Genomic DNA, 72,089 nt, shown 5'->3' on the forward strand with positions numbered 1-72,089 from the left:
TGTCCCTTACTCGGTACATGCTACACAGTGTCCCTTACTTGATACATGCTACATAGTGTCCCTTACACGATACACGATGGCTCGATTTGATTTTCCACCTTCATGATTTATCCTACTCAAATCCTACACTCTAGACGGTCCGAAATACCCAAAAATATGAAAACCGAAATGAAAAAAATCTGAGCTCCAGCCAAACATGCAAGCTATAAAACTGAAATGAAAACCGTTTTGGTTGAGTATCGAGGAACATGCAAGTACATGTCAGGAACATGATGCCAAAATATAACAAAAAAAGAGATGAATGATGCCAAAATATAAACAAAGAGAAAAATGTTACCTAGAGAGAATCGAGAGAGTTTTGAGTATAGAGGTGCAGTCGTCGGGAGATATAAAATTGGAAGACGAGAGAGAATAGTCTAAGAAATGAGTTGAAGTGGTGAAATAATGGACTTTAAGTGGGTTAAGAAGTCAAAAAGTTCAAAAGGATTGAGCATACATTAATCGAGTATCGAGTATACACGTGTCGATTGCACTCATATCGAGTGACCATGCATTTAGGTATCGAATGACCATGCATCGAGGATCGTGTGATGAGCCAACAAAGATTGTGTGATGAGTAATCAAGGATCAAGTTTCTTGGTAGGCTCAGGCACACGAGGTGCATCTCAAGGGCGAAGCGGTAAAATCACACGTGGATGACATCAGCAGAAGACCACTTTCCATTACCTTTTCTACAGGTGGCCATTTTTTCATTTGGGTCCCAAAATGAGGCATCCGTACAAAAAAAAAAAAAAAAAAAAAAAAAAAAACTGTGGTTTGAGGTGCATCATTTGCCATTTTACCTATTTAAATCCATCAAAGTTGCGGTGCATCATTTGCAACTTGAACTCCCAATTCTGAGTTGCTTTAAGGATTGAAGAGTCGTCGAGAATAATACATTGAGAAAAAAAGAAAAGATTGAAGTTTTTTTTTTTAAGTGTTGTGGTGAGAACTATGAAGCACAGACACAGATAACGGCTACTAACGATACGGATACTGCGATTCGTCAATTTCTAAAAAATTAAGAATACAAATAGTCTAAGGTTGTTCATTTTTTATATATTTTTTATATATATATATAATATAGGATATAGATATTTAGCATATAAGTTAATAACAATAGCACAAAGAATACAAACATGAAATCAATACAAAAAAAGCAACATCCAAGATGTTGAAGTACAATAGTTAATAAAATTACGAAAAGTGACTTATATTGCAAAGAAAAGAAGAGATTAAGGGGAAAGTATGAAGATAAACGAAGAACTTATTGTTGAAAATATCAAATATTTATATTTTGGTGGACTTCGTGGGGACTCAAATGTGAAGATGAAGATTGGATGATTCTAGTCTAGGTTTGGTCCGTTATTTTTTTTTTTTTTTTTTTAAAGTTTTGGACTCGAGTAGCGAGCTTTTCAAATAGGTTGCCTAATTTTAGATTGGGAAAGATTAGATGAGTTACTTATCTTTTTTTCTTTAAAAAAAAAAGTATGCATAGAAATGTATACATCAAATCGCGTGTCCGATATGTATCTGAGAAGTATTTGGAAGTATCGGTATCTAATACGTGTATTTGCCTCACATGAAGTATCTATGTTTCATAGGTAGAGAATAATGATTAAGAAAAAAAAAACCCTTTTTATTGTAATAGAAGTTATGAGTTACAAAACTTTTTTAATTCTAAAATTATTAAATTTTCATTTTTGAATTAAATTAAAGAAAAAAATCACGTAGGAGAAACTTTTTACATCCTAACCTTTGAGTTTTTATTGAACTTATTATTGATAATTAATAAGAATCAATTGTGTACTTTATTGATAACTAATAGTTGATTGTTTATACACTATTTATAATTAATCTTTAATGACATATTCTGTAAATAAGTAAATTAAAGAAGGGACAAAAGTGCCCAAAAATGTTTTTTTCAAGATCTCACGTTTTACTAGTCGGAACTATGTGTGATGCACTTGTTATCGTAACATTGAAAATGAAATTTACATGTATAAATTGAAAAGATTACTCAATCTAAATCTCAATCTCACACAAATTTTAAGAAAAAACACTCAATTTACTTTAAATAATAAGAAAAAAAATAAATAAGATAACATTACCTTAGGCAAAAAAAATCATTTATTTAACGTGAAGTAGATATTAGTTAGATATAAAATATGATTTTTAAAAAAAAATAAAATCATTTATTTAACGTAAAGTAGATATTAGTTACAAATAAATTATAATTTTTTGAAATAATATTTTTAAAAAAAATAGATATTAGTTAAAGATAAAATATGATTTTATTATTTAAAAAAAATTCTCTTTAGTTAAGGTGAAGTAGATATTAAATAGACATAAAATGTGATTTTTAAAAAATATATTTTTTCTTTATTTAAAATATTAATTATAGATAAAATATGATTTTTTTTATAGAAAAATGGTTATTTATTTAACATGAAATAGATATTAGTTAGAGATCAAATGTGATTTTTTTTTCTATTTCATTTTGATTATTTGGTTATCTTGTTAATTTCAATCTTTGATTTAAACAAAGATTTTTCTTTTTTGAAATTTTGTGATAATCCTTTTTTATTTTTTTAACTTTTTTTTGTTGGATGATTTGATTACCTTCCTACTTTTAAACTTTAAATTAAACCAAAATAATTATTTTTATTTTTTAAATTTAGTGATAATAATCTCCAAGTTAGTCTATTTTTTTTAAATATTGTGATCATTTATTTATTTAATAAAAAAAAACTATTGGATAATTTGATAAGCCTCCTAATTCTAAATTTTAAATTAAACCGAAATATTTTTATTTTTTTATTTATTTTGGATGGGATGATTTGATTATTTTCTTAATTTCAAACTTTAATTTAAAACCAAGTATTATTATTTTTCATTATAATCTTGTCTATATTGATTTTTTTCAATTGATTTAGATGGTATGATTATCATGTTAATTTTAAACTTTACTTAAAATAAAATATTATTGTTTTCTTTTTCCTATAGAATTTCATGATGGTTTTTTCTCAATTGAAAAAAGATATTTGATTATCCTCTTAAATTCAATTTTTTTCAATTTTTAATTTCAACAAAAATCTAATATTTTTCTATGCAAACATAAACCTTAAAAACTTAATCTCTTTTAATTTGCAATGTTCTTCTTAATCTTAAATTTTATTTCAAATTTTTATGAATTGGTATGTAGTTACAATAAATTTGGGAAGAGAAAAAAAATAACAAAAGCATGTAAAAAATAATAAAAATTATTATAAACTCCTATACTTAATAATAAGCATTTACAAAAATAAAAATTTGAAAAGAAAATACAAAAGCATTAAAAATAATCATCATCTTCTTTGTCACTTTGTCAGTGTTGAACTTGGAGAAATTGAGAAATGTGATGTACATTAATCAAAAGAGAGAGGTAATATCTTAATAGATAAATTAAAGTTCTTTAAGAAAAAAGAAAAAGAAAAGAAAAAGGAAATCCTGTGAAAGATGCTGTTCTTGACGAAATTTTTTAGAAATACCTGCAACAAAATTTCTAAAAAAAAAGAAGGTTAAATTAAAATTAAAAAAAAAAAAAAAAAAAAAAAAAAAAACTCTAAATTTTATATTTTGAGTAAAAAAAATACCTCTAAAGTTTCAAAAGTTTCAAAAATACCTTAAACTTTCAAAAAGAGTTCAAAAAATACCCTTGCCCTTAGTTTTGGGTGGAAACCGTTAAAATTTTATTCCAAAAATATCCCTAGACTTTCAAAACGTTTCAAAGATACCCTTAACTTAATAAAAGTTCAAAAATACCTTCATCGTTACTATTTGAACAAAAACCGTTAATTCCTTAGGACAAAAATGACTTTAAATTTTTTTTAAAAATGCTCCTACTGATCAATTTTTTTGAAGTTTTCCTAATTCAAAAAGAACTAATTTTAAAATAAATTATATAGATATCCTCATTTTTTTCATATAGATATCCTCATATTTATCTTAATTTTCTAATTCTTAACTTACACATTTTCTCAACAACCAAAATCAAAATCAAAATTTATGTTAAAAGTATAAAATACCACAAAATTTCCAAAATTTCCAAAATCAAAATCTCCTCTTGAAATGTACCAAAACGATAAATAGTCAAATAAAAAAAGTATTAGGTTAAATCATATTGGTTCATAGGAGTTTAATATCTATTTTAGTTCTTAGATAAGTTGTCGAGCAAAAGAAGTCGTCGGGACGTTCAGAATGCAATTCAGGTTTAAATGGAGCAATTTGCAATAGGACTGTGTCATTCATAGAGACAGTCTGCTACCTTACAGCGCCACTACACTCTCCATTTGATACGCGCATATGAAGAGGCACTCCTTCCAATTTTCTCTCCAAGGCATTTCGTGAGAGGGCTGTAGCATGGCAACATTTTGATATGTTTTGATTGTTGAGAAAATTGGTGTAAGCTCAGAAGTGGAAAATTAAGATAAATATGAAAGTACCTATATGTATGATAAATCGTTTTGGTATGTTTGAGGAGGAGATTTTAATTTTGAAATTTTGTGATATTTTATGTTTTAACTTAAGTTTTTGTTTTTATTTTCGTTGTTGAGAAAAATGATGTAAGCTAAGAATTGAAGAATTAAAAGCATATCTATATATGAGAGTATCTATATGAAAAAAAATTAGGATATCTATATAACTTACTTTAAAATTGGTTATTTTCGAACTTAAGAAAACTTAAAACAATTTGATAAGTAGAAGCATTTTTTTTATTTTTTTATTTTTAAAGTCATTTTTATCATGAAGAATTAACGGTTTTTATTCAAATACTAACGGTAGAGGTATTTTTTAACTTTTATTAGTTAAGGGTATTTTTTAAATGTTTTGAAAGTATAGAGGTATTTTTTAAGCAAGCAAAACTTTAACAGTTTCCCTAAAAAACTAACACAAGGGTTTATCTTTAACTATTTTTTAAAATTTTAAAAAAAGTTTAAAAATATTTTTTAAACTTATAAAACATTAGGGGCATTTTTTATACAAATTATAAAGTTCAGAGATATTTTTTATAATTTAACCTTATATATGATAGATTTGCGTCGAAAAATGGGAATATACTTAAAAAATTAAATAAGATTATATATTAAAGTGAATATATTTGTATTTTTTTATATTTTTTATCCTCAACCTAGATTGACCAATGAATTTTTATTTTTTCACCAAATATTTAAATAAAAGTACTTTGAATATAAAGGACCCAAATAAAAAGACAGTAAAAAAAAACTTTATATATAAAATTGTTTCTGGTTAACTATAGGAAGACACACGCTATTTTTATTTAAATCCACCAAAATTGGGGTGCATCATTTGCAACTTGAATCTACCAACATCTTGAGATGCTGTGAAGAATGAAGAGACTTCGACAATAATATATAGAGAACAAAATGAAAGATGTTTTAGGTGTTGGTGGAGAATGATGATTAGGGGGAAAAAACTCAATTTTATAGTAATAGAAATTCTGAGTTAAAAACTTTTTGAATTCTAAAATTATTAAAATTTCATTTTTTTAATTAAATTAAAGAGAAAAAAGTCAGGTAGGAAAAACTTTTTACATTTTTTATTACACTTATTATTGATATAATTAATAATTAATCAATTGATGTAGTAACTAATAATCAATTGTTTATATACTATTTATAATTAATCTTTAATGACATATTATGTAAATAAGTAAATTAAGGAATAAAAGTGTCCAAAAATATTTTTTCTAAGATCTCCCTTTGTAATATATTATAGATTATAGATCGACGATGAAAATGGGAATATACTTTAAAAAATTATATATTAGAGTGAAAAAAAAAAAAAAAAAGAGAGAATAATAGCCCTTGGGCCCACATTGGCCCACATAATGTGGGCCATTTTCTATATGGGCCTCAAGGTTGTGTTTATCCATTTTGAGTCACCGTACGTATCATTGGAAAGCCATTCATTGGAACCCACTTGGCCTCTCTCTCTATCTTCAATTCAAAAAGTGTTGGTGAAAATTTCATATGCACCACAAATTGATATTATCCTTTTTCATTTCCACAGGACTTTTTTTTTTTTTTTTTTGGTTATTCACGAACCAAATCATTAAAATAATGAATAATATCTTCCTCCTTTTATTAAAAAAATGTCTAATTTTATAATATTATCTAAATATGATCCGGTTGTTCTCCGACTAAAAACTAAATTGAATTCTAATATATAAAGAACTAGAGTCTCACCAATGTAAACATAACTCAACTGTTAAGATATTGAATAATCTTTTTATAAATTAAAAAAAGGTCTGAAATTTCATTTCTAAATTTATTTAGTGTTATTCGAAGAAAATAGAAAATGTTTTGGGGGGAATCATTCCATTCCATGCAAAAAGCAAGTTGATGGTGATCAATAGCCTTTTAGAAAGATCTCCATATTTGCCTTCCTTTTTATTGCACAAGTGGGAGGGTGGGGAGACAAAAGCCTATTTTAGGGACATTAAAAGATTCTTTGTTTTTATATATAAATATATATATATATAAAGTTGAATATATGTATTATTTAGTCTTTAAAACTTATATTAATTCACCATTTACTTTCAAGATATTAAAATTTTTCCATTTGTTTAATCGCGTTGTTTAAATTGAATAAAAACCAGCATTATGCGACATTTTAAATATATATATATATATATTTTATTTAAATTTAAGATCAAATATCTATCTTATCAAATTCAATAAAAAAACAAACTTATTCAATTGAGCAATCCAACCTGAAAAATAACATTTATAGTATTTTAACAAAAAATTATCACATGATCACTTATTTATGTATTTGTTTATTTATAGATATGGAATTGATTTTTGAGTGAAAAATAAAATAAATAATATTTATTAGAAATTTTTTTTAAAAAGGGGGGCTAATGGGCCCTCCATATGTGGGCCATGGTTATACATGGGCCTCAAAGTTGTGGTTATCCATTTGGAGCCGCCGTACCGTATCATTGGAAAGCCAACCATTGGAACCCACTTGCCCTTTTCTATCTCTCTTCATTTCAAAAAGTGTTTGAAAATTTTCATATGCACCACAAAATGATATTATCCTTTGTCTTTTTGGGTATGGCTTTTTCGTCATTTCACTTCATTTTTCCTAAAAAATAGGTTGAAAATCTAGTTTTATTATGTCCACCTTGTATTTACATTATCCAAAATGTTTTTTAAAAATTAAAAAAAAAAAAAAGAAGATCAAGGGGGTTTAAGTTTTTTCCTTCTATTTTGTTTATGAAGTTTGTTTCTTTTAGTATAAATGAGTTCAATCGACTTTAAGTAGTATTAGATACGATCATTATAAAATGTCGTTATTTAATTCTATAGAGGTTTAGTTGAGGATGGTATGTCAATCAAGGAATATGTAAGATTGAGGGCTAGGTGTCGTGTTGTTTTTTTTATGTAGTCTTGTCTATTGGAGATAAAAATGACTTCTTGATTTTTGTCCCCACCTCATTTGATTTCCCATTCTCACGAGGAACTTGTAAGGATTGAATTCTCCACCCCTTCTGTGCCCACTTTTTTTTTAAAAAAAAAAAAAAAAATCTTAATTCAATGATTTTTATAAGAAATTTTCAATTAAAGGATTAATTTTTCAAGAAGAAATTTAAATTCAATGGTTAAATGTCTGTGAAAATTTCTATTTAAAGGTGGTTAGATTAGTTTTCTAAAAAATATATGTTTGTCTCCGTTGGATAATGGAGAATTTGATTCTCATTTCCTATTTGATTAGAAAATTCTTTTTCTTGGTTGAGAAGAGATGATTTTCTTCATTTTCTTTAGAAAAATCGAAAAAAAAAAGGAAAAAATTCTCTGTAAATTAAATGAGGACGGAAAATACTATTTAATTTTTTAAAAAGAAAGCAGTGGTTTTAGTAAATTTTTTGGTTAAATAGAGATAAAGGGAAATTGTATGCAAAACATATTAATCCTTGACAATCACACTGAACTTCTAATGTGCAAACAAAATATTAACCCAATAAAAGAGTTCTCTTAAAACACTCATCACTAAAGAGACCTTATGCCATGAACCAAGATTCTTTCTTTCATGTTTATCTTCATTATATCTTTTGTCTTCAACAAGTGTTTTATAGAATTTGTTGCAATAATAAGAAGTTAATACCCTTTATATGAAAATCTCAATAGTTTCAATTTAATCTCTTATGTTTGAACAATTTTCAAGAATTCGTTGGGTTGGTGAATATTAAAATTAATTGAAAATCATAAATTTTTATAGCATACTACTTATAGGGCGTAAATAAAATTACAATATAAATGTCATCTCCTAAGAATGGAACAATTTATCTGAGAAGTTAAAAATTTTGATTTTTCTTATTTCTTTGATGTCCTGATTTCTCTTTTAAATGTATGTTATCTTACTGGTATTGTGTCATGTAAGCTTATCATTAGTCTATATTAACATCCACCTATGAAAGTGCTATCATTGAAAAATATTAAAATGTATAAGTTAACTTTCAAACACAATATAAAATTACAAATTTAGACTTTCAATTTTTAGTTTTGAGTATAATCATATTGAATAGGTCAATAATCTATTAGACACAAAATTTGAAGTTTCATATATTTATTAGACGCAAGATTAAAAGTTCGTGAACTTACTAGTCGGTTTTTAAACTTCAAAACCTATAAAACAAAAATCTAAATTTCAATGACTAAACTTGTAATTTAATCTTGAAATAATGGTAATAAAGTAAAAAAAAAAAAAAAATTGCAAATAAAAGATATATTCTAGGTTAAATTACAAATCTAGTTTTTGAACTTTAAAGTTTGTGTTTTATTTGTCTTATGAAGTTTAAAAAAGGTCTAACATGTTTATGAACTTTCACTATTGTGTTTAATAGATTCCTAAACTTCTAAAATCCTATAATAGGTCTCTCGAGTCACAATTTTTAATTTTATGTCTAACAGGTTCTTGAAAAATTGTACAAATCACCCATGAACCATGTGATTTATTATAATTACACCCCTAAATTTTTAATTTGATCATTCACTCTCTAAACAATGTGGTTTACTACAATTACACTTCTAAACTTTTAATTCGATCATCTATCCCTATGTAGTTTGTTAATTGTCGCAATCAACCCCTATGTTAGTGTTGATATCGATATATTTATAAAATTAAATTTCATCAAATATTACCTCAAAAAAAGAAAAAATGCTAACACACACATATATAACACTCACGAACCAAAGTGAATATAAATTTTTAACATACTACAAGGAATTGATTGAAACAAATAAAAGAGTTTAGAGATATAATTGCAATAAATTCGTATATGTTTTAAAAATGGTTCGTGATTTATGAGATATATAATTGAATTTTATGTTTAATAGTGTAATTTGCACACGTGGAACTTATTATATATGACGAAAATAACCCTGCATCGGAGCTAAAATGTTCTTTAAGCATCAGATTTGCAAAGGAGTCGACAAGACAAAGAAAGACAATTGGAGAGAGAGAGAAAATGGATAGGGTGTTTTCAGTGGGTGAAATTTCTGACCAGTACTGGTCGTCGGAGCTCGCCGCCGCTCCTCCGCCGTCACGGCCGTCGCGACCGGCTGATGAAGGCTCCAAAATGAACCGTAGCGCATCGGAGTGGGCCTTCCAGCGCTTCCTTCAAGAAGCCTCTGAAACTTCCCCTCATTCCTCTGCTGCTGACCATGGGGAAGGGGAAGTCATCGAGATCAAGGACTCTGCCTATAATCAATCACACAAACTTAATGCTAATCAAGATGGTGTTAGTAATTGTAATAGCAGCAGCATTTCTTCCAATGCTGTGCCGCCGAATATTCCGATCGATTCTGAGGAATATCAGGCCTTCCTTAAGAGCAAGCTTCATTTGGCTTGTGCTGCTGTCGCCATGAAGAGGGTAAACTTTCCCCTCTCTTTTCTTTTTTGCCTTCTTATTGATGGGGATTGTTGATTTCTTTTCCGTGTTTTGTTGATGAGGGAATTTTCAGAGAGTGGACTATATATTGGAAATCTGAACAATGATTTTTGACATTTTGGAAGTGTGTTTGGTTGTTTTATCCGTTCATTTATGTACTGATTCACTAGGGGGCTGGTTGGTCGAAGCTCAACTTCTTTAATTTTTTCTATTTCCCTTTCTCATTCGGTTTTATTCACATTTTTAGTTTTTCTGGAAGATGGGAGTTAGCTCTAACGTGATGGATTGCTGGGTTAAGATTAGGAGTTGGGGGGTTTTCGTTAATTATCTTCTGGGGTGTTGTAGCGATAATTAGTATGATCAAGCGTTTTCTTATATTTCTTATGTGAATTTCAACTTCTTCATATATTAAAACGAGATATTATTTTGATTAATGCTTGTGGCTATGTTATCCCCTTCCCTCAGAACCAATCTTCATTTGAAAAGTTGCTTCGATTGGAACTGATTCATTTTGATTATTATTATTATTATTTTAATTGTTGAGATTCGAATTGTCTCTGCTGCCTCTGGTCAGATAGGAAAGAAACCTGTAGCTAGTGACTAGAATAATTGCTTGTCTGCAGAGTTTTTAGGAAAAAGAAAAAGCATATTCTGAAAGTTATCAAGTTTAGCTGTCCATGAATTTGTCGTTGATAATTTATTGAAGCTGGAAAGTCTACTGTTCATCAGTGTGAAGAGATTTCCTAGAAGGTAGAGAGGGTTTAGCAATTTTAGAAGCTCCAGACTCTAGGGTACCAGTATGAAAGGCTTTTCTTTGAAGTAAATTTTCAGATGAATTACAGACAATAGCTCTTACTCGCCTTCTTTGCTTTTGGTGAGGGAAAGGCCAACACAATTCCAAAATCAATTTATTGACAATTGACTCAAAAGCGTTACGACCTTACTTGAACATGATCTGTTCTATAGGTTGTACAAATGTGTCTTTGAGTTCTAAGGAGAGTTAAAAATGTTGTGTCTCATGCTTTTTGGTGCCATTCATGATATCTAAAATTTCATCCCATAGTAGTTTTAACATGGAGTTTACAACTTTACTGCACTTGACTCAGCGATAGAGGTTGTATGACAAGTTGAAAACAATATGAAGGGGAGTGCAGCTGCTGTGATCTTTACAGGTTTGGAAAACTAGAAAGGAAATATTTTTTTTAATTGATGTTAGGGGAGATAAGGAAGAGTTTTGAGATATTTGATAACCACTGATATTTATTTTAATTATTTATGTGTCTTGACTAATTCAAATGAAAAACTGCAAAATTTTACAAGGGCCCTTATAGGATGTTTAATATTTTTTTGGTAGCTGCTACCATAGATTGTATTGTATCTACGATCTTCATGACTTCAAAATCTCCAAGTTACTAACTTACTACTTAGGGCCACTAGAGGCATATGATTTATTAGCTGAATGCTTTCTTTGGACGCACAATTCCAATGTTTTCTCAAACTACTTCATTTTAATGTCCTCTTGTATTCTTCTAGCCTGACTCCTAGTCATTGTTGATGCTAACTTTATACCTTTTTCTAAGAGATGAAACAAGCTTCATTAGAAGATGGTGATAGCTAAAACAAAACAACCTTAAATGACAAAGGGGCAAGACAATCCTTTTAATAGTTTTATTCAATTGTTTCTTCCATCACCAAAGGAAAAAAAAAAAAAAAATGAAGAAGAAAAACAAGTATTATTAGCCATTGGACAGTTGAAAAGTAGCCTGTCTGAAGAAGTAATATCAACTGCTGGAAATTAAAAAGATGATCTTTTCCTTCTACTTATATATTCTGCCTTGTGTACGTGATCTACAATCGTCAAATCCTAGCTAGATCTAGGATGAAGTAAAAGCCTTACTTTCATATTAATTGATCTGGAGAGTACCCCAGGCCTCAAGGTTGGTGACATGTTTTCCTATAAGCAGGGATCCTTTAGAATGACTCCAGCTTCGTCCACCTCAGCTGACTGTGGATCACAAGCATCTAATACGTTGGGAATTCAAGTTCCTAAAGGTTAGGATTACAGCATGTATATTTTTTATTTGTCAAAGATAATATGGGATGTAATTAGATTTTTTGCCTTTCTTTATGTAGTTTATATGTATTGTGACTATCTTCTTTCTCTCTCATCATGCGGATGATTAAATAAACGAACTGCTGAATTCAAGATTTTAATTTTTATGTGTATCCTTCTCGTCCATAGCTTCTAATATAGGAGCTGGGAATAATTCATTAAGGTCACCAGATAAGGATATAAATGGAGCTGCTGGAGTCACTTCCTCATCCATTGTGCCAAAAATATCTGAGGTTCGAGCTCGGCAAGCTACTAGTGGATCATCAAGAGATCTGTCGGATGATGAGGAGATTGAGGGGGAAACCGAAATAAATGAAAGTAAGGACCCTGCCGATGTAAAACGTGTAAGGAGGTAAGGTTATGTAACTATCTGCTAAGTACTAATTTAGGGATTGCATTGGAGCTTTTGAGCCTGTCCTCACTTTTCGTGTTTATTGACAATATTTATGGCGGAGTTAGCTTTGCATAACAACTAACCAGTGTTATTGCGAATGCATTGTGTGAATTCTGGTGGTACAAATAAATTTTAAATCATATCTGATTGGGCTTTCTATGTCATATTTCTTCTGCTGTCCAAGATAATATGTTCTTTTGGATTTGAGAATTTCTCATTCAGCAGAAGCTGTTCTGGCTTTTGTGTAAAATTATCCATTATTATAAGTCATTTCTACACATGTTATGGAACTTCATAGGGGTGATCTCTGCAATGAAGTGGTTGTTTTAGTTGCATGGTAGATCATAGTGCAAATTAGTCATGGAGTTCTCGTTCCTACTTTATCTTAATAACGCGACAAATTTTTTATTTCTTATCAAACATTTCATTGTTCTCTGCATTGTTTTCAGAATGCTTTCAAATAGAGAATCAGCTCGACGATCAAGGAGAAGAAAGCAAGCACATTTAACTGAACTTGAGACACAGGTGTTTATTAGCTCATGTTGACATTGTCCAATGCCTTCATACCTCTTTTATAATCTCCTGAACTGATACACTGATTCATTTTCTTTTCATGAACCAAGGTTGCCCAATTGAGAGTTGAAAATTCTACCTTGTTGAAGCGCCTTGCCGATCTAAGCCAAAAGTACAATGAAGCCAATGTTGATAACCGAGTTCTAAAAGCTAATGTCGAGACATTAAGAGCAAAGGTACACAACAATCCTTTGGTTCTCAGTTTTCCTAACGTGTCAGAAATTTTCTTGCTCACGAGCTTTGTTAATAGATGCAATATACTTTTCCTCTCATTCCGGAAAAGAAAAGTGCTTGAAACGTAAAGTTACCACTAGTTCAAAGATGTAATCTTGGTCGAGCACACAATGCAACTAATATTATTTCCATCTTGGCAGGTAAAGATGGCTGAAGAGACCGTCAAGCGAGTTACTGGTAATCCAATGTTCCATGCCATGTCAGAGATCTCCTCCATTGGCATCTCTTCATTCGATGGTAGCCCATCTGATGCATCAACAGACCCTGCTGTTCCTTTGCAAGATGATCCATGTCGTCATCTATATCAATCAACATCTAGTAACCCCGCAGGCCCCCACGACATAGTAGTCAACAACGGAATGGCTAACATTTCACAGGTAGGCAATGGGCAGCAGAATTCTCCATCTCAGGTACCGTCAGCCATATCGGGGAACAAGACCGGAAGATCAGAGTCTCTGCAAAGAGTGGCTAGCTTGGAGCATTTGCAAAAGCGGATTTGTGGAGTCAAAGCAAATGCAGAGCAGTAGTAGATACACATCAGGCAAGAATTAGAGGTGGCCCTTGTAATTATGAATGATTTATTTTTGTCCTCATGAGCTGAAAATGAGCTTTAGTTGTGGAGATTGATTCAAAAAAATGCTTTACTCATATGCTAACACAACATTGAGATTGATCATTTGTCATTGATCATTGGATCATTGATGCTGTTAATTTTGTGGCCTCCTCCCATTTATTATGTAATAATTCTGAATGAAACAGGGTAATTATCATTCAATGATGCACTCTTTGTATATTTTTGAAATGCTTCTTTTGTTAAAATTGGTTCAAAGCTCCATTTTTTCCCCTTAAACGTGATTTCATTTTGCTGGTTGGCGTACGGTTTTTTCTTTTTTGCTTTTGTTTTCAATCAACACAAATGTTCACTCTCCCTCTTTCTTTAAACATTCTTTATAAGTTTTTATTATTTTTTCTTTAGCCGTCTCATTTTCATCAATATATTTTTAGATTTTCTTTTTATTATTTTAATTTATCATATTTAAAGAAAAATCATTTTTAACTTGACGACGACCATAGATAACATAAGAAATTCAACTTTGCCTACTATCAATTTGGAAGGTGATAGTCATTTGGATGATAATATAGAGCATATTATTATTAGTACTCAATTTGATGAAGTTGAAGATCAAAATATGGAGTTTACTATTGATTTTCAATCTGACATTGTTGAGCCAATAATTGGGATACAATTTAGTTCATTGTGTCAATCGTAAAGGAGGAATTGATTTTAACGAAAGGAACCGATATCACATAAAGAGAAACTAATGGAGACATTTTAAAAGTAGATTTTTGTTGCTCAAAACAAGCGTTTCGTCAAGTAGGCAAGTGAAAAAAAGTGTTTCGTGAAAAGAAAGTTTTTCATACACTCAACGAATTAGATATATCTTTAAGTATAAAGAATATTTTGTTGAATGTTACATAAGTTTATATGTAATTTTAAATATTTATTTATAATTTAGTTGTATTTTTTGTTACATTATATTGTTATTTTGAATCTTCAAATTTTAATTGATTATTTATACAAGTCTTTAATTTAGGGTACGTATATTCAAACCTCTAATTTTTATAGTATGAATTGGCTATTTGACGTTAGAATTTAAATCAATGTTGCTAATCGTAGCATTTGACAATCATACTGAAAAATATATAATCATGTGTGCCTCTTAATTGGATAAACAATTGAAAAAAGAATCAGGAAGAGAATAATTTAATTTCATAAAAAATGGATGATTTGGAGATATTCAAGCAAGTTTAATTTTTTTTTCTTAAAATATGATAAATTAAAATAATAAAAATAAAATTTAAAAGTATATTGATGAAAAATGAATGAAAATGAGACGGTAAAAAAAAAAAAAAAAGTCAATAAAGGCTGATAAAAATCTATCAGTGTCAATTAGTGATAGAAATTGATAAAAGTCTATCTTTAATATTATGTGATAGATGCTGATAGAAGTCTATTAGTATCTATTAGTGATTTTTTTTTTATTTCTGAAACTTTTTGTAATAAAAATAAAATTTAAAAGTATATTGATGAAAAATTAATGAATATGAGACGGTAAAGGAAAAAAAATGAAAGGTTAAAAGAGAGAGTGAAAAGTTATATAGGGTAAAAAAAAATCACGCTTAAGCAAGAAAAAAATAGAGTAATCGACGTGGCACAATAAGACTATGCCACATGGAGGGTCTGCAGCTGCAGGTAAGTTAGTTTTTCTCTAAAATTATAGAAGCTTAATATTTGAAATTTTAAAACAAATAATTTTATTCGTTGAAATTTGAAAAATAATTTTGAATTATTTCTAAGTTACTTTGATGGTTAGTTAAGTAATGATGAGATGATTTAGTTCTGACAAACTTTGTTGATTTGACAAAATTAATTAATTTAATAATAGAAAACATATTTTGTTGGTCCATAAAATTTGGTTTAAGTTCATTTGGTCGCTTCATCTTCATATGAATAATTTTATCTTTAAACTTGTTTTTGGTAGCACTTTCTATCCCTCCATTAGGTTTTTTTTTGTTAATTCTTAATTGAAAATTGACGTGACACCTATTTTTTATTTAAGAAATTTTTTTCGTAATTTTTGTTGTTCTCCCTCCCTCCCTCTTATGGTTGCCACGTCACCATCCACGGACACCGTGTCACTTTTTTTTTCTTTTTTTTCTTTTTTTCTTTCGTCTCCTTCTTTCCTCTTCTTTTCTTTTCCTCCTCTTTCTAGCAAACAAAAATCAACAAATAACAATCAATGTTTGTGGTGGAGTCCACACATGTTGGATGATCACTATTTTCAAGCCAAATCTATATTACTCGTTGTCTGTATGCATATGTAGTAAGTTCGCAACAGAATTACAATTATCATTAATATGATTAGTGTACTATTTTTATTGATTGATGTTAAAAATTTATTGATGATAAATCTATCTTATATGATTCATTTTAAATGAAAAGAAATATATGTATATTACAAACATGAAACTATAAAGCCGAAGACTATCAAATAGTATTATTTATACTTTTCATTAGTGAATTTTGACATCCATCACCATTGAAAAATATACTTTTTAGAAAGGGACTGAGTTTTTAAGAATGTGTGTTTGGTCTCTAATGCTTCAAATTAGTTATTTTAGTCCGTGAGTTCCAAAGAATAGATTTAAAATGTCCTTAATTAATAAATCTATTAAATTTAAATATAAAATTAATTAAAGATATGATGTGGAGAATATATTTTTTCATATCTTCCACTTCTCTCCTCTTGTCCTCTCTTCTTCATCCACATGTCTCCTGCTTTGTGATTATATGTTTTTATTTATTTTGATTCCGTTTGCATTAAGGTTGGCTCTGTGATTTGTTTTCACATATTGTTTGGGTTTGTATTGTTCATGAATCTTTCATTCATTTTCTTGTGGGGAGGAGAGGACAAGAGGGAAAGAAGAGAGAAGTGAAAATTATTTAAAGAAAAAAAAAATTTCAGTTCATCTCAATACATCATATTTTTAATTAATTTTATATTTAAATTTAATACATTTATCCGTTGAGGAAATTTCTAAACTTATTTTGAAAATTTATGAATTAATATGGTTAATTTAAAACCTTAAAAATCAAACGTATCTATCCTTGAAAACTCGTACCAAAACTATATTTTTCCCTTTTAAAAATATTATACAAATCTTTATATTTACTTCTTCCCTCCAAAATTCTGTTCTATCCTTAAAGTAACCATTGAACATGCTGTGGAACAAAAATGTCCTGATTTGTGAAATATACCCTTCCAATGGAGTTCAAATCAAGAACCAGGATACATAAAAGGATCTGCCTTGGGAATTCACCCCTTAAACCCTAATGCATAGAACAGAAATTCTACAACAAGATTTGAAATCGCTGGCGTTGATCTACCGTTTCAATCTCTAATGATTTATAGAAATAATTTAAGTTTCCTTTTGAATTTTTACTTATGTATCGCTTTGGGCGAGGCATTCGCCTTCTTAGTTCAGCTTCAACAGGTAAAAGGATCAACTGGGATCCAACTGTGGACCTTAAACTCAATCACCCATCTCTTATTTTGCTTGAAAAATGCAATTCAAGAACCCAATTCAAACAGATTTTAGGACATATGATGAGAAACAATTTGGTGGGTCAAACATTTCCCATGAGTAGGCTTCTCTTTTTCTCTGCTGTTTCACATCCTGAGAATCTGGAATTGGCTATTCTGTTGTTTAATCACTTTACTCCTTATCCAAATCTTTATATATTCAACACAATGATCTTAGGGTTTTCTTTTTCAACTGAGAAGGCCTTTACCATTTATAGTTCTATGCTCCAAAATGGCACTTACCCAGATAGGCAAACATTTCTTTACCTTCTTCAGACTACAAAATTTGTTGCTGAAGTGAAACAGATTCATTGTCATGCATTGGTTGTTGGTTTTCTGTCAAAGGAAGAATACTTGCAAAACTCACTAGTCAAGAGGTATATAGACAATGGATGTTTTGGTTCTGCTCGCCAATTGTTTGACGAAATGTCGGGTCGGGATATTGTCTCTTACAATATCATGATTGTTGGATTAGCTAAGATGGGAGACATTTTGGGAGTTTTGGAATTATTCCATGATTTGGGGTCTCATGATCTTGAGCCTGATGATATCACCATGTTAGGCCTTCTCTTGTTATGTGGGCAGTTGGGTGAGGCAAAGTTGGGAAAATCTGTTCATGCACAGATTGAGAAGTCCAATGGTTCTTCAAATTTGATACTATATAATGCCCTTTTGGACATGTATGTGAAGTGCAATGAAATTAAGCTTGCTCGAAAAGTCTTCGACAGGCCAATGGAGAAGGACACCGTTTCCTGGAATACGATAATTGCAGGATATGCCAAGATAGGTGAATTGGAACTTGCTTGTGAGGTTTTTAATCAGATTCCTACAAAAGATATTGTCTCCTGGAACTCTTTAATTTCTGGTTATGCAGAGAACGGTGCTTATGTGATGGTCAAAAGCTTATTTACTCGTATGTTTGCAGAGAATGTTAAACCCGACATGGTCACTATGGTTATCTTGATCTCTGCAGTAGCAGAAATGGGAGCTTTAGATCAGGGGAGATGGATCCATGGATTAGCAGTGAAAATGCAGACAAAAATAGATGCATTTTCGGGTTCGGCATTAATTGACATGTACTGCAAGTGTGGAAGCATCGAAAGAGCTTTTGTTGTTTTCAATCAAATTTCTGAAAAAGATGTCACAACATGGACAACAATGATCACTGGATTTGCCTTTCATGGATATGGAAAGAAAAGTTTGGAACTATTCTCCAATATGCAGACCGAAACAAAGCCTAATGATGTGACTTTTGTTTCAGTTCTCGCAGCGTGTAGCCACAGTGGATTAGTTGATGAAGGGCTCAAAATATTTAGCAGCATGAGGAAAAGATACAGTATTGAACCAGGAGTCGAACATTATGGATGTTTGGTTGATCTGTTGTGTCGGTCGGGGAGGTTGTTGGATGCCATTGATGTGATAGAAAAGATGCCTATGGAACCCAGTCAGTCTATTTGGGGTGCAGTATTGAGTGCATGTAGGATGCACAGGAATATGGAACTAGCAGAGAGAGCTTTAATGGAGCTGCTCAAGTTAGAGCCTGAAGAAGAGAGCGGATATGTTTTGTTATCTAACGTGTATGCGACGTGTGGGAGGTGGGGCTATTCGGACAGCATTAGAGAACTGATGAACAGCAGGGGAGTGAAAAAGATTGCAGGCTGTAGTAGTGTGGTGGTGGATGGTATGGTCCATGATTTTACAGCTGCAAATAAACAGCATCGAAGATGGATGGACATTTGCTCTATGTTAAGCTTTCTAACAAGTGAAATGAGGTTGGAAGCTAATGTTCCATCACAAGCAAACTTGGCTACAAGTTGAAATAACGTCAAAAGGTTTCGAGAGCTCAGTTTGAATATCGGTCTTAGCTTGAATTCATTCTTTGGGTCAGTGAAGGAAGTAGGTATGGTTACTATAAGAACTATGGCTCTTTACTATTTACAATACCTCAATACCCTTTTTTGCCATCCTTTTCCATAAACAACCAACCTCCTCTAACTCAATTTTTAAAAGAAATTTCATGGTTAGTATACTACTGCGCTCCAAAGCCTTACTTTTTATAGAGTTGTTTGCAGCTCGTGTCATGTCACTTAGATTTGAACTTTCTCGTGACTCGCACTTTCACCATAGAAAGATCGTGTTGCTAGGCAATCTTTTATGGTTATTCTACAAAAGAGGGTTACTAAGGATGATGATAGTTGCAAGAAATGGGGATAGCCTTCTCAATCTTTATAGTTTCAAGCATAAAATGTGTCTTTTTAGCCATATTAGTGAAAGAGACATAGTTTGATGTGTGCTTGGACGAAGTATGGATCAAACTTTGTGTTCAATTTAAAATTACAATACTAATGTAAATTCTTACCTTTTGGAATACAGGTTGATTTAAATTAAGATATCAATGTGAATGCTTCCTTTGAATCAGATATGACCTTGGAGATTTGTTTGTGAAAGCAGAGAATTACATAAGCTTGCTTTAAGAAATGTGTGCAAAGATTTATGAAGAGGTACTCTAAAAGTAACAAAAATTTGTTTTTACTCTAATGCCAACATGTAGCTATCAACTATCATTTTAATTGTTATAAAGCACTTCATTCAGTATATAGCCAAACATCACATCCCATATACAAATAAAGTCCATGGTAATATGTCATTCCCTACAACTGCCATTTGAAAGACAAAATAAAAGAAAGAATTGTTAAAGGAATAGAGGAAGTAATGGGATCTTGCACAACTTTGATATTAGATTAAAAAATTGAGTACTTTCTATAACATGGATGAACCTATCTTCTAAGGTTGGACTGAAACCGCTGAGGCAAAGTGGCTATGGAGGTGTACAAGTGTAACAGAATAAATTTACAAAGTAGTTGCCTGATTAGTGTGATATTTACAAAATCAGAGCCAAAAAAATGATTTCCCAATGTTACAATAGGCTGAGATTAAAGCATATTATAAACCCTAATATCATGACTATTATCTGGATCCAATTCAAACTTGCAGCACCTATCAATCTGAAATTCTAAATCAGCTAATTAGACCAAAACTTGCCCCAGATATGTTGCCAGAACTCCAGTGAAGTCTAATGTTACAAGACCCTCCAACTTTTATCCCACAATTTAATCATCAAACCTGCCATAAACTTCTTTTCTCCGTCCTTGCACGATTCTCCAATTGAAGATATCAGGACTCATAAATGGAGAAGGCACAGGCAATGTGCAAAATTGTGCGTACCAATTCATCGATATTGAACAAAGTTACAAATGAGAGCCGTGTACAATCCTCATCACGACGTTGAACCGGTAATTGCAGTTATTTCACTGCCCTCTCTCAATCCTTGAAGGCACATATGTAATGTCCTCTGGACACTATCTGCTACAATTCTCAACCTTCCTTGGCTAACATCTCCGGTTGAACTTCCACTCACCTCAACAGTTCGAGCCACCCTCTGTTTACATTTTTCCCAGTCATCAATGCGTAACCAGCATGCTCGGCCCCCATGGCTTCCTTCCATACCAAGAAAAGAGACAACAGGGCTTTCACCAAAGGAATATCTCAACTTAACTGAGACACAATAGGGCAACCAGGCAGCGCCACCTGCTGCATTCATGTGAGGTATATGAGCAGGATCGAGTACAACTGTCAGGGCGAAATCAACAGAGTTGTGTTGCCTATCATAATGGATATTGCTTTTGGATGTGGATCTTTCAGAGTTTTCATCTATACTCAACCCAGAATGATTCTCAAGACACAATTCAATGCGGGGTTTTTGGGCCGGAGCAATATCTCCACCCTGAGCCTGAGCCACTCCCTTTTTCCATGCTATCAATTTCAAAAATTCCCTTAAAACTGATATTGGCAAGGTGAGGAGAGTAATGAAGGATGCAACACGAGAAGCATCATACGGCTCTGATGCAACACGACGGCTAAAATAATCACATATTTCACCAATTTCTGACTGTGTCAATTCCTCTTGTGCTGTAGTGGAGTTTTGCTGCTGCTGTTGTTGCTGTTGATGATGGAAACGCTTCACACTAAGCACTTGGAGAAGCAGTTGGACTCTATGAACGCTTACAGCAAATACATATCCCCTACATAAAATATGTAATGGGATGAAATGAATGACTCAAAATGTAGACTAAACAGACCGGCTTTGAAATTATTGGAAATTCAAAATTAAGTCATGCCCCAATGTTCAATGGTTCAACTCCCTCGTATTCACGTTGTAACATACAACACAAGTTGCAAATTCCTTCAGAAAGTGGCATAAAAACAAAGTTCTGTGGCACAACACATGTTGAAAGTAATGAACATGTCTTCATCATTGCATCTTTAGCAGAAAGTCTGGGAGAAATTCAGAATTTCTCGGGTTTTTGTGCAAAAGTAAAGAAGAATCGAATCAGCTTTTTGGAGGACAGTTCAAAAGAAAAGCAAAATTGCTATGGATAAATAAGATTAAGGCCACCGTTTTGGGGGAATTTGTTTGAAAAGAAATTATGTTTAAAAAACCTTTGAAGAAATATAGAAGAAAATGTGAAAAATGATTGGTGGGAGAAAATAGTTGTTGACAATGAAATCTTGCTTCTTCTACATGGAAGGATTTTGTTTGTTTGTTTCTTTTTTTTTTTTTTTTTTTTTTTTTTTTTTGGTGGTTGTTTTTGTATTAATAGAAAAACGATTTCATTGATATATGAAATTTACAAAAGTGGGGGAAAACTGAATTACAAGAGACCTTCCACATGGACAGATTTGAAGAGTGGAGGGTCGAATTTCTCTAATAAAAGCCAACTTCCATCGTCTCCTTTCCATCATCAAGTTGGCACCCACAAGTGTGGGTTTCAACAAAAGACTCTGTGTCCCAAAAGGAATTTTCCCCTACACGTTTTGTTGTGGATGGCTAAATCCAACACGTAGAAAATCACATGTACCAAAAAAAAAAAAAACACACACACAACACAACATCTAGTTTTGTGATGTCAATGGCAAAAAGGGGGAAAATGAGATTTCCATGTCATAATTCACAGCTTGTTTCAAATATATACCACTAATAATGAAGTCAAATAAGAAATATAAACAGATGATGCAAGTGAATAAGATTGGTAACTTTCCTCACAACAATAGCAAAACCAAACAAATAAGATTAAAAACTGTAACACACTTACCCCACAAAGAAACGTAAGGCAGGCTGCTCAGGATCCAAATTCAGCAATGCACCTTCGTTGTCCCTCAAAATTGAACCTAGGATCTCTTTCAGAAGATCTGGAAGCTGAGCAAACAGCCAAAGAACTCCAAGGTATTTGAGAATACCTCTCAAAACTTTCTTAAGAGCAAGAAGAGGAACCCAACCTCCTCCATACCCCCCATCATCCCCAAGTCCAATAATAGCTGTATTCAGTTCACCTCTCACGTGTGCAGGGACACCTGTTCCTGGTGATCTCCGTAATGGCAATCCTGAGCCCACAGAAGCCAAATTTGAAGATCCAGACAGAGCACTTCCCACACGATTTATATTAGCCACCTGATTTCCTGCCCTAGTCAATGCAGGAGAACCAGGAAGACTAAGTCTATTTCCATTTGCAGCAGTCATCTGTGAACTTGAATTTGGATTCTGATTGTTTGGAGCTGACAATCCAACAGTTTGTTGAACACCTGGGAAGTTTGGCTCTACACCATTTAATTCTTGGGCAACATGCTCCATAATAAATGGCCGGAACTGTGGGCATGGTAATGACCCTCCAACTGAAGGGTTGACCTTGGCAGGCGTTGCTGGTTGCAACCATACCTGATCTCCTGCAAAGCAGCGCATATCAACTGCAAATTGTTTTCGATATATTATTCTTATCCAATACGGACCACGCAACACAACAGAAACATCTATTGGCAACAAGGAACTAGGAGCAATGCCAGGCCCACCACGGCCAGCAGCAGCAGCTAACATTGCAGCCCCATGAAGGCTATGATTTGCAAGAGGGCCAGAAACATTTGCAGAAACAGCGTTACCAACTGGGCCATTGGTAATTTGGCCAGTGTTCGTGGCTGAACTGCTAGGTAAAACACCCTGGGTAGGTGTGTATCCTCCATGTTTTGGAAGGGAAGAAAGAGCTGCAGCTATGCCAGGAAGTGTCGAAACAGGACCAGCTCGAGCAGGTCGGGTTGCTGCTGCAAGAGCATGTAGTGGTCCAGCAGTGAGACGAATGCAATCCAAAAGTGATGCAACTTCAGCTCCATTTATAAAATCTTCTAAAAACTGTACACAGCAGAAAATATAAGCACATAAACATATTTATGAAAACAGAATATATCTAAGCAAAACTTTGAAATCATGTCCTAATGACTTGAGAAAACATGGCCACGGCACATATCATCAGTATTCGAATGTATGATGGATTTAAATCTTTTGGAGCATTATGAAAATGAAAATTAATTTGTGATTTTATTATTTTTTAATTTTTGATTTTTTGACTTTTTATTTTGCCTAAAGATGGGAAGTAAACTCCATCTATTTGAATGATCGGTCTCAGCTAGGGAGGAAGAACAGGTAATAGACATAAAACCATCCATTCGGGTTCTATATTTATTCGAATAAAATGCTTAGCTAATTCCATACGTCTAACCAAAAAATCTTTTCTTCTTCCAACTTTTCGATCTTCCCATTCATTACCCGCAAGTCCTTCGCCTAAACTTTGAACTCATGTCCTAGTGATTTGAGAAAACATGGCCAAGGCACATATCATCAGTATTCAAATTCATGATGGATTTAAATCTGTTGGAGCATTTTGAAAATGAAAATTCTTTAAATTTTGTGATTTTTTTTTTTTAAATTTTGATTTTTCGATTTTTTATTTTGCCTGGGAAGCAATACATTGTTTCCCATCTTTAGGCAAAAATAATAATAATAAATAAATAGACGAAGAAGAAGAAAATAAATAAAAAGGAAAAAAATTATAATACTCTCGTTATCCACAGCCAGAAACAAAATACTAATTAAAACAGAAACAATCAAGGAAATTTAAAACTAGATTAGTAGGAAACTTTATTAATATCTTCTTAGATGGCCAAATGTTTGAGGAATGCTTTTCATTTGTTTTGTAAACAATGAACGACATCCTAAACGGAGAATGAAAAAAAATTACACTATGATAAAATAAATAACAATAAGGGGCATTAAACAAACCTTTGTATGAGGCCAAAGTTGATCAGGTGAAACGTGCATAGTGCAACCCTCTTTACCTGATTCCCACTCTACGACAAATCGTGCCAGCACGCCAGAACCAAAACTAAACCACAAGCTCATCAACCCAACTGCCTCAATTCTAAATGCCCTCCTCATCTGTTCAGATAACTTATCCACAGTGTCGGGTGCACCTTTCATAACTAGTGTCTTTACATCTGAGGTCATACTACTTTCTTCTAGCCTCTCATCTGTTCCAACCCCAAGCAGTTTACGCATCCCAATGGCAAACATTCTTGCATTGGAAAGCCTTCGTATATCTGCCACTAGCTTGTCTATGCTATCTGCCTCTACTGATTGATAACTGAGAACAACACCTTCGGGATCGTAACGAATGTGAGAGTCTTTGTCGGATGTATTTGCTATTCGAACATCAGGACCCCATGGAGCCGTACAGCTTTTCTTCTGAAGCTCCCACAAATCTCTGAAGTGCTGATCATGTATCTTGACATCCCAACACATGGTTCCAGGCCTTCCAAGTCTCAAGCATATGTGTTGCCATGAATCATCTCTGGCAAATGGAAGTCGAAACCATATATTTGTTGATGCATTTCTTAAACCAACTTCTTCAACATATGGAATATCCAGTGCATCCATCTGGCTAGTAAGCCTGGCATGTTTGATACATAGTGAACAGTGCCTGATTACATGAAGCAGAGCAGAGACATATGTACTCGAAGGTGCACTGCCTTTGTTAGCTTCAGCAATAAGGTTACCATAACTGTATTCAGTTTTGGAAACCATTTCTTTTGAAATAAGCAACTGTGATGAGTGTTTGCTAAATCTAGGTGATTCTGAAACCTTCCTTCTCTTAGAAACTCCATTATATGCATCAATACCTTTAAGTGAAGGAATTAAGTTCAGCATATCTGAAGCAGTACGCTTCCGAGAACTATCATTTTTTAAACCACTTTCATAGAAGGGACTAGAGCAAGAATCTTGATTCTGGGCTGAAAAATTACATCTCTCAAGTTAGTGAAAGTAAAACATCTATCCCTTTTTTTTATAAGTTCAGTGCTTCAATTGTTAAATTACACGCAGTCAACCAATAACATAGAAACTTAGAGTAAGTATCTTACATACGGGAGTTGAAACAGACGAGCAAGATCCAGAAGGCCTTAAAGACCCTGTTGGAGCTGCAGTTGGTGAACTTCTGGATCCATTAGGTTTTATACTTGCAGAAATTCGAGAGCCACCATGTTGAGATGGAGACAATAGCCGGGAAGACCTATTTGCATACACCCCATCCTTTGACGTATCATTCGGCATACTTATATGATCATCATCCAATGCAGTATAAGAACCAACCTCAGCAGGATTTGGGTATCTAAGGGAAGTTAAATCCTGTTCAGATTTTGAATTTGAAAGTCGTCTTGTAGTAGCACCCCTAACAGGACCAGAAGAAATAGAACCCAGGGATGTGGAATGCACTGGACCCTTTGAATTGCTAGTTGAATACAAGGAACCATTGCTGTGGGAAGGGATATTTGAAAGTTTTGCAACATTATTACCCTGGGATGGCTGCATACTCACTTCCCACTTGGGAGAAGGAACTCCCTTCACATTATGAATATTAGAGAGAGAACTATAATGAGGTGCAGATGAATTGAAAGATTGAGACAGATTTGAAACAGAAAAAGCAGGTACAGGGGGAGGCCCCTTCTCCAACTCAAACACTTCATCAACAACAGATGAGAAACTGGACGGAATATATCCAGCAATCTGCAGAGCACCATCAATGCTAACATCAGGAAGAAGACCATTTTCGGAAGTTTGATTACTGACAGAACTTGGCAGAGAGGGAAATAGCCTTTCCCAGTCAAGCAGACTTAAGTTCAGCTCATCTTCAAGTATCTGAGCCTGATCAATGTCAATTTTCTTCATGCGTATCACATTGTTTAGATCACTGAGACGATGGGCTTTACCAGAAGAATCTGGTTTTGTCTCCAGCAATTTAAACTGGGGTTTGAAATCCTTGTCAAGCTGCATTAACAAGAAGTATGAATTCCCACAATCTGGAAATCCCATCAGCAACATGGTTGAACCATTTGAAATGTTCTTTGGCAATCGAACCGCAGAAAACCCATTTTCATATACCTGCAAACATTTAGTATTAGATTTTTATTTAATATAAAACCCATGTTTGATATACAATTAGAATAAACAAAGAATAGCAATCACAATGTATCACGTCATTTCCTTCTTTACAAAAATATAAGATACGCAACCATACCTCAAGGCCCAAAAACCTACTAATAGATGCAAACAAATGCAGAATACTTCGGCTTCTCAATCTTATAAAAACATCAGCTGCATTCATACTTCCTTGATTTAAAGCTTCTTCATACTCTGTCAGTGATGCGGTTGCAAGTTTATTGTGTGAAGACTGGAGAAGAAAACGACCATTCCTACAAACAAAATCATAGGTATGAGACAAAGAAGCTCAAATATATCTATGATAAAATAAATCAACTGAAACATTTTTTGGACTATTATGTTTTTATGATGATCACTTGCATTTCCCACTTTGCAACATTTAATTGACATTTATAATTTTTCTCTCGAAAATTAGTTAGCACTCGAACTTAGGTTTCATTCCCATAAATAATATGGTACTATTCATTTAATGTTAATCAAATTCTCAAACAATGTCAACAACCAATTAATAAAATGAAACAAATTTATAAAATCATAACCGTATTCATAGAAAAGAAGTTCTATAAAGAAACCAAAAAAAAAAAAAAAAAAAAAATCTCTTTCACTACTTTAACTATATTGATTGTCATAACCATCAACATAGAAAGAATGTTAAATAAAATATGAAATCATAGTTGTATAATCCTTAAATTGTATAGATTAAAAATGATATGAAAATACAATTGACATCTTCACATTGAATAACCCCAATTGTCAAACAAATTTCCATTTACCATCAGTTCTACCCGTTCCATTGTAAATCTACATCTATCCTCAATCCATGCAACTTTTATTTAGCACTGAGATATGTTGAATGTAGCATGAATTCTTTTTTTTTTTTTTTTTTTTAAAGCACTGTAGCATTAATTCCATTAAAAACAAACAATAAAATTTAAGGAAATGCAATTCATAAAAATAATTATAAAGAGAATTTTTAGAATTTGTCAAAAATATAAGCACGGATACATGGGAAATAACTCTAATTGATGGAAAAGTTCAAATTCTAGCATTTTGTACCTTCTTGTTTTTTATTTTAAAGAAGGATAAATTGTATAGATTTAATTTTAAATTTCACAGTTAATATTTATCAAATGATCATATGGATCATTAGTTAAGTTTGCTTTACCATACTCAATTTACTTGAAGTTGGCTTGACGTGAAGTTTTAGTCATAAATAATTGAAAACCCATCCGACAGCAAATATAGTGTAGTAACCATTCTTTTTCCAAATAGTGTAGTAACTATTCTTTTTCCTAATATCATCTCAAGAACGGTACCTTGTATTTATTCCAAGGGTGAAAAATGATGAGCCATAAGCACGCACCCGCAATATTTCTTCTCCCTCATATGCAGTGGGGTCATGAACTTTATTCTTCTGCAAAGAATAGTAGACGTTATAACAAAAGTAAAGAAAATGGAACTCTAGTTAGTGTCATTGTATGTTACTAATGTGGCAAAAATAAATGAATAACAACGTCCTACCTCGACGGGAAAGAGAATAAAGAATGGAAAGCATACCCACTCCCCTAATTGCAAATAACCATGATTTGCAGATACCCAAACCATTCACTTGCAAAATAACAGAATAAAATAAAGGATCCGGAAATTATAGGGGACAAAATGATACCACAAAATGAAAGTCTCATGAAGCAATTTATTTTGCCAACAATCAAGAAATCATGTTTCTCTGGAGACTATGCTTCAATGAAAGATGGGAAGGAAAAAGAAAACCATACAAAAATTCTGACAATGGTAAAAAAACGGGAACCAGAAACATAAACTCCTATACACAACCGAATGCAAACCCTTCACCATTTCTTCCTCAAACCTGTAAATTTTCACTTTAACAAATTAAATTTTTCATCGAATGATCACTAGTCCTGAGCCCAAAAGCCACAAAGATACAAAATAGTAAATACCATCCCATACAGATGGTTGGGATGTGGGATGGGAGTAGTATTCAAAACAAATGACCCTTCATGTATAAATCAGTGGGGGAAGAGAGTAGTAACTAGACTAGACAGATCATCAACTTTATTTTTCAATATTTCCTGCCCTAGCCACAGTAAATTTTATGGGAGTATGAAGAAAATGAATCATCATAAACACACAACCTTTTTATGGTCAACATCAGGCTCGTCAACTTGGTGCTGAAGAACAACATCATCTGCCGTTCGACAAATTTGAATATTTTTCTTCAATTCTTTTTGAATTTCAAGAAGCCGCGTATATTTGTTACAACATATAGCTCTCAACAGCAACTTTTCAACATCAATGCAACTTTGATCAAGAGAAAATTCTGCTTCCTTGTTGGTTAACGGATCTATGACGAATGTACTGTGGATACACTTTATCTGCATATCTGGTCCAGGTTCAATTTTTATGAAAGGACATGATCCTGGATCAGAACTGCCAGTGTTTTTATCAAAATCCAACCAATACATGATTTTCAACCCTGGGGTTCGAAGACCAGATAAGTCCGATTCTCCATCATGGTTCAATTGTGTGGAACCACCAGTAATACCATCAGATATGACATCAAACCGAATAGCATCTCTCCATCTTCCTTGTCTAAGAGAATGTACTTGCTTTAAGACAGTGTCCATAACAAGCGAGATGCAAAGTTCATGCAAAATTGAATATAATGTAGTGAATGGATGTTCAGCTGCAGCCATTCTGCGTTCCAAATCATCTCCAAGAGCATGACGGTGCACTTCTTCCAGTTTCACAGGTCCCCTTCTCTCTCCAACTAGCAGCTCCAAATGCAGTATTCTCCACAAGGATAAGTGTCCTCTGTAGCCAAGAGTAACTAAAACCTTAAATTCCCCATCTACACGAAGCAGTGCTGTACCATCAGTGACCTTTACTTCGGAAATTTCTTTCGGAAGCGAAACTTCCAGTAACTTAGACCGTACTAATATCTCCAACTTTTTTAATGCATTCTTTTGTTGGTCTTCGGTCAGTGTTCCCTGAATACTGATATCTTCTACACATTTAGGCAGACGCTCATAGGTTCCCGTAAGAAGAATTTCAGTAGCAGATGGAACATCATAAATAGGTGCACGAGCTTGCTGTAGCCCCTCATGCATGAAGAATAAAGAATCTGCAGCTTGTGTAAAACAAGAATCATGACTCGACAAAGTCGATGCAAGTTGTTGACAGTATTGAATCAAAGGAACCTGCAAGCCAGGAGGTAGAGAGTAAAACAAGAGAAAATATGATTTAAGAATGACGAGAAATGCATCCATTATCCATATTATCAACATTGAAATTTAACATACAATTGATCAAGGTGAAAAAGGGAAATATCAAAATGTAAAAGGCCAAGAGGATCAACCCATGTCGACGTTATACATACAATTCTTTAGGGAACATAACTGCTCCACCTCACAACGGTGTAAATTGATCTTTTCTTTATCTTTTTGTAAGAACCACCTTATTAAGAAGAAGGAAGAAATAAAAGCATGACCATACAAAACGTAAGGGCCAAATATCTGGAGCTAATCCCAAGTAAACACCCCTAATATGCAATATCAATAAAAATAAAAACGAGGAAACCCTTAAAAACTGGACACAGTAGCCCTTGGGAAGGGGCTCAGTTGAACAGAAAAAAATACTACCACTATCCAGGATCCTCTTGTTTCTCCCAAGTCAAGTCAAATACAAATACTACTACATGTGTGCGTGTGCACGTGCACACGTGTGTATAAAGTGAGAGGAAAGGTTATGTGAAATAACACAACATTTTCCAGAAAATGTTCAATGAATTCCATTTAACTGGGAAGCTGAATGCTTGTATCAATGAGAATTTCATTTGCCTCGTTCCTAAGAAAGAGGAGTCTTTGTCGGTCAAAGACTTTAGACCAATAAGTCTCACTGCATCTTCTTACAAAACAATCACTAAAATACTTGCTGAAAGATTAGAAAGAGTCATGCCATCCTTAATTGCAGATACCCAAAGTGCCTGTATAGGAGGAAGACCTTAGACCCAATGCTAATTGCCGAAGAAGCAGTCGGGGATTATCATGCAGAGAAACAGAAGGGTTGGATTCTGAAACTAGACATGGAAAAGGCCTTTGACCATGTAGAGAGGAACCCACCAAGGTGATCCTTTATCAACCTTCTAATTTCTCATAATTAGTAAAGTCTTAAGTACCCTTATTTCACAAATTCATGAGAATGGATTGTTTGAAGGATTCTTGATAGGAAAAGAAAAGGATCATCTTTCGATATTACAATTAGCGGATGGTACACTCTTATTTTGCAAGCATGACCAATCTATGTTGGATAATCTTACAAAAACAATCAGCTTTTTTTAATGGTGTTCGGGCAGAAAGTGAACTGGGAGAAGTGGGCATTGTATGGGGTAAACATTGATGAAAACACTCTGCCATCAACAGCTTCTCGAATTAATTGCAAGGCTGGAACTTTGCCTTTCGCATACTTGGGGCTGCCACTAGGTGGTTACCCAAAAAAACACTCTTTTTGGCAACCAATACTAGACAAGGTGCACCTGAAACTTGACAGATGGAAGAGATACAATCTGTCCAGAGGAGGCCAGTTAACCCTTTGCAATGCAGTTTTGGCAAATCTTCCCACACACTACATGTCCATTTTTCAAATGCCAAATACAGCAGCAGCAAAATTAGAAAGGATAATGAGTAATTTCTTCTGGGAAAGACAGAAAGGTTCTAAGATGAACCACCTTGTGAGATGGGAGGTAGCCGCAAAAGCTCTGCAAGGAGGGATAGGAATCGCAGTCTGAAAAATAGAAACTTAGCCTTGTTATTCAAATGTAGCTGGAGGTTTTTGAAAGAACCTATGCATTTTGGTGTAAAATTGTGAAGAGCATACATGGAGTTGATCCACATCAGTGGCACACTTCTAGGAAGCTTGATATGAGTTTACGCAGCCCATGGATTAATATTTCAAGATTTGGAGTCGTTTTGAATCTCTTGCAGTCTTCAAGATAGGGACCGGAAAAAACATCTACTTTTGGCTTGACCCATGGTGCTCAGACCAGCCTTTTAAGCTGACCTTCTCTCATCTTTTCCGAATTGCTTCTGCACCAAATGGCAGCATCAATGACCATTGGGATTCGGTGACGACTTCATGGAACTTATTGCATAGAAGACAACTAAAAGATGAGGAAATATCAGAATGCCAGTAGCTGCTATGGAATTTAGAAGGCCAATGACTCTTTATCCCCCAATTTAAGGCGTTGGTCCTTGGAATCCTCTAGTAAGTTCACAGTTAAGTCTTTATCAAGATATTTGAATGCATCATCTCCACTTGATAAAGAAATCTTCCAAGCCCCGTGGAAATCCAAGAGTCCAAAAAGAATTAACATTCTTATTTGGATTATGATGTTCGGCTCCCTCAACTGTTCATCCACAATGCAACACAAGTTTCAAGCTCATTATTGATCTCCATCTATTTGTTCTTTTTGCTTAGCCAATGGTGAAGACTTGCACCATCTGTTTTTTGAATGCCCCTTCTCTAGTAAATGTTGGTGGAAGTTGCTCTTCGCATACTTTAATGCACTTTAGGTTTTTGGGCCTTCATTCCGAGATAATGTTTCCTAGTGTTGAGAGGTCCTTCACTATCACCTAAAGCTCAAATATTATGGTCGCAATCAAGGCCTTATTGTCAAAAATTTAGTTTGAACGCGACCCACGGGCAGTGTTTTCGAGGCGACCCGCGCCTAAGGCGAGAGGTGAGGCGACCTTGAGCCATTGCACCTTGAAGAGAAATAGGGCGAGCACCTTCAACCATGCGCTCGCCTGGTTGCCTTTTGTCGCCTTGTTGCGCCTTCATCATACATGAAGGTGAGCGCCTGTCTTCCTTTCTCTTCATTTTTTCATTCAAATTTTTTGTAACAAGTGAGAAATGAAAAATCACGAGAAGAAGATTGATTATTGTCGAAAATCAGCTTGTAACCCTAGGGGTAGTTTAGTAATTGTTTGTACCCTAGGGCTTCCCCTAGTCTATTTATTTGGCCTATTCTCTTGTATTTTTGTGTATCAGAATTAATAATAAAAATCAGTCTCTATCGTGGTTTTTTCTCCCTGATCTAGGGTTTTCCACGTAAATCTTGGATTCTTTTCTTCCTCTTTTTTCAACATGGTATCAGAGCATGGCGACGAAACCCTAGCCATCATGGATGAAAATAGACCAAATTCTCCATCAGCAACCTTCATTGGAACTAGTCGGGAAGCCGATATCACCAAAGCCGTTCGGGAAGCCGTGGAACAATACCTCCAAGCCGCACTGCCCAAAATAATTAAATTTGTTTCAGACCCAAACCCTAATCGGCCAAGTTCCAGCCGTTCTTCCCCAGCCGAACAGCAGACAGCCCAGTCGCTCGATCCATTCCAGCCACTCGATCCCGGTGTTCTCTAGCCGTTCGACAGATCGCAACCACTCGAGCCGTTCAACAGATCGCAGCCGCTCGAAGTGGTCCTTCCTCAGCCGCTCGGTCCCCCACCGACCAGATCGCAGTGCTTCCAGCCTCACCTCAACCCCAGCCGCACCTCTTCATCGGTCGACCCTGCCGGTGCGACGAGCCAGCCGGAGCAGATCTTGCCGATCGCAACTTCTTATCAGCGGTCAGATTCGACGTGTTTCCGGACAGCAATTGTGGTCCAACCATTCCAGGAGAAGCCAGTAAGTCCTTATGCGTCGGTCTTCTGCCCAAGAGGGTCGATGGCACCAGCGGTCGGATTTGCAGATTAGCCTTGCCGGGGGTCTACAAGTGATCTCCAACGGCGTTTTGCCCATCTACAACAGCAGATTGCAGATTTCGGGACGGTTCTTGGGACAAACTCTCAACCTGATTTTTCGGCCAACATACCAGTTTACCCTAAAAACCCGATAAATTCTTTCCCTATTTTACCCACTACAAATATCTTGTCTTGATCTATGGGAAATACTGCAGGGTTTATTACTGGAGAGAAATTGAATGCCCAAAACTACTTTTCCTAGTCTCAATCCATCAGAATGGCCTTGGAAGGACGTCATAAGTTTGGATACTTGACTGGAGAGATACCTAAGCCCGTTCAAGGAGACCCTCAGGAGCAGATCTGGAAAGGAGAAGACTCGTTGTTGAGATCCGTTTTGATTAATAGTATGGAACCCCAGATTGGCAGACCGTTACTCTATGCTGCAACTGCCAAGGATATTTGGGATGTTGTTCAACATCTTTATTCACAAAGGCAGAATGCATCCCGGCTCTATACGTTACGAAAACAGGCACATGTATGTAAGCAAGGCACTATGGACGTAACGTCCTATTTTAATAAAATGACTCTTTTGTGGCAGGAGATGGATCTTTGTAGGGAGACAATCTGGAAATGTGCTCATGACGGAGCACAGTACACAAAAATTGAAGAAGCAGATCGTGTCTATGACTTCCTGGCCGGTCTAAATTCGAAGTTTGATGCCGTTCGGAGTCGGATTCTGGAGCAACGCCCTACTCCCTCTCTCATAGAAGTATGCTCAGAAATACGTCTGGAGGAAGATAGATCAACTGCAATGAATAACCCTATCATTACCTCTACTGATGCTGCAGCTTTTGCTACTAAGACCTCCAATACTAACGGCGATAAAAGACCTACTCCTGTCTGTGAGCATTGTAAAAAGTCGTGGCATGCAAAGGACCAGTGTTGGAAGCTGCACGGACGACCCCCAAACTGTAAACGTCGTCAGTCACATGACAAATCAACATCTGGACGTGCCCTTGTGAGTGACTCGGTAAATGAGAATCCTCAGTAATCCTCAACAGATAGTATGACCAGCCTAAGTACAATTGGAGTCAGTGCCATCGCCCAGTCAGGTAATATACAGTCTGTTGGTCTTATTAGTATTAATGGGAAAAAACCTTGGATTGTTGACTCAGGGGCGACAGATCATCTTACTGGTACCTTTGATCAGTTCCTCTCATATTGTCTAAGTGCCAGTAATGAACAAATTAGGATTGTAGATGGGTCGTTCGCATCTGTTGCAGGAAAAGGACATTTATCTCCATTTAAGGGTTTGGTTTTGCGAGATGTTTTGCATGTTCCTAAAATTTCATATAATTTGTTATCCATCAGTAAGATTACAAAAGATCTAAATTATCAGGCAGTTTTTTCACCCGACTCTGTTCTATTTTAGGATCTGAGCTCGGGGACGATGATTGGCACTGTCCGGCACGATAGGGGACTCTACTTCCTGACTGATGATGCTTCCTCTAGGAATGATTATAGGACTAGCCTTGTCTCTTTAAAATTTTTCTAATTCTGAGAATGATTTTCTGTTATGGCATTACCGCTTAGGACATCCAAATTTTCAATACATGAAATTCTTATTTCCGCATTTATTTCGCAATGTTAATATGTTTTCTTTAAATTGTGACGTGTGTATTCGTGCCAAACAGAGTCGTGTCTCCTTCCATTCCCAACCCTATAAACCATCCAAATCCTTCACCTTAGTCCACAGTGATGTTTGGGATCCCTCACCAACCACTACCTCCACAGGGAAACGCTAGTTTGTCACCTTTATAGATGACCACACTCGGCTTACTTGGGTATTTCTTCTCACTGATAAATCCGAAGTGTTATCTGTATTCCAGCAATTCTATGCTACTGTGGAAACCCAGTTTAGTGCCAGGATTGGTATTTTGAGAAGTGACAATGGGCGGGAATTCTTTAACACTTCCTTCCAGGAATTCCTTGCATCCAAAGGGATTGTCCACCAAAGTTCGTGTNGAATTCTTTAACACTTCCTTCCAGGAATTCCTTGCATCCAAAGGGATTGTCCACCAAAGTTCGTGTGCCTACACTCCCCAGCAAAACGGGGTAGCCGAAAGAAAAAATCGTCATTTGGTGGAAATTGCCAGGTCCTTAATGCTATCCACATCACTCCCGTCTTACCTATGGGGTGATGTCATCCTTAATGATGCTCACTTAATCAACCGAATGTCTTCCCGAGTCCTCAACTTTCAAAATCCATTAGACTGTTTGAAAGAGTCCTACCCCACTACTCGTTTAATCTCCGATGTACCACTTCGAGTCTTTGGCTGTGTTGCTTTTGTTCACTCCCATGGTCCAAACCGCACGAAATTTACCCCCGTGCTCAAAAATGCGTGTTTGTTGGGTATCCACTTCATCAACGTGGGTATAAATGTTACCACCCATCCTCTCGCAAATATTTTGTTTCCATGGATATCACCTTCCTTGAGGATCAACCTTTCTTCCCTGTTAGCCATCTTCAGGGGGAGATATCTAGTGAAGAGCCTAATTGGTCCACTTATACAGTTCCCTTGGAGTCATCTCCCATTCCCGAACATGTCGGTCCTATCTTCCCTACCAATCAAGTCCCATGGATAACATACTATAGGAAGAATCTCAGGAAGGAAGTAACGTCACCTGTTGCACCTTCGACTCCGGTCCATGAGTCAAACCCGACATCAGGTACGTGTATTCCTGAAACTAATGAGATTGATACTTGTGCTTAGACTAACGAATGTAGAGAGGAAAAAGGAGAAAAGGGTGCTGAAAGCATCACTATAGCGGATGGGAAGACTACGAAAATAATGATTCGGACACAGCTCTAGAAAATGTGAGTGATACTAGAGATAATGGTGAAAAGGTGATGTCTGAAGATGAAACCCGAGCAGAGGAGATGAGTGATCACAGTTGAAATTCTGACATACTGAAGGAGCATGATGCTTCTCTTGATCTTCCAATAGCCCTGAGGAAAGGTATTTGGTCATGTACAAAGTACCCTATGCATAGTTACATGACCTACAGTAACTTGTCACCTGAATTTAGGGCGTTTACCACCAGTTTAGATACAGGGGTGATACCGAGTAACATACAGGAAGCAATGAAAACTGAAATTTGGAAGGCTGTTGTTATGGAGGAGATGAGGGTTCTTGAGAAAAATGGAACATGGGACCAGGTGATCCTACCCAAAGGGCACAAAACAGTTGGATGCAAATGGGTTTTCACTATAAAGTACAAGTCAGACAGGACTGTTGATCAGTACAAGGCCAGGCTAGTTGCCAAAGGGTTTACCCAAACCTTTGGGGTAGATTACTCCGAGACATTCTCTCCCGTAGCTAAACTTAATACTATTCGAGTTTTGCTATCAGTTGCAGCTAACAGAGATTGGCCTTTGCATCAACTGGATGTAAAGAATGCCTTTCTCAATGGAGAACTTGAGGAGGAAGTCTACATGAATCCTCCCCCGGATTTGGAGATCAGTTCAAACAGCGAGTCTGCAGACTGAGAAAGTCGCGATATGGGTTGAAACAATCTCCGAGAGCCTGGTTTGACAGATTTGCCACCTTTGTCAAAAGACAAGGGTATAACCAAGGGCAGTCAGACCACACACTATTTACAAAAAGGTCAACTTCAGGGAAGGTTTCCATTCTCATTGTGTATGTTGACGATATTGTGCTCTCCGGTGATGATAATGATGAAATTGTGAAACTCAAAGCAAAGATGGCCAAAGAGTTTGAAATTAAAGACCTTGGGAAGTTAAGATACTTTCTCGGAATGGAAGTAGCCCGGTCAAGGGACGGGATCTCAGTGTCCCAACGGAAATACACGATTGATCTTCTAACGGAAACAGGAATGACTGGGTGCAAACCTGCTGACACCCCAGTTGAATATAATTCAAAGCTCAGCAATACCAGTAACAGTGTCCCGATCAATAAAGAAAGGTATCAGCGGTTAGTTGGGAAATTGATATACTTATCTCATACGAGACCTGATATTTCCTATGCAGTGAGTGTTGTCAGTTAATTTATGCAGGCTCCTTATGAGGAACACATGACAGCCGTTGAACGCATCCTATGATATTTGAAAGGTACACCAGGTAAGGGGTTAATGTTCAAGAAGTCTGATAAACGCTGCATGGAAGCCTACACTGATTCTGGTTGGGCAGGGTCTATTGTTGATAGAAAATCAACATCTGGGTATTGCACATTTGTTTGGGGTAATCTAGTGACCTGGAGGAGCAAGAAACAGGGAGTTGTGGCCAGAAATAGTGCGGAAGCTGAGTATCGGGCCATGAGTTTAGGGATATGTGAAGAAATCTGGTTGATGAAAGTGTTGTCAGATCTTCATCAAGACAATGAGCTCCCAATGAAACTGTTTTGTGACAACAAGGCAACAATAAGTATTGCAAATAATCCTGTTCAGCATGACAAAACAAAACACGTTGAGATCGACCGGCACTTCATCAAGGAAAGACTTGACAACGAAAGTATACGCATCCCTTATGTTCCCTCAAATCAGCAAATTGCAGATGTGCTCACAAAAGGGGTTACTGAGATAAAATTTTGACTAATGTGTCAGCAAGTTGGGCCTTAATGATATTTACGCCCCAACTTGAGGGGGAGTGTCGAAAATCAGCTTGTTACCTTAGGGGTAGTTTAGTAATTATTTGTACCCTAAGGCTTCTCCTAGTCTATTTATTTGGCCTATTCTCTTGTATTATTGTGTATCAGAATTAATAATAAAAATCAGTCTCTATCGTGGTTTTTTCTCCCTGATCTAGGATTTTCCACGTAAATCTTGGGTTCTTTTCTTCCTCTTTTTTCAACAATTATATAAAGACTAGAAGAGTTAGATGATTAGAAAGATAAAAAAATGAAGAAGAAGAACAAGAAAGAAGATACAGAAGAGGAGAAGAAGTAAAAGTGGAAGAAAAGGTAGAAAAGTGAAAAATTACCATACAAGAAGAAAAATAGGATGTGTCAAGGAAGATAAAAGAAGAAAAAGAAGAAGAAAAGTCTAGTTATGAAAATGCACGCCTTCATTTTTCAATAAAGAGAGTTGGTTGCATGTTGCATGTAGTATATCTCCTCCATGAATGCCAGATGGCCATCTATTTCTCTCGTCCACTTTCCATGACTGCCAGATGGCGTTTAGTTCTCTTTTCTAATCAGTATCTTGCTAGTATCATTTTCCATTTAAGAAGAAAAGCCAACTACTAAACAAATAACATTATAAACATATTCAATTTAATTGCATAAACTCACTCTCATAGAACTATTTGTTTTCTAAATTACATATGCTTTTTTTTGTAATTATCACAAAAATTAATTTTTATTTAAATATAAAATAGCTTGATTGATATTTTTTGTATTTTGAAAATTAAATACTCTTATATTTTACCTATTATAGTTTTAGATAATATTTATTTATTATTTTATTAAGATGCACCTTGCTTAACTCGGGCTACGCCCTTTTATCGCCTCTCGCCTTGAGGCAATTGGGAGACTTGTCGCCTTAAGGTGCGCCTTGCGCTTTGAAAACACTACCCCCGGGTCTCTCACGACAAGTCGATTGAGTGGTCGGATCGCTTTGGTTCTACTCGACTCCTTGCTTCTTCTTGGGGTTCACAATCCAAACTTTTTGCTCATTATTCAATCCAAGACATATGTCTCAATTGGAATGTTTTCATTTCTCCAACTTAATTTACATTCACATTTTACTAATGTATTGCCATAGAACTCTATGATGTATTACCTTTTGTTCTCTGGATATATTTTGCATTCGAAATGATGAGTGCTAAGGTTGTGTCAACCGTTGAGATGGCCAGGTGCACCCACTGACCCTACTTTTAGTATGTCCTCTATGATCATTATGTCGCATTGTATTTTGAGCATTAGCCTCCTTCATTATATTAATGAAAAGTTACGTTTTCGTTTCAAAAAAAAAAAAAAAAAAAAAAAGAGAGATAACACAAGATAAATAAATAAGATCAATCTTCATGTCATTTGCACCAAAGATATCCCGTTGATGCAACACAACAATTACAACGAAGATTAAAATAATAGTCATCATTTATTATTTTATATCTTTTTATTTTTATTATTACTTTTATCCTTTCCCTACCCCAAGCCACCTTGGCTTTCTCCTCTTTGGAAGGTTAGCATCCCTAGAAAGCTAAAAGAATTTGTGTGACAAATTTTATATGGGATAGTCAACATTATGGATTGTGTTTACCGACACACTTCCTTTGTGTAATACCTAAAATGTTGCATTCTTTGTAGGCGTTAGGAAAGTGACCTCCATCACTTGTTATGGGGTTCTCAATTTGCTCGTTCACTTTGGAATCAAAGGATGAGTTCATTTGGCTTATGTTTAGATTAGAAAAGTCATGGTATGATGGAGGAGGTGCTTCTATGTTCGCCTTTTCTAGAGAAGGGCCAAGTTTTGTGCATGCTAGTTTCTCTAACATTATATGCATAATTTGGCTCAAAAGAAATAATCGAATTTTTAAAGAGGGTAAAGAGGTGGTGTAACGAGGTTCGAAAGGTGGTGATGTTTAAGGTTCCTTGCGGGCGCCCGTCACTAGGTTTTTTTGTGATTATAATCTCGGTATAGTGGTCAATTTTTCTATTTTCCCTCGTCTTTACCATCTTGCTCTCAATCCTAATGATAGTGTGTCAGATGTGTGGATTGCTGATTCGAATGCTTGGGATTTGCGTCTTCGTCGTCATCTTAATGATTTGGAGATTTCTGAATGGGCTACTTTATCTCATCTTTTGTGTTTTTTTTTTTTAATAAGAAACAATTTCATTGATGTGTGAAATTACAAAAGGGAAGGGGAAAGAAGCCCCGAGCCAAAGGAGTTACAAAAGACATTTCCAATTGGTCAAAAGAGAATCAAAACTATATGAATGGAATAGCTTCGACAATTTACACCAAGAGCGATGAAAATAACATGCTCTAAAAAAATTTGAATTGTTGAGCTTTGTCGTTGAAAAGACGGCTATTTCGTTCAATCCACACCGACCACAAGAAGACTCTTATGAGTTGCATCCAAAGGAGGCTCTTTCTCCCTTTAAAAGGATGTCCCTCAAGTAATAGAGATAGAAAATTGGTGACATCTGATGGAAAGACCACATTCCAATTAAAAGCATAGAGAAAGTGGTTCCAAAATCTGTTTAGAAAAGGGCAGAAAATGCAAAGGTGGCTTTGAGTCTCATTGTCGTTCTTGCAAAGTGTGCACCAACCGGAGGAAACCACCAAAAAGGACAATCAGCGTTGAAGCTTGTCATAAGTATGAACAGCCTTATGGAAAGCTCACACAAAAGAATTTAATCTTTTTAGGGTAAAGGTCAGACCATATAGATTTGGAAAGGCAAGCAAAAACATTAGTATTGATCTTGTGCTCGAGAGCAATCAAGGATTTGGTGGAGAAGATCCTAGATGATTCATGCTTCCCTAAACATTTGTCATTTGTTGAGGTTGGATATTGGTTAACACGCAATAAATCAGCCCATTCACATATTTCCAGCTCGTTGAGGTTCCTACGGAGGTTGAGGTCCCAACACCCCTCAACCTCTTTCCATGAATCGAATACCAAAGTCTCCTTAGCAAGGGCGAGAGCAAATAAGTTGGCAAAGGTCGTGTGCAAGGGGATGGGGCTCACCCAAGAATCGTACCAAAAAGAAACAAAACACCCATTGCCTAATGTCCACTGCAACATGTGGACCTTTGGCAGTGGACAACAAATGGGAACCAGCTTTGTTATCACATTTAGTAGAGCCAAATTTGGATGTGATGACCCTTCTCCACAGAGCACGTTTTTCCACCCTATATCTTCAAATCCCTTTGGCAAGGAGAGCTTCATTCCTCTGCTTAAGATTAGTAATCCCCAAACCGCCGTGACTGAGAGGAGAGAGAATTTTATCCCAACCAACAAGGATATCTCATCTTTTGTCATCAATCAGAATTCATCTTTCTCCTAATACTTGGTCCTGGCCTCTTGATTGCTCTTCGATTTTCATTGCTAAATCTCTCATAACGGATTCAGTGGGTATGGTCGATCCTCTTTTGAAGGATTTTTATTTTGTTATTCCAAAAGATCATTATCCAAAGAAAATTAAAATTTTCCTTTGAGAGCTGAGACTTGAAGCTATTAATATGGTTGATAGGTTACAACGACGAATGCATTATATGCATTAGAGATGTCCACGAGGCGGGACGAGGCCGGGGATGCCATTCCCCATCCCCGTCCCCGCTCCCCATTTCATTCCCCATCCCCGTGAAATTCCCCACGGGGATCGAGGCGGGGATTCCTCGTGGGAAATTGGCTGGGATCAGGTTCCCCGCGGGGAATTTTCCCCCGTTACCTTTTTTTTTGTAAAAAACCAATTAATTTAAATCACTAATGTGAACAAATTTTAATTAAATAATTAACTTTATCACTAAATTGTTTATTATGGTTAGTTTTACATGACAATTTGAATTTAAAGATAAATTACTAAAATTTTGGCCTAAAAAAACTAATTAATTTTTTTAGTAGAAAGAAATAAATATAAATCAAATTATTCACATATACAATCTAAATTTAAATAATTCAATTTAAACATTTTCATTATCTTTCTCAATAAATAATCAAATTTGAAATTTAAATGTAATATTTATATAATAATAATAATAGTATAACATTAGATAATTATACTAAATAAATATGTAGAAGCTAAGGGGCAGGGACAGGTAACAGGGCAGAGGCGGGGGCGGGGGTAGGGACGGGGAATGCGTTCCCCGTCCCCGTTTAGCTCGCGGGGAATTTTTTTTCCCCACTACCTCCCCCATTCCCGCCTAATGGGGGAATCCCCGTCCCCGTGGGGAAATTGGACATCTCTAATATGCATCTTTCCCCTTCTTGGTGCCCCATGTGTCGATAACATGTTGAACCTCTAGCTCACCTATTTTTTTATTGTTCTTTTGCAACTCGCTTCTAGCGTATTATTTTGGAGGCTTTTGGTCGGTACATGTCGTGTCCTAATTTCATTTATGATCTTGCTTCCTTTTTAGTGAGTCATCCTTTTGGTTATACTAAAAGGACAATTTGGTTCACTGTTTTGCGAGCTTTCTTTTGGCTGCTTTGGGGTGAGTACAATGTACGTCATTTCAAATATTCTTTTGATTGTTTTATGGATTTCGTTCTATCTTCAGCATTAATTGGGTGCAAATCCAAGTATCCTTTTACTCATTATAGCGTGTCTTATTTAATTTCCAATTGGAGAGCTTTCTTCTAATCACCTCTAGGTGTTGGGGTTTTCCCTTATTTCATCAATCAATGAAATGTTTCTTTTTCTAAAAAATGATCTCGGTTTGACGTTGTTGAATTATAGTTCTTTTGTTGTTAGTTCCAGGACTCCCATCTATTGGACTTTTTTTAATGCCCTTGTATATTCTTTCATTTTTTCCCCAATAAAAGCTCAGTTTCTTACCAAAAACAAAAAACAAAGCAAAACAAAAACAATCAAAGTCCACAACTTATAGGCATCAGTTCTTATTTTAGAAAAATCAGCATTGAACATAGGAAGTCAATAGTCAACATCTACTCTCGTCTGGACAGTTGTTTTTTCCTGGCATGTGAACTTTAGAATTATATGGTTTCTAAAGGGTGTAGAGATACTCCAGAACACTTCCAGATTTTTCCAGAAATGAGAAGTTCGAAGAGGCATCCAACTTAGGTTTGATCATTTTTGGATTCAACATTCCTCATTTTTTTCCAAAAAACGGATGGTTGGTGGAAATGGAGGATAAACTTCAGAAGAAATATCATGGAAAATGAAATTCAAGAATGGGCAATCTTTCCAGTTTGATTTCCAATATGAGGCATCTCAACGTTCACATTGCATTATTTGGAAGTTGGCTCAAGGGAGTCTAGAGGATTTTTCTTTTTCTTTTTCTTTTTTTTTCTTTTTTTCTTTTTTTTTTTTTTTTTTGGGGGGGTAGAAAATTTGTCTAGAGGTTCAAGCAGTGTGATCTCATTCTACTCGTTAAGTACTAGCTGTGGATGCCCTTGGGTTGATTGGTATTTTCGTATAGATTGTAAGCACAATGCAAATGATTCAACTTTCCCGTAGGCATTTTTTAAAGGTGGTAATTATAATCCTTTTGTTGTCTGTCAACTGGGGCTTTCTTGTAAACTCTTTAGCTAATTAGAGAAAGCCAATCTTCCTCTTTCTCCATGATCCTAGGTGAATGGAATGGTTTCTTATCAACTTAAATAAACCAATGTAAACAAACTAGCCAAAGCCCACTCATCTCGAATCTTGATATTGTTGGTTTGATCGCCACAGGCTACCCCAACAAGATAATTCCTCAAGGGCATCGAAAGCCTTCTGAGGATTATAAAAAGACTCCTCGTTAACCATGATGTCGCCCGCAGACGGTAGTTATATGAAGTGAACACCCTCCCTACTAACAACCTTCAAAATACCCTTTTTCCACCCCTCTATCGATCATTCTGCTTGGGCAACGAAGATAAACCATAACAGAGAAACGTGGTTCCTTTCCTAGACGGCACAGAGAAAAGCCTCCTCCTTGGCTCGAACCAAAAAAAAGATAGAGAAGATTGTGAATCTTGGAAAAGTTCAACACATACCTTCCACTCATACAGTTATACCTAACCCTGTCTTCATTCCCCAAAGCTTAATCAACATGATCATGAGCATTTCAAAGTCAATTTTAAGAAGAATAACCTCCTGAATGTGGTAAGTCTAATTCCCAACGACCTCACCTAGCATTACTACCTCCATGAGACACAAACAGCTAAAGAAGTACCCAGTCTTCCATATTCATGGCGAAGAAAAAATCACAGTATACTCAATTTCGAAGTAAGTCGCGAGCATAGAGAATTGGGAAGACAATAATTTAAAAATTCGAAGTAAAAGAAGACAGAGGGAAAGCAAGCAACCAACCTGTTGACACCACTTGGCAAGGGCATAAAGGCGGAGTATCCTCTGCTGGGTCTTGAAGACATACTTGAGGATATTAACCTTCTTATCGGAATCGGATTGGTCGGAGGATTTGGACTTGTCAACAAGTTCTTTGAGGGAGAGGAAAGAGTCCTCAGCAGCACGGGAAACCAGGGCAGAGAACTCGACCGTTTGTTGGCCTAGCTCGGCCGCCATGATTAGGGCAATTATGTGACCCAAGGAGGAAGTGGGAGATCTATAATGTGAAAATCATGGGAAGCTAGGGTTTCGGAGAAGGGAATTTGAGGAAGACGATGAGTTGGGAATACACAGTTTATCGGCAGAGAGAGAGAAAGGGGAAGAAAAAAAAAAGATTTCTCGTTCCAGATTGGTTTTCTATATATATTTTCTTTTTTCTTTTTATGATTTACGATTTTGGAGGCCGCCTCCTTTCAACTGGTGATTTATGTCCACGTGGCATTTCATTAGTCAACGTTTTGGTGGTTTCTAAGTTTTTTTTTAAAAAAAAACACATGCCTCCCGTCGTGGATAGTATAATTTTAATGTCAGTTGAATTATATTTATTTCGGAGTTTCTCTTTTATTTTACTCTTGATCGAGTTCTTATTTGTTTTTTAGTTTTGAAGTTAAGCTAATACGTTGGCTCTTTAAATTTGAAATCGATTTCTATTTGATTTTTAACCTTATAAGAATGATAAACTTTGGTCTCATGATTTAAAATTTGAGATTTTAATTTGTTTCAAAGTTTGATTTTAGTGTCTTAAGGGTCTTCAAGTAGAGTTGACTGGCTAAAATGATGATATGAATTTTTTTCACAGTCAAGAACCAATTAAAAAACTAATTTCAAATTTTATGGATCAATTAAAAATAAATTTAAATCTTAGAGACCAAATATGACACATTTGAAATTTCAATTATGAATGATTAAATAAAAACTAATTTCAATCTTAATGTGCAAAAGTATCAGCATTAAAATCCAGTGTCTTGAAAGTATCTTTTGAAACATTCTTTTGTTCTCAAGATTTAAAATGAGTTTTTGTTGAGTGTTTTAAGGTTTCAAAAATTACTATTTATGAATTTGATCTTTAATTGATCTCAAATTTTGAAGTTAGTTTCTCAATGCATGCATAGCCTCTAGAATTGACGGTTAGCTAGTTAACATAATGGAATACGACAAGGATTTTATATATACACATTAAATGTGTCACTTTTGAAATTTGAATGATGAAGTAGAAATTAATTTCAAATCTCATTGACTAAAAGTGTTAGCATTAAAAACTCAGAGACCAAATAAAAAATAAATTATAATTCCAAAAATCAAAAGTATATTTTATCCTCAATTTTTAACTCGAAAAATAAAATAATACATGTTTTTATATATGTGAGGTCATCTTGCTTGCAATTTGACTATATATAGTCTATGTTGGTCAACAAACTTATTTCCCCCGCTTCTAATTAGAACGTTTTAAGTGTCCTTCTATTTTTACTTTGTAAAAAAAGAAAAACTGATCGTCTCATCCTTAGTTTCTATGATTTTTTTTTTTTGTTATTATTGTTGCTATTACTATTATCATCATTATTCTTCTTTTTATAAGGGATTTTGAAAAATGATTATGAATGCGAAAACCATGTTATGGGATTGTGAACTATTTATTGGCAAAAAAATAGGTGCCAGTTGAGATACTTTGTTAGAATAAGTGAAATGGATGAAAATAAAGGGAGTGTTGAAGTAAAATATGTATTCATAGTGATTCGATGTTCATAATTTAAAAAAATAAAATAAAAAAAAAAAATCACTTAACAGGGTCTTGTTGAGCTTACAGAAGCAATGATCCTTCGAAAGTATGCCTTCAAAGGAATTGAAGTTAGTTTTGTTATAGTTGAAGGAATTGAATTCCTCAGCAAAAGCGCGTGAACAAGTGTGTTTTCAAATTTTGTTTTGGAAATCGTGAAAACAGATAAAACATTCAGAATACAGGACAAATATAAAACAAGTATGCTTTTACAAGAGAAAAAGAACATACCTTGTAGACATTCCTCAAAGCTTCCTTCTCTGCAATCCCACGAATCGCCACAAACTATTGAAATCTTCCTCGAACTCAAATCACATTCTAAGATCAATATCAACTATTGAGACACCACCACCGTGTCTTCCTTGTTATTCTCAAGACAAAGAATAGAATGGTGGGATCCTTCTTGTTTTGGAGATCAAGGGAGAGAATATAGAGAGATTGAGATTTTTCTTTTTGGTGTTGAGAGTGATTCTCTTCTAATGTTTTGTATCTCTCACACAATCAAAGAGAAAAATGATGGATTGAGAGATGATGAATGAAGAGGGAATTATAATTCCCCTCCATCATGCGATTATTCTAGTTTTAATACTATTTAAATAATATACTAAATCTAATTTAATATATAATTAAATAATATTATTAATTAATTAATAATTATATCATATATTTAATTTAATTTGAATCATATTCAAATAATGTTCTCTCACTTAACCTATGGTTTTAATATGAATCTCATTCATATTAATTTTAACCTGTAGAAAAAATTAATAGTTCTAAGAGAAATTTTCACAGTTAGAAAAAATGTCAAACTATTTAAAAAATGGAGGAAAAAAGTACTGATATACACTGATAGACTATCAGCCTCTATCAGTGTCTATCAGTGATAGACTTGTATCAGTTTTTTTCACTATAATGTCAATGATAAACTTCTATCAGTTTCTTCACTGATAAAATTCTATCAGCTTCTATCAATGATAAACTTCTATTAGTTTTATCATTGATATAACTGATACAAGTTTATTAACTTCTATCGATGATAGACCTGTATCAGTTTCTATCAATCATAGTATCAATGATAAACTTATGTCAGTTTCTATCACTAATAGACACTTATAGACTTCAACTAGTTTCTATCAATGGCAGAGTTCTATCAGTTTCTATACTGATAGTCACTCATAGACTTTTATCAGTTTCTATACTGATAGTCACTCATAGACTTCCATCAATGTCTATTGATGATAGACTTGTATCAGTTTCTATCACTGATAGACGATGGTAGACTTCTATCAGTGTCTAACTGTGATAGACATTGATAATAATGTCTATCACAACTATCTAAAAGCAACAAAAATCAACTATTGCATCCAACTTCATGGGTCAATTAATTTTAACACCGAACTTAATAGGTGTTCGAGAACAAAAAAAAATTAACCCAAAACACCCTAAATCTTACCTTTAATGGCCAAAATCCGGCGAACTCTAGCATCGGCAGCGACAAGACAACTGTAATGAGGATTGGGCTACATAGATATAAGAATTAGAGAAAGAGACTCGGGTAGAGAGAGAAAATCAATTCACTGGCGCGCGATGTACAACTAGATCTACCTTGTAGACCCAAATGACGCTGAATCGACGATTGGGCATGAATGTGGTGGCTGCTGGACGTTAGAGTACGTGGATTAAAGAAAGAGACCGATATCAGACCAAAGAATAAGAAGAAAGCATGTGGATAGAGAGAGGGACCGAGATCGGATCGAATAAGAAGTGCGAAGATGGAGAACAACGGTGAAGACTCCATTGAGTTCAAATGGAAGTTATTGGCAGAGGGTATCCTCCAAATGTGGTTTTGGTATAGAAGTGGGGAGTCATTCCAGCATGAGCAAAAATTTTATTTTTAGGGTCTTTTAGAAACTCTATAATTATCGTGACGCGGTTGCTAAAGCTCACCACCGAATAAGGTTCTAACACCGGCAAAAAGAAGACATGAGGAGTCTGAGCTTAGAGGAGCCTATGCATAAGAGAAGTCGGGGTTAGGCATGAGACATCTAGGCTTAGAGGAGCCTAGTAGAGATTAGAGGACCCATGAGAAGACCTTGGCCCATGGGAAGCCTAGTGGTGGCTTTGAAGACCCATATGGAGCTTAAAGAGAGCTTAAAGGACTCACAGTGAGAACATAGTAAAGCTCATAAAACTCATGTGGAGAGCTTAAAGTGAGATCAAAGGACCCATTAAGAGCCTAGAAGGGCTTATAGAACCCATAGGGAGAGTCTAGTGGAGCTCAAAGAACCCATGGAAAGCCTAGGATGTTGGGGTTGATGTCCTAAATCTCCTAGGGTCCTACAGTTTGTAAACCTTGTATGAACAAACTTGTATGTGATTAATAATATTTGATATTTTATTCACTTTGTCGAACATCCAAGGTTATCATTGTAACTTAAACATATATGTGGAGACATACAAATGAATCATGTTTAAGTGATAACCTAAATAGTCTGTAGTATATGGATAAGGCTGGGTACTTTATCCTTGTGACACTACGAGTATGGCATGCTTTGTAGATGTTACAAATGTTGTAAAGTGCTACAAATGATCTGATCTTGATCATTCATGTATTAGACATGCGAGTGGGGATATTCTATATAAAGAAGTTTGTATAAGACCAGACCATAAAATGTCTAGTCTCATTATATAACGTCATTCATAATAAAGACTTTCATTTCACTAAGATGACTATAGGTAACATGACATTAATCTTGAGTGAGTTGTGAACTCTTGCCTATGAGGGCGGCCTTTTGATTTGTATAGGTAAGAGTGTCCAGATCGCCAACTCAACAAGCCTATCATTTTGGGGATTCGTCTGATTGGGGAGCTGGGAACTCAACTACACAAGATGGAATTCACTCCTTCACTGAAGCAGGGGTAAGTAGATAAAATGCTCCCTTAAGGGCTAATTCCGAGTTTTGAACAATATGGCATCACACTTTCTTCTGGCTCGAGAGAGGTTCAGTCATAGTAGGACTATGATCCATTGTTCATTAGAGGAATCAATGGTACTTGAAGAGTTAGATGTAACTACAGGGGCAAGACAGTAATTTGGCCCAACTGTACCTACAAGCAATTTTGTGAAGAGTCATCGTAGTGTTGATTGGTTATATTCAATAGATATAAAAATATATCTGTAGTGCAAAGTGTGCAGCTGTTGGTCTTTAGTGGAGTGTCCGACAGTTAACAGAGGGTAGATAATGTTGTTAGAATTGGTGTCCTAATTCTCCCGGAGTCTCGTTGTTTTGTAAAGATACACATTGTTTAATGAATAAAATAAGTGTTATTTAATTATGGCATTTACTCATATCCAATAAACAAAGCTCCTTGATTATCGTATGTGAACTTAAGCATGTAGTGATATACAAGTGGATCAAGACTTAAGTGATAACCTAAATAGGTCTGTAGTATAAGGATTAAGGTGGAATACCTGATCCTGGTGACACTACAGATACGGATCGCTTTGTAGAGGTTTGCAAGTGTCATAAACTACTACAGATGGTAGATCCTGACCATTCATGTAGAGACGTGGAGCGGTGGTGTCCTATACAAAGAGTTTGTAGAAGACCTGGACCACGAGATGACTAGACGTTGTATATAATGCCATTGATACTAGAGACTTGCATCTCACCTAAATGATCATAGGTGACACAACCTCAATCCTGAGTGTTTTGGGAACTCCTACCTTTGAGGGCGGTCCTTTGATTAGTATGAGGTAAGAGTGGCCAGATTGCCAACTCAACATGCCTACCATTTTTGGGACTTGTCTGATATGGGAGCTGGGAACTCAATCCACAATATGGAATTCACTCCTTTCCCGAAGTAGGGATAAGTAGAGAGATTGCTCCCTTAAGGGCTGATTCCGGGGCTTGGACATAGTGGCCACAACTTCTCTTTGGAAGAGAAGACCCAGTCATAGTAGGACTATGATTTATGTTTATTAGAGGGATCAGTGGTACTTAAGGAGACAGATGTAACTACATGAGCATAACGATTATTGGCCCAGCAGTACTTACGAGCGATTTGTGAAGGGTTGTCGCACTGCTGATTGGTTAAGATGGACACATAATATATCTGTGGTAAGGAGAGTTCAGCTGTCAATCTTTAGTGGAATGCCTAGCAGTTAACGGATGGTGGATCCCGTAACTAAAGAGTTTAGTCAGTTATTCACGTACCGTTGGAACTTCGAGCTACAGGTCCATGAGGTCCCCTTGGTAGCTCAATGGATTCAGTCGCGTATCAGTTTTTTATGTTGATTTGAAGTGTTCAAATTGACAATAGGTATTTTGATTATATATGATATAATCGATATGATGTATGAGATACATCTAGTGGAGGATTGATGTAAATGAGATTTACATTAAGTACCATGAAATAGAAAAAGAACCATGGTTTATATGTTTCACGAGATGAAATATTAAAACTATAGGTTATAAATAAGTTATGATAAGTTGGTTATCATTTATGTTTATAATAATATTAATTATTAGATAATTAATTCTTTTCTTTTAATAACCATATGAGTTGGTGGTTATTGGATCATGGTAACCGTAAGTTTAAAAGGAAAATGGTTTCCTATTTTCAAAAAAAAGTTTTTTTTTACAAACGATAAAAAGTTTTGAGTTTTCTCTGCACACAAAGAAAACTCACGTAGTCTTCGAGTAAATTCAGATTTACAAACAACGGCTGGGCGAGCTAAACGATCGTGCAGTGGCGAGCTAAACGATCATGCGGTATTTACTAAACGATCGCATAGTTTTGCTAGATTGATCGTTGGCCCAAGGTAAACGATCATGTAGTGTCTGTAGGCGACAGACCGAGCTAAACGATAGACTAAATGATCACATAGCTTTTGCTAGATTATCGCATAACTTTATCTAAATGATTGGGCATCGACCTATACGATAGGTTTCCACCATCTTCCCACTTGCCCAGTCGTATACGCGATCGTCGTTTCCTCCTTCGTCTGCCTCATACCAAGTCCAAACAGAGTCCACCCTCTGGATTCTCACACCGAGAATACCAAGGTCACATTTGTTGGTGGTGTCAGACTCAACTCGACATCGTCAAAGTTTTTCTGGAGGCCGTTCGTGGTGCTTTGGAGGCTGTTCGTGTTTATGGAAGAGTTCGTGACCGAGAAGATCATTGAGGACGAGCGCGAAAAGTTCATGCTATGTTGCGATCGTGTGGGTCGAGCGTTCAAGGTTGCTGATTGTTCGAGCGGTCGCGCAACGGAGCGTGGAGATGCATCTTCATTTGTGCGTAAAGTTTGATCTCTTTATGCATTTGTTGTTCATGCTGTAATTTCTGTATATTAATTGCATAACCGTTTGTATTTAAGTCGACTGTAAATATATGTTCATTTATAATTGTAATTTGGAATAGTCTTGTTCCATTGCTCATGGAAATCTTAGAATCCGATTTCCTTCAAATGTAATTAAAGAGTTTAATTAATTATTCACATATCGTTGAAGCTTCAAACTATAGGTCCATAAGGTCCATTTGTTAGCTCAAAAGGATTTAGTTGAAAATCAGTTTTTTGGTTATTTTGAATTGTTCGAATTAATAAGAGAGAATTTAATTATATATGAGATAATTAAATTGATTCAATTATATTTGATATAATTGGCATAACGTATTATAGTTTAATTAGAGGAAATAAATATTTCAATGAGATTCAAATAGTTCTCAAATTTTAATATAAATGTGAACATTAAATGTCATAAAATAGAGAAAAAGAACTATAGTTTATATTGTATATGATGCAATATTAAAACAATAGGTTATAAATATAATATGATAAGTTGGTTATCATATTTATTTATATTATTTTTGGATAATTAATCCATTTTTTCTCTCTAACTACCTTAATGGGTGGTTAAGCAGTTTAAAGCAAATGGAATAAATAAAATACGATTCTATTTTCTCCATAATCTGATCTACACGAAAAAGGACAAAGCCTATATGATAGACTACACGATCAAGAAGTTTCTATATACGATACAGAGTTTCTTCAATGTTCTTCCTCTTCCAAACTCGAAATCCCTCCTAACCAAAATAGTCAGAGTCCACAACTCCTAGGTTTTCACTCCGAGTATACCGAAGGTTCCAAGTGGTGGTGTCTTCCTTTTGATTCATGAGATTCTTGAAGAAAGTCTTCAGGGTTGTTGTGTTCGAGTTTGTGACCGTTCGAGTGATATACAAGAAGAAGTGTTCTGCAAAGGTATAATCTCTTGAACTCTATTTCTTGGTTAAAAAACATGCTGTAGTTTTACTTAAAATGCATAATCTGTATGTTTGTTGTAAGTTTGTGTTTTCAATCTAAATGGAATTTGGATTATCCGCTTCCGCTCATGGATCTCTTTGTAAACGAGTTCCTTCATAGAAGAGCTTAGAAGACCCATAATGAGACCTTAATGGAGCTCAAAGGATCCACGGGGAGAGCCTAATGGAGCTCAATGGACCCATGGGGTGCTTAGAGTGAACTTAATGTACTGATAGGGAGCTTAGAGAGAACTCAAAGGATCCATAGGGAGTTTAGAATGAGCTTAGAGCAATCTTGGAGGGAGTCCAATAGAGCTTAGAGGACTCATGAGAGACCTTAAAGCAATTGACTTTTAAGCTTATCCAAATTTACAAAAGACATGCCATGAAGGAAATGTTGAGAAATTGAGTGCAGGGTGCGCATAAGCTTCAATTGCAATAATGACATAACCGTCGAACGAATATCAGCTCAACGGTTCCAAAATTGATGAGAGGGCATTTACGAGCCCGAATATTAGTTACGCTCTACTATCTTATATAAGTGCCCAAAGCCATTAGTCGGAAGTACACCTAAAATAACATACTATTTTGTATTGTCAAATTATTCACAAACTCGAGGCTGACTTGAGCGTTGGAATATGTGTGGCTTGACACAATACCGGTGCTCGATCACTTTTATCTTGTAGGTACTTGGACAATTTTCCTTTATAATACAAATTTACGATCGATCTAGTTTTGGTATCAACAAATCTCACTCATTATGGATGGAGGTTGATTTTCTAATTATTCTTTTGATTTTTTTTATGGGTGAGGAGTGTTTTCGTAAATGAAACACAATCATTTTGTTGATGCATTCTGGTTTAATTTGACAAGTTTCTCTTTGCCAATCGCCAAAACAATACAACGATACTAGTCGCCCTCGAAGATTCAAACCTATCAAAAGCTAGCTTCAAAACCACCCAAATCGAGTGGATAATTATTGTCCTTAATAATTTTTTCTTTTAATAATAATAATAAAAAAACTCTTACTGTTTCTTATGTTTATCCTACTAAACAAAGGTGTCAGTATATTATTGATAATGGAAATGGTCTCATAGTTGTAACCCATGAGACAATAGGCTATGAAATTTCAAGTTGGTTACAATAGGCTCATCTCTCTAACCCTTGAGACATGTAGGAGAGAATCCAAACATAAATTTCAAAAATAAAAAATAAAAAACGAAATTATTATAAAACAAGGGTTAATTTTTATGGTATGATAAAAGAAATGTGACAATACGACTCTAGTAATATTTCAAGAGTCCATACACCGCTTTCTTCTTGAAAGTTAGAATCCACCTTCATATATGAACTAAAATGATAATAATAATAACAAGAACAATGTAGGTTGGGAATATTTTTTTTTTATTATTATTTCAATAATAAAATAAAATAAACCTTTTAGTGCTCTATTATTAAAAAGAAGAAACACCTTTAAAAAAAAAGTAGTTTTGTCTTCTAGATTTCAAAAATACTTTAAGATACACTTTAAAGAGAAGAACTGTGAGTTGTATGAAAAGTGGTATAGAGCAGTATGAAATTCAGTTAATCTTGATCTACCATAAATATATAGTGTAGATTTTCCAAATTAAATCATATCATAATTTGATCCATTTGAGAATAGAAATTGCTACATTAAAGTTCGTAGATAATTATTAAGTTTGTCGAATTAGTTGACTTTTATATATATATATATATTTATTTATGAGAATTTTTCGAAAAATGTCAAACTATTTACAGAAATGACATAAAAAAAAATATTGATAAGACTTCTATCAGTTTTTATCATTTGTAATAAACTTCTATCGGTCTCTATCAAAGAATATTAAAATTTTACTATTTTGTGTAAATAATTTTACTTATTTTTTATTTTTATTTTTTTTTGAAAGATTGTATTAGTTGCTTTAGTTGGTGGATTACCCAAAATGTTGGTAAATTTGATCAGATTTCCGAAAGGAATAACCAAAAACCAAATTAGCTTTAACAAATTGTTCAAAACTATTAAATCCTATATAATTAAACTCCATAAATTTAGATTTCTTTTGATCTAGCTTATTAATTATTATTATTATTTTTTTAATAGAAAATTGATCTTTTAGAGTCCATATCTAAACCATTGTTTTATATATCTAGATCTTTGAAATTTGGTTAAAATTGTAAAATCATTTTAAACAATAGATTAAAAATAACTTTGTAAACTAATAACAACAAAATTAATTAGGCAACAACAAAATCTCTTTTTCATTCTAACTTGCAAATTTGCCTATTATCATCCATGGAAGACAAAATTGAGGAAAATTAAGAAAATAAATTTTTTTAAAAAGAACATATTCAGCATTTAAAAACTCAATAAAAATGGATATAAAAAAAGGAGATCCTTCTCTTGGAATTGATGATTATATCACATCCAATTACATGTACAAACTCTTTGGGTAATTAACATAATTTTCAACCCATCTCGATCAATTACATTATCCCCCACAAGAATAAATATGAATAATCACCAAAAAAAAAAACCCTTAATTCCCTTATTTATTTTGGGTCTCGACTCTTGATCATCAGCCCCTCTTCTCTCTCTCTAAGAAAATCAAGATCTGATTTTTCATAAAAATTTACATGAGATCAAATTTGGTCGGATCATCGGAGAGGCGGCCGGCAGCGGTGCACTCCGCCGGCAAATACACGGCGGCTGCGATGAACTTTCACAACTTTTCCGATGATCATAAAAAAGAGAGCAATATTTTGGGGCGCCCTCTAATCCCTTTTTTCTCTTCCTTTTTTTTTCTTTCTTCACACTGATCCACAGCCCAAACCTTTGGCTTCTGATCCTTTCATGATCCTAAGCTTCTTGCATGAGCTCATGAACATTCTACAAAATTTCATATAAAATCTTTAATCAGTCTATTTATAGAGAAACAAAAATTTACTCACTCAAGTTAGTGTTTATTATTTTTTAGATCGTTTACTCGTTTGGATGTTATAGAACCACATATTACATAAATATAAATTGTTATTCAATAATCTCAAAACTAATCGATAATGAGAGGAATAACTCATATATTTAAAATTTCTGTCTTTTTAATGTTACGGTTTCACTGTTATTCCTATTTCTTATATACTTCTAATAATTTTTCGATATTGATTCAAAATACATTTTTTAGATTCTATCTTTTTCTATATTTAATAAAGTAAAACTACTAATGCATGCACTTTATTTACGTAAAGATTTGGAACTTACTCCCATGGAACATCGCCAACGAGCATCCAATCGCCATCTTTATCTTCATAAGTCGGAACAAATTCCGACCCATTATACCCTTCTCTCTCACAAAACTTGCCTGAAAAAACATTGAAGAAAAAAAAAATCTATAAACTTTCATCCTTAAAGAGATTGATCTCAAGATCTAAGAGAGATTATATTTAAAAAAAAAAAAATACCAAGAGAAAACTTGAACATGTTCTCCAAAGCTTGAAGAAGGTCCGGATATCCTTGATAGATCTTAAGATCAACTTTCCTTAGAAAAGGAGCTCCATCCATGCTCACTTTTATGAACATCCCGGTCGCCGCTGCCGCCGCCTCGTCTTTCTTCTTTGCTTGGAAACAATTCTTTCGAAACGATCTCACCGGCGGCCACCCCACAACTTGTGCCCTATTAAATATAAATCTTTTTGTCAATTTCTATTTTTTTCTATAATAAAAAATAAAACAAAATTCTACCTTCTAATTTTCTACACTCTTTCATGAATTAGAAAAATTAACTAAATTATTATTATTATTATAAAAATTTAGAGTTCAAATTTGAATTTCTCAATCAAATTAATTGATTTTACAGTTTTGGATCTTTATAATTTCCAAAACGTTAGAATTTGATCTTTATGATTTTAATAGCCATATAATTGGATAAAATTTCATATTTGATTAAAAAAAATCTCAAAAATAGTCTTTATGATTTAAGTTGTAAATTTTAATCATAAATATTACAGGAATTAAATTCTGAATTTACCAAAATATAAGTGCTTACTTGGTGGGCGGGGGATTTTCTTGGTTGCATTTGGTGGGATCGGAGTTAATTTCCCGGCGGGATTCCGGCAGGTTCTGGTCGTCGGACGGCAAAGCTCTTTTGTTGGAGTTGGCTCGGTTGATCGGAGAAGATTGATCGTCCGGCGAAGTTCCGGGCAGACCCAATCGGAGCTCGGTGGCTTCCAAGTTGAGATCTTTCTCGAAGGCCATTGGTTTTGTTTTTTTTTTCCCTTTCTCTGAAATGGGTTTGTTGAATTTTCTGATGGGTTATTTTTTTTTTTTTCTTTTTCTCGGGAAACAAACAGAAAGTGGAGAAGAGAATCGGAGTGGAAAGTGGGAAGAGGAGAAATGGAATGCTTGTTGGCTCAAATAACACCAAACGTATTTTATAGAAGTCGATTAAAGCAAAAGGGCCCATCATTTCCCCACTTCCCTACACCGTGCGTGTTCATCACGCGCTCTATATTGTGGTTGAGTATTTTCACGGTCATCTTACCTTTCTATTTCATTTCATTAAATCTTAAATTTAACCCTCTAAAATTAAGTTTTATCAAAATTGATTAATACTAATATTTTCTTTTTAAAAAAAACGATATCATCCGAATATGTTTTTACAACTTATAAGGAGAATATTAATAAAATTTTGGGAATAAAAACAACAACAAACAATATACACTAACTAAATTTAAGAAATTTTGAAGGTATAAGGAATAAAATTGAACATGTGGAGGTTTAGGGATTAGAATGAAACAAAATTCAAAGTACACCGTTTAAAATGATATTTTAACCTCTTTTATTTTATTTTTCTTTAAATTCTTCTTGATTAAATAATTTTGATCAGAATTAATTTTGAAAGACTAAATTTAAGATCTATTAAAATATAGGAATATAATTAGACTATTAAAAATATAAAGACGGAAATAAAATGGAATCTAAAATACATAGATGAAAACAATATATATTTATTGGATTGGATCTCTAAAACCAATATGAAAGTTGAATAATAATTGTACATTTTTTTTTTCATATTTTAATTTTATTTGATGTCCAAGTTGTATTTTATTTTGTTGTCGTTTATTCTATTAATTTTGTAAAAGATTATTTTAGTTATTACGGTTAATTTAGTTACGTTCTTCAATTTATTTACCATATAACCCCATGAAGAAAATATCTCGATTAAATATTGGAAGTATATTTGAAAATAACCTTCACTCCCTTTTGTTTCTTCTAGAACTAATCCTCACTTCTTTATTATTTTTTTTAAAAAAAAGGAAAAAAAAACCTTACAATTTTACAAGAGTTTGAGAGTGGAATAAATGTAATTTAGATCATCATCAAATCATAAATAATTGAAATAATAACTCCAGTTTGATCCATATAATTAAATTACATAAATTTAGTATTAATTTACCAAACACCACAACTAATTTTTTCTAATTTAAACTAAAATTTATCAAACACTATTTTACTTTATTTCGCGGCTGATTATTCTAAAAGTACAGCTACCAACAATTATTTTAAAAGTTACAGTAATCCCAAATGTAACTTAAATAAACTTAGAAAGGTCTTGAATTAAAAGTAAAGTAAGTTCAAAACTCTGATTAGAATAGTAATGTGATTCACAAGATCTAACATTGAAAAATTGAACCATAGAAACATGATCACAACTTAAAAAAATTGATCCTATGATTTTTCAAAACCGCGTTGAATTACTACTCTACCCAAAAATTTAATCAATTAATTTTTTTTTTTAAAAAAAATGAAAAATAAGGAGTGGGGCCAATTAGGGGAGTGGGGGAGGGAACATGGGAAGAGCAAGAGGAATCAAATAGGTAAGAGGTGGGGACATGGGGCAGGTAAGGGTGTTTGGGTAATGAGCTACACAAATTAAAGGAGGCTGTCTTTAAATTTTTAAGGACAAAAGGCCCTTTTTAATCAAACGGCTGAGGGTGGAGATTAGGGAAAGGAGAATTAAAAGGTGATGCATTGACAACCGTTGGATTAGGGTTGGTCCCACATGGGGTGCTGTTTTTGGGTGAGACAAGTATGGTGGGTGGTAATGGTTTCCCCTTCAAAACCTTATTTTAAAAATTAAAACTATATGCTATGGCGGTTGGGGCAGCCCTCCCATGTGCTCACTTCCCACCTTATTAAAAACTCTTTTTTCTCTCTCTTTTCGTATCCGAAAATTATTCACTACAATAATGTGATTGATAGTTTTACACCGTTGAATATGTATGAAAGAAGAAAGATTATTGAATGCATTTAGAACTTATATAAGATAATCATTACTAAAGACGTTCAAATGACTCGACAGTCCGAACAATCTGGACTACCCGACCTAAATTATAAGTTTTTGGTTAGGCTACTTTTATATTTGGATTGATTGAGTTAAGTTTTTCTATTTTTATCGGGTTGGATTGGGTCTCGAGTTGATTTTTTTTAAAAACCCAATCCAATCCAAATTGCATTTATATTAATAAAAAAAAATACATACATTTGTCTTTGTTTAATGTTTGATTGATTATGGATGGGTGATATCTTTTTAGGATTGCTAAATGTTTGTTTGGTATTTAACATTTGAGTTTTATAACATTTTAGCTATTAGTCATATATTGTAGATAAATTTAAGTATTTTCGATTAATAAGAAAAAATAATAACCTGACAATCCAACTTGTTGAGTTCGGTTGGAGACCTTGTTAGAGTTTTCAGGTAACTAACTTGAGCAACCTAAATTTAGGTTGGTCAAAAAGATCATTTAAATTCAACCCAACTCAACCTATTTATACCCTTAGTCACTACGATATGCAAAAATTTTTAACATGCACATTCATGATCGGTTAAAGTATAAACTTTCGATTACAAAGTCAAAAGTTCGGGTTTTCTCCTACTCTAAGTGTGTTGATATAAAAAGGAAGAAAAGCAAAAATTCTTTGGTAGCACACATTTCTTAGGGTTTGGTAATTGTTTGTTATTCTTTCTTTAAAGAACGGTGGTTGAACGTTAAGGCCTTGTTTGGTAACCGTTTGATTTTTTTATTTTTATTTTTTAAAATTAAGTCTATTTCAATCACACTTCTTACAATGATGTGCATCTTTCTTAAGTACAATAGTTGAATTCTTAGTCAGATTCCAAAAACAAAAACAACATTTTGAAAAGCTACTGTTTTTAATTCTCAAAATTTGGCTTAGTTTTTTAGAGTATTGGTGAAAAGTAAATAACAAAGAAAGAAATTTGGAGGTGAGAGTAGTGTTCATAGGCTCGATTTTAAAAAACAAAATAATTACCAAACGAAACCTAAAATTTAGACATGGAGAAGAGAAGAAGCCTAACCTCTCTCTTTTTAGAGGTTGGTAAATCGTGTTACTCTCATTAAAAAAATTTGTGATAGCTATTTTTTAATATCACTTAAGGTGTGAGGTTCAAACTTCTCATAAATTAGGAAAGTTATTCATACATTGAATTATATTCACATGTACATGTTTGAATAATAATGGTTATTCTCTCTCACTTTTTTTTAAATATATATTTTAGGTAATTTTTTATTCTCATTCATTTGTTAAAAGTTTGGATATGATTTTCTCTCTCACACACTTTTTTTTTTTTTTTTTTTTTTCTTCTTGTTTTTAAGCTTGTGTGCCAATAATATTCTACTGACTTGTATTTGAGGATAAATTAAAGTTATATACTTTAAGATTTGGGTAGCTCTCCCTCCCTCACACACTTTTTAAGATTAGGGTAATTTATGAGCCTATAGCTCTCACATCCATTTTTTAGGGCTTATGGACTAATTATTTATTTCTCTCTCCCATTCTCTAGAATTTGGGTAATGTTTCTCTCTCCACCAAACACTTTACTAATTTAAGTTTGAAGTTGGTAATAATCTTTCTCTTTCATTCCTGAGATTAATACTTCTAAATGAGAAGGTTCAAACTTCTAACTTATCATCAAAATGAGCATAGTTAAATTAACATAGTATAGTGCTTTTACTATCAATCTCAAGGTTAAAGGTTTGATTCTTCTGGCATATTCAATACAATTGTAAAAAAAAAGGTTTAACTTATAAATTACAAAGAGTATGATATTAATATCCTGATTGACTATTGTTACTAATATATATATTTGTATTTTTTTTAATTCTAGTAAATCCTACATCATTTTTAAAATAACTCATCAAAGAAATGAACGGAGGAAAGTATTCATGGGTTGGGTTGGATTGGGTTGAAAGACTTTTTAGACCCAACCCAATTGTTCGGGTTGTAAATTTTTTCAACCCAAATAACCCTTTTTAAAAAATGAACCCAACCTAACCCAACAATCAAATATTTGGGTTGAGTTGGTTCGGGTTAATCGGGTCGTTTATTTAAATTTTTGTTCTAAAAAGAAGCAAAATGTAAATATGTAAAAATCTAATTTAATTATTTTCATATATTGAATTAAGATTAACAACTCAATTTCAATTTATATAATGAAAAATTAAAGTGCAAAAAAACTACTTTTAAGAGTTGTTGAAGAATAAAATATTAAAAATATTGAAATTAAATAAAATTAAAATCAATATATGTACAAATAATTGTGTTATAAATAATAAAAAAAATATATTTTGTAAAGTTAATAATAAATTCGGGTTGGTTCAGGTTGGTTTGGGTTATATTAGGTGAACCCATGAACCAACCAAACCCATAAAATTTTCATTTATTTGATCCCAATCCAATCCAAATGAGTTGATAATCCAACCCAAACTGCATGAGTTGGGTTGGGTCGATTGATTTTTTCGGATCATCGGATTTTTTTGAACACCCTGGTATTCATACTCTTTTTAGTAGGGTAAAACTTTACCTTAATTATGTTATGTTTAAGCTGAACTAATTTCTTTTTATTCTTTCGGGATTTAGGTATTTGTCTTTCTCCTTAAAGATAAAATTAAGTTAGAGAACTATTTTCTCCCAAACTTGAATTCTACATAATGATTTTAGGTTAGCCAACAAGGATTCAATCTATTTATAATTTTCTTAAAGCTAAATGACATATAGGGAGACAAACAATTTAAACTTTTAATCTCTTTATCAATGTTATAATATAGACCTTGTATGGTTGAGTACGCTTATTTTAGTCTTTATCAATTATCAGGAAATACCTCTCAGTTCTATTGCAAGAAAAATTGTCACAATCACACAAAACAATTCTCTTTACAGCTTTTGACTACTCATACATTTTTCACACTCTCCAACTAGATAATACTAAAAGAATTTAATTAGAGTTAACACACTAAGTTTAAAATGTTTCTAACGATGACGGCTTAAAATTAGAGGTATGAGCTCTTTTTATAAGTTTGGAGCCAATCCCTATTATTCAATTTAACCGATGTGAAACAAACTGCCAACGTCGATATTATACTTTAATTGAATTTCTACTTCGGTGTTATTTTATTATTCTATACGTTTAGATTCCTTATTTGCTTAATATTAGTCATGCAAATAGAAGAATGTTGGTTACCAAGAAGGTAAATAATGTAATATTGTAAAGAAATTAAAAGAGATTTAATGTAAATTTTAATTCAACTATATGTACTAAAATTAAAATGAATAAACAACTTTTTTTGAAAAATTTTATTCACACTCCTAGAAGATTGATATCATTAATTATTTTTAAATTTTAGTCTTACTCACTCTTAACATCATCTATATATATATATATATATATATATATCATTAATAGTAATCTACTTTATTATTATTATTTTTTTTGGAAAGAATAATCTACTTCAAATTTTAAACTTTATTTTTTAACAAACATATTGATATTACTAAATGACATAATTTTGACAAAAAAAGGTAAGTTAACCTAACTCATGTTACATTGCCTACAAAGTTACCTTCATTCTATGAATAATAAAAATGGCTTTTCATGATGCGAAAGGGCAACAACCAAATTTTGATTTTGATGGTGAAAATAACTAAAAGGTCATTGATTATATAATTACCATTTTAAAGTAAAAGTTTTTTTTTTTCTTTAACCTAGTTCTAATCCTAATTCACACAAAGTTTTTATATAAAAATGGTGAATTGCTTAAATCGTCAATTGCATCATGATTCTATCAAAGACATGTCAATATTCGTCCATGTATATAAATTAAATGAATTATTTATTTTATTTAGGTTACACAATATTTTATATATAAGAAGTGATTAAATTGATAAGTTAAAAATATTATATTATGGAAATAGATAATGGTATCTAATTCAAATATATTAAAAAAAAATTCACAGATGGAAAAATGTCAAACTATTTATAGAAATAGCAAAAAAGAAAAAAGAAATACTAATATCACACACTATCAACAATAGATTTCTATCTGTTTCTATCCACTTCTATCAAAGAAAATTAAATTTTTTTATTTTGTATAAATAGTTTTTCTTATTTTTCTATTATTGAAAATCTATATATATATATATATATATATAATTGAACAATAAAGCCAATTATGAGAGAAAAGTTCATATTTTAAGAAACATAGTAGTAAAACATCATATATTTCGATTAAACTATGTTCAAATTAGCAAAATTTTTCCTCTAATTTATAATGTAATAATGTTGTCTAAAAAGGAAAACCGTTGATGAGTTAATTGTATATAATACCAATGGTGTCGATTAAAAGTGTATTTTAACTAAACAATATTATATCATATCAATTATTTTTCATTATATAAATGTATTTTGCCCATGGAACAAAAACATTACTCATTCCTATAATTGCTGCAAAATTTAAGCCGAAGTTTTGGTGCTAATTATTAATAACATTTGTTTTCTAATATTCCTTACGATACATCATTACAATAATTATCAACTATAATTATCGTTGTTATTATTTCTATTTAGACTTCCAATATTTTAAAAAATATATATTTACACATTAAAAAAATTTATAAAAAAACATTTTTAGAATTTTTAGATTTTTTAAAATTTTCCTGTTATTATTTCTATGAAAATAAGTATGAATTATAGAGGGATGATTATAACTTCATTTGGAAAAAGAAAAAAAAAAAAAAAAAAACGATATGCTATAGCTTATTTTAATTAAGACTTTATAATATAGTTTTTATTATTAAAAATTGATTTTTTTAATATAGCTTAACGGAAATTGGTATGTGATTCATTCATCTAGATTGAAAATTCAAATATTCATACACCCACTAATTGTACTTATGTCAATAGGTTAAATTACAATTTTGGTCCCTAGGTATGACAAAAGTTAAATTTTAGTCCCTCTATAGTTGTGAAAGTTAGAATTTAGTCTTCATGGTTTGATAAAATCTCATAAATAACCTATACCAAATGACTATTTGTAAGGATTTTATCAAAGACTAAATCTTAAATACAAATTATAAGAACTAAATTCTATTTTTTTCCAAATTATAGAAACTAAATTTGCAATTTATCATTTTAAATAAGAGTATTTTTTAAAAAGTTATCGACATGTTAAAAGTTTATTTAACATCGATCCGAGCATAATTAAACTAGTTAAACACTCAACTTAAAAAAAAAAAAAAAAAAAAAAAAAAAAAAGAAAAGAAAAGAAAAAAAAGGGTTAGATCCAAATCTCTCTTCCAACGTATGGTGGAACCTCATTTAAAAAATCATTTTTTTTTTTAAAATACCATCTTTTTATTTTCTAAATTAAGTAATCTTCCGATATGCAATCATTAAGTAACATATTAAGTAACTTATAATTATTCTTATTATTTATTATTCAAATGTAAATTAGTTAATATAAGTCAACAATGGCATAAATTTAAAAACGATATATTTAAAATAAAGGGCGTGCGGGTAATGGGCCAAACAAAAATGGAACACGAAGGGCCCACACATTATTACACCTTTTTTCTACAACAATTCATTGTTTTTAAGCCCATAAAACCGAATATGTGGGCCCCACTAATGACCAATCCCCACCAATTTCTCTCTCTATAGCATTTAATTGGATTTTTTATTTTTATTTTTATTTTTAACCCAATGAATTAATTTTAATTTTTCAAATCAATCCAAACATAGTTTGGTCGATAAAATATTGATTATCATTCCAAAAGTTGATAGTTCGATTTATTTCCTTCCAATTGTTGAACTAAATAATAATAATAAATTAAAAAAACTCTTTTTGATTTATGAGTTTTGAGTTTCATTTCGGTCCTAGGTTTTAAAATGTTTACTCCTATATTTTGAGTTTAATTTATATTTTTCACTGGTAGGTTTCAAAATATTTCATTTTTACTTTTTGAGTTGAATTTTGTTTTCATTTGATCCAGAAGTTTCAAGACTTGTATTTTGATACTTTGAAACTTGATTTTTCACGTCATCTAACTAACTAAATAATTAATTAGTTCTCAATAATTCTTCATCATTATTAAAATTAACTATAAATTTTCATTTCATAATTATTTTCAATCAATCGATTGAAAGTGAATGTAAAAATACTAAAATTTTTGGACCAAATAAAAATTAAACTAAAAAAATATGGCATTCTAAAATTTAAGGGTCAGATTCGAAATCTGACTATTTTTTCCTAATAATTTAAACTTTGAGATTACAAGTTTTGCCATAAAATTCAGAACCCTCAATCAATCAAGTTCTTTTTCTCAAGAGGAAAAGGAAAATGGTGGATAACTATGAATATTGTTGGGAAAGACTCTTTTTGTGGGCACTAATTAATTTTCTTCCTCTTATTATTATTTCACTTTATTTCTTGATTTGGACATAATGTTGAGTTTGATTTTTTTTTTTTTTACTGGTTTGATTTTGTGGATAAGTTTGAGCATTTTTTTTCCTAGCTATCATTGAATTTTTTCTGATTTATTATGTAAGAGCTTTAAATTTATCACTTATTCAAATTTAGATTTTATTCAAATGAAATAAAAAATTTAAGGTTAAAATTGGTTTAGTTGTAAATTTGTTTCTGCATGTTTGGATTATTTTTTAAAAAAATAAAAATTAAATAATAAGTTTTAGTTTAATTTGCCATACTCTAGAATTCGAAGTTCAATTCTCCATCTTACAATTTTGATATATATATATATATATACTTTGGTTCTTATACTTTTAGTTTTGGTTCATTTTGGTCGATGTACTTTTGAAGTTAATCTTTTTGGTCCTTATATTTTGAACTTAGTTTATTTTCGTATCTGTGCTTTCAAAATATTTATTTTAATCCTCGTACTATCAACTTTGGTTCGTTTTGGTCAATAAACTTTAAAAAATTAACCATTTTGATCATTGAAAAGTTAAATAAAAATGAAATGACCGAACTGACCAGTTTTTTAAAATACAATGACCAAAATGAACATTTTGAAAATATAGGAACTAAAATAAAATAAAGTTGAAAGTATAGGAATTAAAATGAACCAAAACAAAAAATACATGGACCAAAATAATATTTAAAAGAAAAGTGTGAATAATGATTTAAATCAACTTTTTGGGTTAACAAACTGAGATTTCTTGCCGGTTCAATTGTCAAACCTATAGACTTTTCCATTATTTTCTTTAGAGACAATATTATTTCTTGTTTTCACCAATATATATATATAGTAAAAAAAATTAAATAAATGTATCCACAAGAATAAAAGACTATGAAATACATATACTTCATGTGAAACAAAAAATCAGTATCAGACACGTATCAAATATCGATATTTTCAGATACTTTCCAGATACGTATCTGACACGCGATTTGACGTATCTATTTCTACGGTACTTTTTTCAAAGAAAAAAAGACAAGAAACTCATCTAATTTTTCCCAATCTAAAACTAGGCAACCTATTTAAAAATCTCACTATTTGAGTCCAAAACTAAAAGGAAAAAATAAATAAATAACAGATCAAATCCTAGACTAGAATCATTTAATCTCCATCTTCACATTTGAGTCCCACGAAATCTACCAAAATATAAACCATTTGGATATTTTCAAAAGAAGTTATTCGTTTATCTTCATACTTCTCCCAAATCTTTTCTTCTTTGCAATATGAGTCACTTCTCTATTACATTTTATTAACTATTATACTTCAACATCTTAAATGTTGTTTTTTTTATACTGTATTTCAGTATTTGTATTCTATTTTGTGTTATTGCTATTAACTTGTATGTTAAATTTATTTATATCCTATATTTTTTTAAAGAAAAAGAAATATTTTTTCAACGTATCAGTATCCTCGTTTTTTAGAAATATATATATTAAAAAAATATATAAAAAAATGATGCATCCTCAGACGTATCCGTATCTTAATTTTTTAAAAATTGACGAATTGTCATATACATTCGTATCTGTATCGTGTAATCGTATCTGTGTCTGTGCTTCATAGATACAAGATAACATAGGGAGGAAATAAAAGTCCACTATATTAAATTGGACCTTTTAAACCATTGAACTTTTGAAAGATTTTTATTTTTGGCCAATAAACTTCCATACAATTTTATTTTAGCCTTTTAAACCTTCAAACTATTTCTTCTTTTTGAAAAAAAGAATTTATGGGATCCATTTAATAAATTATCATTAACTTAACCTTTTAGTAACCATTTGATTCTTTGTTTTATTTTAAAAAATTAACAGTTTAAACACCACTTTCATCTAAACATTTCTTGATTTGTTATTTATTTTAAAAATCAAGGTAAATTTTGAAAATTAAAAAAAGAATAAAAATTTATATTTTTTAAATGCTAAGAATTTAACTTCTTTTGCATATATATCATAAGATTGATGAAAATCATAGTAGAAATTAAAATGAAATAAGTATAATTTTTAAAAATCGAATGATAACAAAAATGTAAAATTGTAATGCATGTAAGTTTAAATTTTTAAGATTGTTTTTTTATGACCACAATTAAATATTTAAGAATCAAAATGTTTTTTTATCAACAAAAAAAAAAAAAAAAAGAGATCAAAATTAAAAACCGACAAGAAGTAATAGACCAAAAAAACATTATTTTTTTATTTTTATTATTATTATTTTAAAGAATACAACTGTAGAAATAAAGACTCCGACCCTATCAAATGTACTATAAATCTTCAAAATTAGGTCAACAAAAAGCTGAACTAACCATTAATTATTGTTTTTATATTTATTTAATCAAATGCAAAGTAAAAAGACCCTCTTTTCCAAATTTTCAAATAAACGTCTTGTTAAAAGGGTGAGAAAGATTTGAAACACATTGAAAAGTTAAATTTGAGTAAAACGAATTTCAACATGTTAGTATAATTGGTTAAAACATATCTTCAAATGAAAAATTAGAAATTTAAATAACGTTATCAGTTAGAGTATTGATATAATATTAAAATGATCATAACTCATCAGTTTAAGCTCTTGAATTGATTCATGGTCATATAATATGATACTAGAGTTCAATGAAAACCAAATGAATATTTGTTCTAAACAACGTGAACCCAAAAGAGACGCTATTTTGATGGAATATGTTGAAGATCTCACATTATATTATAAAGACAAGGAGACTTTTTTATCATTATAAAATACATGAGTTACTCATCTCGTTGTTGATTGGTCATGATATGGATTCACATGTTTATCTAATAATATGGTATTCAAGTAATCTAATAATATGATATATGGACCTTTGTTCGAATATCATGTTGAGGTCACGTCTTATTGAATCAAGGAGATTTTTTTTTTTTTTTAAAAAAAAGTAAGAGCAATGTTTAAAATGTCAATATTACCATAAAGATTGATGTCTTAATCATATAGAAATATCGATAAAATGTCAATGTTGAAAAATAAATTCAAAAAAGAAGATAATAAATAAACATTATAAGATTTTTAAACAAGTTAATATGTATTAATTATATCTAAATTAGTCACGTTTTATTGCTTGTTTTCTCATGATTTGTAGATTTTTAGATAATGTAATAAAAATATGGATTCACCCGTCATGTCAAATGCATAGAAACGTACAAACATCATTGGAAAATCTATACTAATAGAATAATATTAAAAAAAAAGGTATATTTTGGTATAAAAGAGAGGAAAACGACAGCGCATTGGGAAAAAGAAAAATTGAAAGAGTACGGTACGGAAGGGAGAGAAATTGTACCATGTTCGTCAATAAATGAAAGGGATGTGAGAGAAGAGTATAACCATTATAATTAAACTGGGTTCTTATCACCTGCGCCTCACTCATACCCAAAACTTCCAAAATTACAAACACTTGTAACTATCACACCATTTAATTCCCACACGTGCCATGTCTTAAATTACAACTTTAGACTTTTCAAAAAATAAAAAACAAATAAATTACTCAATTGATTATAATATTATATTTTCGATAATATCTCTAAAAAAATTAGACCTATTAAACCCTCAACTAATCAAACATATTATTAGAAGTTAAATGATATGTTAATGTTAAGATACCAAATTAAAATTCTATTTTTCTAATGATATTTAAAGATCAGGAACTTAATGTACAAAGAATAAGCTGGTTAGATATAAATTTATTGATGAATTTTCAATTTCACATCTAATAAATATTTAAAGTTTGAGTGTCTAATGTCTCTGACCTTCTTATTTTGTTGTTAATAAATTTATTATAATATTATAAATATTTAAGGCTATGAAATATAGTTGAAACTTTGAGAACTTATTAGACACAAAAAGTAAAAATTTAAAAATTTAACGACATATTTTATAGTTCAAGTACATTTTAATTTACAATCGTGAAAGTTAATCAAATGAAATTGGGTAATACTATATAAATCAAGATATTATTTAAATTCATACAATTTAGATTTTCTTGGTTCTATAAACCTTAAAATTAGTATTTGCGATTAGTTTCTTATTAATCTTTTTACAAAAAATACAATCTCTAATTCTATGACATCCCCTTTATAAATTGGGAAATTATGTATACACATCGTATTTTGATTTTTCTTAAAAATGGATGCATATTATTATTATTTAATTATATGAATATAAATGACTAAATTTATGATTTATTTAAAGAATAAGGCTAATATATTATTTTTAACATGTGATTTTCTTTTAGATTTTTGGTTTCAAAAGCGTGGGCCCTCTTTGTCCAGTGGGTCCCACCACACGAAGGAGGGCATCTATGAGTTGGATTGGTTGCATCTCTGGCATCGGGCCCCACTTTCTCGCTATTGTTTTTCTTTTGAATTTTTTTTTTATAGCTGAGAAAAATATATAATATAATATATATATTAAAGGAGTCGTTATCATGTCTTGTCAGCTTTTTTTTTTTTTTTTTTTTTTTTGCCCTTTTGCTTTTATTTATTTTTTCTTTAAATAAATTGAATTGGTATCACACTCTTTGTCTGCCATGCCAACCACATCCCATCCATCATAACTAGGAATTTTTGTGCCTCTTTCCATAACGGCTTAACCTAATCGGTAGAATAATCAGAAAATTTCGAGTACCACCATAGTATAAACAATCTTTTATATCGTCTCTATTCATTGAATATCAAAGAAGAAATATTTAAAATTTTTGTAGATTTTATTAAATAAAATAATATATCAGTAAATGACGTGTTAAATATTGAAGGAATGAAATATATGTACTATATCAAAATACGTGTTTGCGTTCGTTCTTAATTTATGAGAAGAAAATTTATAATCTTTAGTATCATATGTTCATTAGTTATTTAACAAATCAATAATGATATTTTGAATAGCATTATTGTTTTAAATGACAAGACTACTATAAATACTTTTAAATATAGCAAAATGTTGATGTGATAGACATTGATAGGCAATAGGCATCTATTGGTGTTAGCTATAGATAGTGATAGATGTCTATTAATGTTTATAAACATTTTATTATATTTATAAATAAGTTGATTCATTTTTTATATTTAAAAACAATCCTTTTGTACTAATATAAACATACATTAAAGTCATATAAAGAATGTAAAATTATCTAAAGATAACGACATGAGTAAATTTGTGTAAGTATTTGTTTGAAAAAATTACATAATAACTAAAGACATTTTGAAGGTTTAGGTATTAAAATAAAAAAAAATCTAAAGGTAAATTGCAAAAATCACCCGTGAATTATGGTGACAGTTGCAATTACATCCTTGAACTTTCAATTTTAAGTCATTTAACTTATATGAGTATCAAAATTTGGTCAAATTGAACTTTCAAACTTACATAATCATATAATTTATAACATTTATGTATAAGTTTAAGAGTTCCAATTTAATCTTTTGCGGGTTCAATTTCTATAATTATTATAAGTTTGAAGGTATAATTTTAACCCTTGTAAAAGTTTAGGGACCCAATTTTTACAATTAAAAATTTGAAGGTGTAATTACAACTGCTACCCTACTTTAGGGGTGGTTTTTGAATTTGGCGAAAATCTAAATATTCATAAACCTAAGAATTAAACTTTGTATTCAATGTATCTTACCATCGTCATTTCATAATCATTTTATGAGAATCAAAACACATGCGACTAACTAGAATATGAAAGCACTCTAAAACCTAACTCTATACTTTGTATTTACATTAAATCTTGCATTAGTAAAAAAAAAAAAAAGACTTTTTTCTCACATATATATATATATATATATATTTGAAAAAGTCATCAAACAAATCAAATTCATTTGAAAAAGTATAGGGTTCAACCATGATTTTTACTGTACATAGTAACTTATTAAGTATATTCGCAGATTGGAGATATTCTAAGAATTCACAGTTACATTTTATGGGAATCGAAGCAGTGTTTCACATTAACTTAAATTGATGTGTTCCATATATATAAAGGAGTGTGGATTAATCACTCATAACTTATGTGTCAAATATTTATGTTAGAAGAAATGTAACCATAAGATGGGCCATTATCTTTTGGAAGGTAGATAACTCGAATCTTTAAATATTACAATTACATATGTTTTGAATTACATATGTCTATTATCTTTAGATAACTATGTTTGTTTCGTACGATTTCTTCTTGAAAACGTCTTAAATTTACAAAATATTCCAAGAACGTCTTCATGAATATTTATTTATAATTAATTTAATATAGTTTAAATATAAAAATCCTAAAAATATTTATATTTTATAGCAAAAAGTTTCAAAAGTACAAAGTACTCTTGAAATTTTTTATGTACATATTTTTAGGATTTGAACTTATATAATATATACTTGATTTTATTAGTTTGGATTTCTTTTTAAATTAATACAATTTATATTATTTTTAAATGTCATTTTTATTAACAAAATAATATATAATAAATGAAGATTGGTTTTAATAAAATAGATACAAATTTGAATTTGAATTTGAATATCTTGCTAAA

General features: G+C 32.7%; 4 protein-coding genes across 4 annotated transcripts; 2 read left to right on the top strand and 2 right to left on the bottom strand.

Annotated features, from left to right (window-relative positions):
- Nucleotides 1–9,517: 9,517 nt before the first annotated feature.
- Nucleotides 9,518–14,089, top strand: LOC120080014 (light-inducible protein CPRF2). Its single transcript, XM_039034536.1, has 6 exons — nucleotides 9,518–9,979; nucleotides 11,962–12,049; nucleotides 12,240–12,462; nucleotides 12,954–13,029; nucleotides 13,128–13,253; nucleotides 13,452–14,089. The coding sequence occupies exons 1-6, from the start codon at nucleotides 9,575–9,577 to the stop codon at nucleotides 13,836–13,838; spliced, it is 1,305 nt and encodes a 434-aa protein (XP_038890464.1). The 5' UTR covers nucleotides 9,518–9,574; the 3' UTR covers nucleotides 13,839–14,089.
- A 2,662-nt stretch (nucleotides 14,090–16,751) lies between these two features.
- On the top strand, nucleotides 16,752–19,831 carry LOC120080274 (pentatricopeptide repeat-containing protein At3g04750, mitochondrial). The gene has a single exon (XM_039034896.1). The coding sequence runs from the start codon at nucleotides 17,319–17,321 to the stop codon at nucleotides 19,272–19,274; it is 1,956 nt and encodes a 651-aa protein (XP_038890824.1). The 5' UTR covers nucleotides 16,752–17,318; the 3' UTR covers nucleotides 19,275–19,831.
- A 330-nt stretch (nucleotides 19,832–20,161) lies between these two features.
- LOC120079935 (mediator of RNA polymerase II transcription subunit 14) lies at nucleotides 20,162–44,985 on the bottom strand. The gene is made up of 8 exons (XM_039034398.1): nucleotides 44,597–44,985; nucleotides 28,989–30,053; nucleotides 28,152–28,249; nucleotides 26,912–27,086; nucleotides 25,758–26,775; nucleotides 24,622–25,628; nucleotides 22,610–23,694; nucleotides 20,162–21,538 (listed from the first exon to the last, which is right to left on the bottom strand). Exons 1-8 carry the CDS (start codon nucleotides 44,807–44,809, stop codon nucleotides 20,734–20,736), a joined length of 5,466 nt encoding a protein of 1,821 aa, XP_038890326.1. The 5' UTR covers nucleotides 44,810–44,985; the 3' UTR covers nucleotides 20,162–20,733.
- A 10,128-nt stretch (nucleotides 44,986–55,113) lies between these two features.
- On the bottom strand, nucleotides 55,114–57,137 carry LOC120079037 (auxin-induced protein 22D-like). Its single transcript, XM_039033219.1, has 4 exons — nucleotides 56,774–57,137; nucleotides 56,190–56,401; nucleotides 55,990–56,089; nucleotides 55,114–55,620 (listed from the first exon to the last, which is right to left on the bottom strand). Exons 1-4 carry the CDS (start codon nucleotides 56,980–56,982, stop codon nucleotides 55,542–55,544), a joined length of 600 nt encoding a protein of 199 aa, XP_038889147.1. The 5' UTR covers nucleotides 56,983–57,137; the 3' UTR covers nucleotides 55,114–55,541.
- Nucleotides 57,138–72,089: the final 14,952 nt, after the last annotated feature.

The sequence above is a fragment of the Benincasa hispida genome, chromosome 6 (genome assembly GCF_009727055.1).
Source record: "Benincasa hispida cultivar B227 chromosome 6, ASM972705v1, whole genome shotgun sequence".
Lineage (NCBI taxonomy): Eukaryota > Viridiplantae > Streptophyta > Magnoliopsida > Cucurbitales > Cucurbitaceae > Benincasa > Benincasa hispida.

Bases quoted from the DNA above. Each gene is read 5' to 3' on its own strand.
- LOC120080274 (XM_039034896.1), top strand. From the start codon at position 17,319: ATGTATCGCTTTGGGCGAGGCATTCGCCTTCTTAGTTCAGCTTCAACA.
- LOC120080014 (XM_039034536.1), top strand. From the start codon at position 9,575: ATGGATAGGGTGTTTTCAGTGGGTGAAATTTCTGACCAGTACTGGTCG. The intron at 9,980-11,961 runs GTAAACTTTCCC...TCCTATAAGCAG, and splicing joins CTGCTGTCGCCATGAAGAGG to GGATCCTTTAGAATGACTCC. The intron at 13,030-13,127 runs GTGTTTATTAGC...TCATGAACCAAG, and splicing joins TAACTGAACTTGAGACACAG to GTTGCCCAATTGAGAGTTGA.
- LOC120079037 (XM_039033219.1), bottom strand. From the start codon at position 56,982: ATGGCCTTCGAGAAAGATCTCAACTTGGAAGCCACCGAGCTCCGATTG. The intron at 56,402-56,773 runs GTAAGCACTTAT...TATATTTAATAG, and splicing joins GAAAATCCCCCGCCCACCAA to GGCACAAGTTGTGGGGTGGC. The intron at 55,621-55,989 runs GTAAGTTCCAAA...GAAATTTTGTAG, and splicing joins GTTGGCGATGTTCCATGGGA to AATGTTCATGAGCTCATGCA.
- LOC120079935 (XM_039034398.1), bottom strand. From the start codon at position 44,809: ATGGCGGCCGAGCTAGGCCAACAAACGGTCGAGTTCTCTGCCCTGGTT. The intron at 28,250-28,988 runs GTTGTGTGTTTA...TATTCTTTGCAG, and splicing joins CTGATGTTGACCATAAAAAG to AAGAATAAAGTTCATGACCC. The intron at 23,695-24,621 runs GTTTGTTTAATG...TGCTGTGTACAG, and splicing joins AACTTTGGCCTCATACAAAG to TTTTTAGAAGATTTTATAAA.